Source organism: Cibotium barometz, chromosome 45 (genome assembly GCF_041138505.1).
Source record: "Cibotium barometz isolate CiBa-2024 chromosome 45, ASM4113850v1, whole genome shotgun sequence".
Classification (NCBI taxonomy): Eukaryota; Viridiplantae; Streptophyta; class Polypodiopsida; order Cyatheales; family Cibotiaceae; genus Cibotium; species Cibotium barometz.
The window spans coordinates 48,723,127-48,795,215 of NC_141090.1; the positions used below are offsets into that span (position 1 = coordinate 48,723,127).

Sequence of the window (72,089 nt, forward strand, 5' to 3'; positions counted from 1 at the left end):
TTCTTTTAAAAAAACTCTTAAAAAAGTCTCAATTTGGCTCCCACCAACTTTATATGTGTGTGGAATAAGAGAGATTAGGTACTAACGATTTTGTGTGTGTGTGGCATGAGAGAGAGAAATTCAGATCACAAGAGGATGCTCATGGAATGCTCCAATTATGGAGGGGGTGAGGGTAAAAAGGATACAGGTTTTCCCAACGCTATAAATGATGCACTCTTTCTACAGGTGTTGGATTGTTTTGGAAATGCTTTGGGGCATGCATTTATATGTTTTATAGCAAGGTCAATGCTATGTATTGTCTTATGTGAGGTGTTTTACTACCTTCATGGACTTAGACAATGGGATGATATGCATGTTGATGGTGATAAGTAGCATGCACACTCCTATGATGTTATATATGGTGATAAAGATGCCAGGGGTTTAAAGGACATTATGACTGATGATGTGGGTAAGATGAAAAATGCCTTTTTTGCATCTTTGAAAGGATGCAAAGATGCATTGTCAGGTTGCTATAATGGTTTGGGATCCAGGAGGTCCTAGACATGGAGATGACTTGCATTTTTTAAAATCACAGGAATGCCCAGATGAAGATTAACCTACATAGCAACTTGGTGGCACATACCGGAGGATGTGCAAGTTTAGAGGGGGTGGATGTCGTGTTGTGGCATGTCCATGCAGGGAAAATGTGCCTAGTTACCATCTTATGTGATTCTAGATACATGGACATGCTACCAGTGATATACATATTGTACATATGCTTTGCAATGTTAGCTTTTGTGGGTACTAAAGGGTAAGTGACAGGGTTTAGAGTAATCTCGTGTGAATAAATGCCTAGCAATGAGGTTTTTGTTGGGCATCTACAGCCTCATGAGGGACAGTTTTTAATGGAAAGCAAACATGACCATGTAACTAAATGTGGTGAACATGGTTTAATGTGGGCAGTTACCGAGGTCTAGTAGAAGAGGGATAAGCACTTCTTATAAATATGAGTACCTCAAATATAGTGTGAGTTCATGACAAGGGTGTTACAATTGCATGGTTAACCCTTTTTGGGCATGGCAGTGCACTTTAAACAAAAAAGGAAGAAAGAGGGATTCCAAATATTATGCCATCTTCTAATGTGCCTTCGAATGGGCAGTAGAGCTGGGCAAAAGCAATGGACCAGCTTATGTTTTCATGTAAATATTTATGCAGTAGTTGGCATGCCAGAAAAGGCCAGAGACATTGAAGTCAAGAGAATAAGGAACAAAGCATGGAAGCTTCGAGGGTGTAGTTCATGGACTGATCCAAATAATAAGGTGCATGAATTGTGTTGTTGGGAAAGGATGCTTCCATTTTGGCAGTAGCTGATTCCCTTCAGAGTACTAGGAGGCTTGACATTGAGACCAGATACTTCAACCTTATTACATACCATGATCTCAGCTGTGCCATGGCCCATCTCTGCCTGCATGAAAATATGGCCTTGATCTGTATGCAGATCATAGTAACTTCATCCAAAGGCATTGTACATTCATGCTACAGTTGCATGGAGAAACATACAATCAACAGATCGCATACACACCACGAACATGTCTCAAATCAACTATGAGCAGTGATGCAATACTTCATGATCTGAATGTGCAAGCCACACCAGCTTGTCTTGCTATGGCCATTCTATTTTGTACCTCTGGTCTGCCATGCCTGCTATTCTCCATGACTATCTTCATGGCTTGAGTGGAATAGCTTCTCAACATGATTCTTGGCAACTTGCTGGTGTTCTCTAAGCTCTGCCATTATGCACCACTGGTCTGCCTTCATTCACCAGCCCCACCTAGTCCTACCAACTGATGTGATATGCCAAATTCTCAGAGCCATGTGTATGTCAAGCTGCTACCACTAGGACATGGCTTTTGATGATGTCATAGAGCTAGCACCATCATGATATTGAACAATGTTCTGAAAATTTGCAGCATGCTCAACTTGCTTAGGTACATTAGCCATCTAAAATCTAGCATCTTCATCAAGTATTTGATTATCTGATATCTGGTCTTATTCTAGTCTACTGGCTTAAATCATGGCTTGCTAGTCATATTTTTCATATACCATCTGGCCATTGACCTCATATATCTACAGAGATAGCTTAATTGCACATATCCAATTGCTAATCCCTCTTGAAAAGAGGTTAATAATTCTCTATTTAATCATATCATCATGTTGTATTATTGAAAGAACCGCTGTGTTTTGATTAAATCTAGAGAGAAGGTCTAAATTCTGTATTTTTTAACTAATTCTAGAGAGATGGTGCATCTCTGCTCATTATTACACTTAACCATTTTGTACATATGTTATTTACACTAGGAATGATCATATTATCACTTTAGATTAAGTGATTTACCTCTGGGTTTTTATTAAATCTAGAGAGAAGGTCTGAATTCTGTATTTTTGAGTTAATTCTAAAGAGATGGTGCATCTCTGCTCATTATTAGACTTAACCCTTCTCTAAATATATTATATGCACTAGGAATGATCATATTATCACTTCAGATTAAGTGATTCATCTCTGAGATTTTATTAAATCTAGAGAGAAGGTCTAAATTCTATATTTTTGAGCTAATTCTAGAGAGATGATGTATCTCTGCACATTATTAGACTTAAACCTTTTAAAAATATGTTATATGCACTATGAATGATCATATTATAACTTTATATTAAGTGATTCATCTCTGGTTTTTTATTCAATCTAGAGAGAAGGTCTAAATTCTATATTTTGAGTTAATTCTAGAGAGATAATGTATCTCTGATCATTCTTTGAGTTAACCATTTTGTACATATGTTATATGCACTAGGAATGATCATATTATCTTTTTATACTAAGTGATATATCTCTCATTTTTTATTAAATATAGAGAGAAGGTCTAAATTCTATATTTTTGAGCTAATTCTAGAGAGATGGTATATCTGTGCTCAGTATTAGACTTAACCCTTTTGTACTTATGTTATATGCACTATAAATGATCATATTATTACCTTAGATTAAGTGATTCATATTTTCTTTACGCTTAAATCTAGAGAGAAGGTTTAAATTCTATATTTTTGAGCCAATTCTAGAGAGATGGTGCATCTTTGCTCATTATTATACTTAGCCCTTTTGTAAATATGTTATATGCACTAGAAATGATCATATTATCACTTTAGATTAAGTGATTCATCACTGGTTTTTTATTAAATCTAGAGAGAATGTCTAAATTTTATTTTTTTGAGTTATCTCTAGAGAGATGGTGAGAAAAAGTGTTACATTCCCGTAACGCCGCTACGGGCATTACCACAAGAGGGGACGGCCTCTGGCTCACCACCCAGCCATAGAGGAAGAATGAGGATTGCCCCTCATCCCCCAGGCTATATAGTGTGTGGCCTGCCGTCCACACTAGCCTGGCCGCCCATGACTCCGCATGGGCGTCCTCTCCCACTGAACCCCGGACATGGCCATCCGGTCTGCCGTCGGTCACAGGCATTACAGCCTACGTGACATTACCCCCCCCTTAAGAAGAGTTTTCGTCCTCGAAAACAAACTGGGGAAACCTTTTGGAAATTGCACTACGGCGTTCCCAGGTTGCTACTCCTCATCCCTATCTGTCCATTTAACCAGTACCTCCTGGTACACTTTATGTCGGGTTTGTCTGTCACGATACTATAGAATCTTTTCAGATTCATGTGGTATCTTTGGTGGCTCTATCACCCGGGGCCTCCACCTTCCAAAAAAGTTTGTATCACGTGCGTTCAAAGGCATATTTTAAAACCCCTCTGTAGCCTGATTTTTCCTATTTTATGCATACCTCCTATTACTTTTGCAATATATTATTATAACCCTCCTGTACTTTTAAAATTTCCAGCTCATAGAATTTTTTTCCCCCTCTAGTAAATTTAAATTTAAAGATATCACGTCCCTTACAATTATTGAAAAAGGTGATCATCACAAGAATAATCGATAAGCCTTTGTCAACTTGCATATACTACTACATCTAGAAGGATGCCGTCATGTTGTACACATTCTCACCTTGACCTTATCTTTGAATTTGTGCATTCCAAGAGAAAACAAGGGAGATCCTTAAGAACATGTCCTTTCTAAATGCCTTGAAAGAAGGCCAACATGCAGACTTAGTGAGATTATCAAGGTCTTCCTAGAAAGTAAGAATGCAAGTTTATTGAAACAAAGAATTGAATACTGATGTCGGGAGTGGAGAGTTGACGGGAGAGTAGGAGACGAGAGTCAACAATGTGTGGGTGTGAAGAATGGATAATGGGCACACCACAACCCATGAGTTTTATTCATGTGTTAGAGTTAGGGTGGAACCGGTTCAACGAACCGGTTTCACATTGTATACAAACTACAAATGTTACATAGGGCCTTTACACCCCAACAACCTCCCACTTAAAGGCAATATGCCCGTAGGAGAGTGAGAAAAAAAAAAGCAAGTATACAATGATATACAAGACCAACACAAATCTGTAAATGGCCTCATCCAACACCCATGAGTGATCTGCAGTGTGCAAACCGCTCGGCATGTAAACTCTTCGTCAGAAGATCTGCAGGATTATCATCCGTGTGAATCTGACTTTTTGTGATGACTATCTCTGTCTCTGGGTTCCCACATCCATAACACTGGACATATTTCTTAATGAAATTTTCCAAAAGCCCTGCAAGTTTTGCTGTATCATGTGCTCCATTCACAATAGCAGTGCCAGCTTTCTCATCAAATTTTGACTGTGCACCAAGTTCACATCCAAAGTACTTAGTAGTGTAGGCTGGAGCCCTAGCCAAGGCCTTTGCAACATCGATCATGTTCACAAGATTGGTCTTGATTCCATTTCCTCTGCCTTCAATCTTAGTGATCAGCTTAGGCATTTTATACCTGTAGAAGGCATCATCACGGTTGCTGGCCCCGATGTTCTGAAGAGCCATTTCAAAAGAAGCACTGGCACTTATACAAACTCAAAAAGGCCCTTCGTCTGGTAAGAAGAGATGAATTTCTTGCCGTCCAGACCGGATGTGGAGCAAAGATGAGCTCTCTCCTGATGAAGCCATATCAGCAAATAGAACCAAGAAATAAAGTGTATGACTCCCTGCAAGCACTTAGAAGTGCTCAGCAAAGTATCTCCAAAGCGCGGAGACACTCCCAGATAAATAACACTTGCCTGCTCAATGTCTGTCAAGCATCCAAAGATGCTCCCACTGGCACAAAAGCTGTATGTACGAGCTCAAAAGCTCAACCAATGAGTAAGAAGCAATGTCGAACTCTTTTCCAATCCCCGATGGTCAATACCTCAAAGCATGTACCCAAGACATAACCCGAATAGCATAGGCATAAGCATACATGAGTAAAATAGCTTCAGCCCACTGTATGTCAGCAGTGATTCACTGCTCAAAACTGAGTATTCTCAGTCCTAAATCAGGGCCAAAATGATGGCAAACCATTAACATAGCATCTCCATACATGTAGACATCATACGGGCATCAATATGCATCAAGTGATCAATCCCGGTTTAGTACAGGGTTTAGTCCTTTCATGCTTATGTATGGTTTTCAACCAAGATCACCTGTTACAATAGGATTCTCAAGACTTTAGCATGATGCAGCACGTAATTTTTTGCAAGATATGCAGGAAATGTTACAAGTTGCAAAGGAATCTACTAGAAGTGCTCAAGACCGAGACAAGTTTTATTCTAATAGACATCGTTCACCCAGAGAGTTCTCTGAAGGAACGATGGTATATTTGCGAGTTCCGAAAGATTCCGAGACTTTACGGACAGGTAGATCTCTGAAATTATCCCCTAGATACTGTGGACCATTTCGTGTTACACGACGGATTGGTTCAGTTGCATATGAATTGGATTTGCCTTCTCATGTGAAAGTTCATCCTGTATTTCATGTCAGTAGACTTAAGGAAGTACTGGGTGGAGCAGATCAGTTAGTTACTCCTCAAGAAATTATAGATGTCGAGGACATGACATTTGTTTCACACGAACCTGAAAAGATTCTTGGATTTCGTGAATGAAGATTGCGTAATACGCTTATCAAACGGAATACAAGATCAAGTGGAAGGATCGTGTTGAGGAGGACGCTACATGGGAGACATTGACTACTCTTCAGAGAGATTACCCTAGCTTTTTAGTGAGCTCAAGAGTGAGCTCTTAGAGGAAGGGGAGTAGCTCGTGCCACAAAGAAATCAATGATGGATCTCTTGGCAACATCTTATGTGGGCTGGCCTTACCTCTCAAGGCTTGTCCTCTCAATCCTCCATCCCTATGTCATCTGAGCTCTATCACGTACCTCCCGAGACATCTGGTTCATCATACATCGCCCATGGCAGTGGCCCAAACCCCTCGTAAGAGGCAGTGAAATCTCCCCTGTATCTCATAATACGCTAGGCATCTAGACATATAGTGGGCCTCGTCCTTTACCTCCCCATGGAGCATACTCTCCATATCCCCTCCACTCGTAAGATGCCTCAGCTCTCCCAATCTCTACTCGGAAGCGGTGGGAGGATACTATGAGCTGACCAATCGCGATACGCATAACATGTGACATGTGCATCTGCATGTACCTCGGGATATCAAAGAATCCATCCCCAATGAGTCTCAAAAAATGCTATATGAAAAACTCAATTTGCATCCCTATCTCTGATGAGATGACACCCAAATCTAGCATATGTGTCAGCAGAGTAGATCAATCGGATAATCCGGTTGATCTCCTGTCATGAGAGGTCGAGGTGTGGAGAGTATAGATTGTACTGAAATGGAGGGAGATGATCCATCTGCAATCCATGTGCATGAAACCATTCATGCCTCCGAGTACCATACCTGCGAAGACAAGCAGTTGGGGATAGGTGTAATGACGCAAACTCAACAATCAAGAACTCCCATGCAATCAAGAATCTCTTTCTGGTTGGCTTTCAGTAGACAATGATATAGTCCTTGGGGGAAATGCAAGTGATCAGGCACAACCCTACCGCCCCCATACCCTAGAGGCTAGAGTAGATTAGGGACATGGGACCCTACCCCTTTCAGGGAATGCACCTAAGGTAAGCCTCATAAAAGGCCTTGCTCGTTAAATTGAAGTTATCTTATAAGACAAAAGGAAAGATAGTGACTAGACTAGGGTAGGACAATCATCAATCATAACAAGATTGCAAGTTTCATTTCTCTAATGTGTTTTGCTACACAAACATGCTGCTTAAGCCTTCGTTTTGCAAAGGCAGACCAGAAAACATGAGGTGAACTACAAACCTTAATAGACTTGTCATCCCCACATGTGATGATGCAGAGCTGTTTATTGGGATGAGAGAAGGCCAGGTCATTCACGCCACCCACATGTGCATCGATCTGCAAGAACAGACAGGTTGAAGTATGTGATCTCAGTCAAATATGTATCAATGTTACTTCATTCAACTCCCAGAATAATAACTGTATATGCATTTAACCCCATATGCAAGCATGCCAAAGAAGGGTGCACGGTCTTTGAGAGGGAAACAGCTACTTGTTAGCCACATAACACCACTAACCCCATAGATTTTTCATTGCAAATACTAATCGCAAACCTCACCTTCCACTCAGTGAGCATGGTATGAACAAACATCACATCCTGTAATTATTGATGCGCCATGACCCTACTTATAAAAAACAATCAAGCTTCAAACACACCTCAAGATGTGGGCGAAGATCAGTACCCCCCGTATAGGAATAAACATGAACAACATGTTTTGAAAATGCAACACCTGCAAGATTGATTTAGATGAATAGGGCATCCTTTGGAACCTGTTTTTAGGACTGCTGTGGCACAAGGGCACATACTACCACCACCAGTAAAACAAACACGACTATACAATACTTGCTTCTTTGATGATAAAGGATTCCTTACCCAGCAAATTCCCATCTGGACTCCACATGCATCTGTTCACAGAAACTGCAGGGTCCTCGACCATTGTAGCCTGTCATACAACACATTATATTAGAACCTTCCCAGCATCTCATGCAACTAGTTGAATTCAAATCAATATTTGGGTTATGGCTTAGCAAGCATCCGGGCTGTGGCACAGCTATAAATGGCGAGAGTGACTCGTACCTGCATGGGCATTGAGCACACAGTGAGATCCCAGACTTTGAAGGTTCTATGAGCTAGCCGATCTCTTGTGCCAACATCCCAAACGGCAATGTCACCCACATTCGTACCGACTGTTGTGAGAATACATGAAAACGTTTAGTTGTAAACAATGGTCGGAATCACCTTTAAACCCCCTCACAAACGTGAGATGATGAAAACCATACCAAGCAGTACTGTCTGCTGCACTGGGTGAAAATCCATGCTCATCACACATGAGCCTTGATTCAAAGTTCTAACAGCTGTCTTTGGCAGATCTTCAGAAGAATACATGCTAGTAGACTGATGCATCAATACTGGTCCAACAGGATAGTTGACCTGTGACAGTTAGAAACTCACTGAGCCCGATTAGACTACAGGCTAAGCCTGAAACATTGTTTATATGATCCTCTCAAGAGACATTCTAGCCACACTTTTTTACGGCCTACTCAAGGTGCTATCATATATCCAGCACAAATAGAAAGCAGCAGTAAATCAGACCTCCTCCATTGCTTGACCAACAGGGCGTGATCTCTTCATAATGTGCTCAGAATCCCCAGATTGGTAATCAACAGCAGTCGATTTGTTTGGCGGGGTCCTGGGTCGTTTCAGAAGAGCAGCAGCTGCAGAGAGTAGGCAAAAACCACAAGTCAAGTATATCACAGTCCTATGTGATGAAAACAATTTCATTTACTATTACTAATGACTTCCTCCTATTACCTCCTAGGTTGGGAAGAGCTCCAAGGGCAGCAGGTCCCGCACCCACAGCAACATTAGGAGCTGGAGCGTTGCTGTTTGCCATCCAGCCAGTCAAGGCACTTGCAGCAGGAGATGCAGTTGGAGGGAATGGCTGCATATCAAAAAAGAACAAAATGCATCTGCTAAAAATGCAAGTTCTTGAACCCAAAGCAAGTGTGTGCATAAATGGACCTTCAAAACACTTACATTGTGCGTGAGGGGAGGAAAAGCTCCAGCTTTTGGTAGTGCTCCAACGAGCGGGTTATTTGCAGGAGGCGGTGCACGAGCCCCGTTTGGAGGCCCACAGCTATGGTCTACAAAAAGGGTCTTGATGTCTGGATTAGGCCGAGGATTCTTGCACAATTGATGTTGCCAGTTCAGGCTGCAAGTAACATACCGTGCAATCTGAAATAAGCAACAGGCATTCTAACAGGCTTTCCACAGTGCCTATATGAGGCGGTTGAATGATTACCTCTGGTTAATTAAGGTCCTCAGGTGCGAAGCCTTCAAGGCAGGAAATGCAAGTTTGTCGCGAAATAAGGGATTGGCCTCAATAAGCTTCTTAAGCTCTAGAAGCATGATGCCTCGTGCAGACTTGGTATCTCCGTATTTGGAGAGCTGCTCATTCTCCCTGTGAGCTATCGAAAAGTCAGAACTTGAGGACAAAGGCACAAATACCTGTGCAGACATTAAACTGAAACAGAGTCTTATCACCTGAAATTTTCCAAGGTCAGTAGAGTGATCTCCTTGTACAATTCCTCATTGAAGGATGCAAAAATCTTGAGGTCTTTCACAAGAATGTCAACAGCCTTTCCCCTATCTTGTCTGAGACGGAAAACAGGGGTATGTAAGTGCAGGCACGTAAGTCTTCATCTTTACTATGAAATCTTTAGTAAGAAAAAACCGACAAATTGTTGAATCTGAGCAAATTAAATCTACCAGGTTCTATGTTTGGTGCAACGGCGTATGCGCATGTCTCTACAGATCACAGACAATGCGCACCTTAGAAATCTTCCACTTAATCAACACCAATAACCACAGGCCCCGCTGCCATTATATTATTAACCTTGGCCAATAATGTAAAAACCTAAACTAAGGAGCTTTATTAAGCTTAGTTAGCCAGCTTTATTAAGCTGCACAAAGATAGAGAAAGGGGGAAGCGGCGTCCAAAAGGAAGGAGGGAGTAGTAAAGAGAGAGCATCATTAAGTGAGATGTTTCTTTATTGCTTCTCTCTTTTACAGCAACTAATTTAAAACACTTCACTTCAAATTTAAAAAACGTTAAATAGAGTGTGGAGCAAAAAAAGAACTTTAAAGTGTGGGGCCGAAAAACACTACTAGATTTGAACCCTCTACCTAGACCCCAACAAAATTATGTCATACCACTAGAATAGTACCCTACTTCTAAAGTTTTGTGAATAAAAACACTCCTTATTTTATTTTTCCCAGGCACAATTGTAATACCCCTCCTTTCTTTTTAAAACTGTAAGTGAGATTTATATTAAAACCCATCCTTTTGAACGCACGTGCTACACCTACACGTCTATAAGGTGGAGGCCCCAGGCTCTATCAAGTCCACCAAAATCTCTGGAGAAACTGCGTTCTCTAACCCGTGAACTGATTTCTTCAGTTTACTGACATGGAAGACAGGATGAACTTGAGAACTCTCCGGTAACTCAAGTTTGTAGGCTACGTCCCCAATCTTCTTAAGGACCTTGAAAGGACCGCAATATCTAGGAGAAAGTTTATCACACTTTCCCGTTTGCATGGTTGCTGACTGCGCAGGAACCTTTAAAAATACAAAGTCACCTTCTGCAAAGGTCACTTGTCTGCGTCCTTTATCGGCAAATGTATTAGCGTGATTCTGTGCGCTACGGATGCTCTCGCGTGCAGCTTTGAGCATATCATTTATATCTTCAAGGAAATCCTTGACAGATTGAATCTTCTCCTTTTCTAGGCCTACAGCCATCGGAGATCTCGGCTGGAATCCATACATTAACATGAATGGTGTAAATCCAGTCATCGCGGAATGCTTGGAGCTGTTATAAGCAAACTCCAATATGGGCAAGTACTTTTCCCAATTAGATTGCTTCTTACTAACATAAGAACGCAACATATCCTCTAGAATTTGGTTAATTCTTTCAGTTTGACCATCAGACTCCGGATGATCTGCTGTACTCATACTCAGAGTAGTATCCAACTTTTTGAAGACTTCCCTTCAAAAATGATTGTTGAACTTTCTTTCTCTATCCAACACTATATCTGCGTGCAGGCCATATAGCTTGTAGAGATGTTCAATAAAGAGTTTTGCCAACTCTGGCGTTTTAACAGTTTTCTTTGTGGCAATAAACTTTGCCATTTTAGTTAACCTGTCCACCACTACCACCCACACCGAGTCATTCCCTCGACTCGTCTTGGGTAAACCGGTAATGAAATCCATGGAAATGCTTCCCATTTCCCTTGAGGAATCTGCAGTGGTGGACGGAGAGTCCTCCAATCTTAAGACGTTCATGTTTATTGACCTGGTACTTACTGCATTTCAGCACATAAGTTTGGACGTTCTTAAACAAAGTAGGCCAATAAAAGTGTCTTTTTACTAGTGCATAGGTCTTCTGAATCCCAGGATGACCCGCACTTGGACTATCAAAACTATACCCCAAAGACTCGGCTAGCCTCTTCGGACTAACTCTCGCTTCGCTACCCGCTTCGCTACCCGCCGCACCTACGGCCAGTCTCTCCGGACTAGCATTACGTGCCGGCGAGGAAGGTGGGCGCGGCTATGACAAAGTGTGTACGCGTACAGCACGCCAGACCTCTGTAAAGACAGGATCATGCTCACACAAGCCATGATTTGGTATTTCAACCAAAACCTTAAGGCAAATTTCATGCCTTGATTTTGCATCATGTCATTAGCACAGAAGCTAATGTACTGGAGAGCACTCTAGTAGCGCAATTTCTCAGACCATGCTACTAGATATTTGTAGACTACGCTACCATGTTGCATCACCAACTTGTTAAAACTTCTCCTTGGAAAGCTCTGATACCAGTGTTACATTCCCGTAACGCCGCTAACGGGCATTACCACAAGAGGGGACGGCCTCTGGCTCACCACCCATTACCACAAGAGGGGACGGCCTCTGGCTCACCACCCAGCCATAGAGGAAGAATGAGGATTGCCCCTCATCCCCCAGGCTATATAGTGTGTGGCCTGCCGTCCACACTAGCCTGGCCGCCCATGACTCTGCATGGGCGTCCTCTCCCACTGAACCCCGGACATGGCCATCCGGTCTGCCGTCGGTCACACAGGCATTACAACCTACGTGACAAAAAGGGTGAAGAATCAGGGTATAATGTGAGCTGTGATAGTATTCCGACATCGATCCGAGCCAATTTAGAAGCGGTTGTCGATGCATGTCTTATGGAGGATAATCAATTGCTATTCAAGGCTGATACAGAGATTGTGGAGGCTGTTTATGCTAAATTGGGATTGCAAAAAGCCATTAGTGAGGATCCCTCTATCTCCTTCCCTATCTATATTTCTCTCTCCCTCCCCCCCCTCTCTCTCTCTCTCTCTCTCTCTCTCTCTCTCTCTCTCTCTCTCTCTCTCTGCATTCCCTATCTCTATCCCCCTCCCTCCCTCCCTCCCTCCCTCCCTCCCTCCATCTCCATATCTCTCACTCTCTCCCTCTCTATCATTCTCTCTCCCTCTCTTTCTATCACCCTCCCTATCTCTATCTCCCTCTCTTTCTATCACCCTCCCTATCTCTATCTCCCTCCCTTTCTCATTCATATTACAAGACACTTCAAAAACACTTGCACTTGCACCCTCTCTCTCTCTCTCACACACACACTTGCATACAAACACATTAATTCCATAAAAGATATTATAAAATCACTTATTATTTCCATTAATCCATTAACATTACAAAAAAATTAGAGAGAATATAGAGTTTTTTAACACACACATGAACTCATACATGTTAAGGAATTTATTTAAGAAAGGGTATATAAGAGAGCTCTCTTTGTCATACATCAAAATTATACAACATCACATATCCGCCATGTTATTGTTATTATTCTACATGTTTGAAGGAAGATGGTAAGGGTAAGGGTCTTAAGGGTGAACGAGACCTCGAGAGAGTGAGTGATAGAGAGTCCCCATCTTAATGCGATTGAGTGAAGAATGTTAAGGTAATTGGGTGACTCTCTCTCTCTCTCTCTCTCTCTCTCTCTCTCTCTCTCTCTCTTGCAATAGAAGAATTAAAGTTACCAAAATTCCAATTGACTAAGAAGGGCATATATATTTTGAGTTCATAATAAGAAAAAGAGGAGAGCAGTACAACTTAGCACATGTGGGAAAAAGATAAACAACTTCACACATATGTGAAAAAGATAAACAACTTAGTACAACTTGGCAAATGTGTTAATGGGAATAAAAAAGAGACGGGGATTACAACTTGGCTTTTTATAAAGAAGCCTAACTTATCAAGTTTACATATGAAAAAGGAACTTAGGCAAGGGTGCCACCTAGACCATGAAAACCACTCACAAATAAAACCTAAAAATTCATTATTCTATATTTGGGTAGGTTCTATTGTGAGACAAGGCATTATAGAGGTCTTTTTCAGAGAGGATTGGTTGCTCATGGTCTCGTCGTTGGGCATGACATAATACACAAAGTAATTGCATGTGCCCACACACAATGCAACCTTTGAGCAATTAATGACAAAGAAGCCTTCCATCTCTCTCTCTCTCTTTACTCTCTCTCTCTCTCTCTCTCTCTCACTCTCTCTCTCTATACCACTCTATCTCTCTCCTCTCGCGTGGCATAGACGTAGCATTGCCACGTGTATGCCATGTCACTGCACACACACACACATGGTAATGCCACACACGCGTGTGTGTCTGTGTACAGTGACATGGCATACACGTGGTAATGACACGTCTATGCCATGCAGGAGGAGAGAGAGAGTGGTGAGAGAGAGAGAGAGAGAAAGAGAGAGTGTCTATGTGCACACGTAGAGAGAGAGAGAGAGAGAGGGAGAGAGAGAGGGATAGAGAGTGTGTGTGTGTGCACGTATAGAGAGAGAGAGAGAGAGAGAGAGAGAGAGAGAGAGAGAGAGAGAGTGAGTGAGTGAGAGTGAGAGAGAGATTGCTCAAGAGATGGAAATTGTAGGAGGTAGGATGTTTATATATTTTTTTTATTAAGGATACCCAGCTTGTGAAGGGAGGTAGATCCATGATATATACATTGCAAGCATTATTTGAGTGAGTTTAAGGAAGGCTATGCTTATGACATCATGCACCGAATGTATTGCACTCACAATTATTCAAAGCCAAGAAATCAAGCAAATATTGACAAAAATAAACCCATGTAGTATGTTATGTAATACTATTCATGTTGTCCTCATAGCTTCTCTCTCCACTACTTAAAGATTAAGGTCTTCTTACCAACATTCTGAGTTAAGACAGCAAGGAAAGTGGGCTTGGATAACAAATAATTAGAACCCACTAAAGATTCCTTCAAAAGTTAAGGGATTTAACCCAATGGTCAAAAGAGAAAATATAGAATGACTTCCCATGTATACAATGTGGAATTTATGAATTTGGGCTATCTAACTGGAAGTTTAAGTGTGTTAAAATCAGTATATGCTATGGTTTAAAAGATTTAAGACCTTATTTCGATGAAATGTTGTCTGAGGACCTTTCCACACTTAGGATGCTAAGATTTACAAGCTTAAGAACTTATATAGATTAATAGTTGTTTGAGGCCCTTACCACACATCAGATCCCATAATATAGAATTATGTTTAAGCAACATAGAATATTTTCTTTGAAAGCACAAGGGATAATACATTACCATCAGTAGTGTATCTAATAAACCTAGCACTAATGAAATGCCTAAGTGTAGACATAGTTTTGCACTACAGGCGTGCAAATTTAAACTCCAAAATTAAAAACTTTAAGTGATAGGGAAGCTGAGAATCAGATTAATTCTAGCTTACCGTTACATGTTTGAGAACAAGAATGGTATAAGAGTTGTAGAACCAGTGTTGCTCATTTGGGGAAAGAATGTATTGTCTTCTTCAGTAAACCCCAAAACACACACACACACACACACACCATCTTAACTGTGTACATCAAAAGGCCCTCCCCCCCCCCCTCTCTCTCTCTCTCTCTCTCTCTCTCTCTCTCTCTCTCTTTCTCTCTCTCTCGACCTCTCTATGTATCCATCAGCCAACTGTAATTTCATGCATGTTTGCCTTAAGGCTAATCTTCCCCAAATTTCCCATACCGTTTTCGTGGCAATTGCGACACCTGCTCCACAATCTAGGATAGCTAAATTGTTACGCCCAGCATATTCCACTGGTAGGGTTGTGTTTCCATCATTTCCCTCGTAATATTCCCCTACTTTATTCAATGGTACTGACTCAATGGTTTGTTTTTTCTCTTCTTTTACTGACTGTTCCATTTCATTTTGTCTCTTTTTGCTTGCCGCTCTTCTCACCTTTCGTGCTTTCCAACTATTTCGGTGGCTCCTTGCTCCTACATGTGACTCACCTCTGCTCCATTGCATCCATGTTCCATACTTTTGCTTTCTTATGTTGCTCACCTGCATTAAAAACAAAAGATAATTAAACTCTATATTATACATATATTTAGTAACACATGTTTGGGATTCAAAGGTTAAGTCCTCTAGTAGACCCACTCCAAAAGTTCCCCTTTCTTAGAAAAATCTTGAGAATTGAGAAGCACCCTAACCCATGCCCAGAAATTGATTTTACCATAAGATGCAATAGAAAAGATCACCAGGGCTTTGTAGACTAATGTCTCCATGAAGAATGGCCATTATAAGTGTAGGGGAATTTATCGGGACATCTTTTGAAAAACCCACTACACTACCTCACTTGTCAAGCAACCTCAAAATCTATGTCTTTTACATTTATAGACTATAAAAGGGTAGCTCGGTGATTTTTTTGGGGTTTTTTGATGGAGTTCGTGGGAAAACAGCTAATGTAGCTAGAGCAAATGCATGGTTAGAGATAGTGGCAAGCAATGTACCTGCCCCTTGCTCTACTAGAGAAATCTCCTCCTCTTCGTGCTGATTCTGTTGCTAGAGAGTAGACTCCAGTTCCCTTGGTTTGTCCATAGCTTCAGCATGATACTTTGAGCAATCTTCTGGTGCCTTTTACAACTCCTAGAATAAGTTGTCCTTTTCTATCTTATGCTTGAGGTTGAGTCTGCCTTCTTCTTCATTCTATTTTTGAAGTTGTTGTACCAGGCTTTCCTTGGCTTCTTGTAGTCTATGCTCCAAGTCACTACATTATTCAGTTAGTTCTTTTACCTTAGCCATCTTACTTTGAGCCTGGTTCCAGTCTGTTGTGTGACCAAGGTAAATTCTTTGCTTGAAATTTTCAACTCTTTTAACAGATCATGCTTTTGTTTGTGTACCTTGTTATAATGTTCCCTTTGCTTACTAGCATTTGACAACAATTTTCCCTCTTTTAGATTGGCCACCAACTCACTGATTTTATCTGCGTGGTTGGATGATTCTTGGAGTTGGGCTTTGAGCTATGTGTTATTTGAGTATGCTATTGGTCAATAACTTGTTGCTTATTAAGTGCATGCTGTTTGTAAAATTCTGCAAAAGGTTAAGTACCCTTGTCAACTCTAAAAGATGTAGCTTGGATTCCTCCTCTACTTGTTCTATGTCCAGGCCAAATAGAGCGACTACCTGTTGTTGTACTTGTTACAGTTTAGGGTTTAGGACTTCCTTTGCAATTCTTTGCTCTTTATTTGAATGTTAGATTGTATGGACACTGCCTCAGGCATTTGAGTGGTCATTCAAGAATCCATTTTTCTCTTACCTTTAGGGCCAGCTATTAGTGCTGATGACTAACATAGACTGTGCTTGTGGAGATATTGCAATAGGGATTTTCGTGCACATGGATAACGATTCACCATGCACAATTCACCATGCACATGTAGGTTGGTTCTACCCTTAGAGCCTTGATCTCCCTGGTCTTGCCTTTGAGCCTCTTGTCTTATGAGAGTTGGAATGTTGACACCTGCTTCTTTAAGGACCTTTCTTGCCCCAAATTCCAAAACTTGATGTAGAAGATAAAGATTATCAAAATTGTACTTATGGTCTGCACAATAAGGGTTGTTAAAGATTATATGTGCCCAATCCTCCTCACAGCCTTCCGCCACCATAAAAATAGCCTGAGAGTTTAACCTATCATGTCTATCAATGTATTTCACCTGAGTGAGAAAACTGATTGCTCTCCATTCTATTTCTATTGTATTATCCCTGATTTGTGTAAAGAATTCTCCATGCGGTGACTTACTCCATTTTTTCATGTGTGTAGTGATATTTATGGTGCCTGGTTTGACTTTTGAATATGACACCCCTAAAGGTAGGCCGAATCTTTCAATGATTAACTTTCTGTGCAACTTAATGTCAGCCTCATAGTGTCCTGTGTTACTGCACCCATAGCTCTGTCTGTAACACAAGAGTTTAGGAATTCAGTTTATCATAGTAAGGATTGCAGGAAGCTGCCATCTTATCCAAGCTAGTTGCCTACAATTTCTTCATTACACCATTTTCCTTAAGAACTGAGTAGCATTCTGCTGCATGGTAGATAAACGACCAGGGATCTTTTTTTGTATTATTTTGGAACACTCGAATGCATATGTGTTCTCCATTTGTACCTGCATCACCCAACCAACTAGATTAATGACCATGCTTTGTTACCCAACCTTCAGAATCCTTTAATGACTTATCCAATACCTTTGGTATTCCTTTTAACCTCTTGTGTTGTCCCTACTATTTTGACTCCTTATTAGACACAACATGTTTCCTTGACATCTTTGCATTCAATTCAGTGCTTGATTGGGTGTTCTGGGACATTTTTGTTGCAAACAAAACCTCTTATTAGTAAGAAAATGTTGGGTTTCATTTTCTCTACTTGTTGGTCTTAATCAATATGTAATGTAGTAGCCAAGTTTCTCGGCGAATGACACTATACCCTTTCGGACAGGACTAGAACTTTTGATTGGAAAAATAATAATATCCCCATTTTGGGGCGAGTTCCAATGCCTCCCCTGCCTAGACCAAGTACACCCCTCTACGAGTGTGTATACCCAAATGAATGCAATCATTACAGCTATAGAGGGTGGGTGGACAAGAATAGTCAGAATTTTTTGAAGTGTTAAGAATTGTGAAATTAGGAGTGCAGGTAGTCCATGTATAGTGACTTCCATACCCATGCGGTCTCTAAGTCAGGAGTTTGTAACAAAATACAAGATTTTGCATATTGTGGAAAATTTTGGAAAAATCTCGATAGAGTCTCCTTTTTTATTTTGGATAAATTTTCAATTTTGACTTGTCAAACAAGCATAAATATGTAATAGATGACAGATAGGGAAGGAAAAACTTACCCATGTGAAAAATAAAAAGATCACATACATACCAGAGGAGGGTGAAGTTATATGAGTGGAAGCTCAGAATTTACTGATTGCTCACTCTAATTTGGTGCAGTTTTACCTGATTTAAAACTAGAAAGTTTTATTAGTCTGAAGCTTCATGGACAGAGGTAGACTATCAACAATTGAAACAAAGTTGATGAGTGTGAAGTCATAGTTATCTACTAATACGCCCTTGTCTTGGCCAAATTGTAACTATTGACTATTGAGCCTTGTTGATCTGTCTGACCAAGAACGCTTTGGTATGCATTGGTTTTCCACCAAACTTTGAAAATAAGTTAGTAGGAGGCTAAGTGCTATTGTCTATACCCAAAAGAGGCATGGAGCTGGAGGGTAGGTTGCGGATAAGATCATCAATTATCTTTAGGTCATTAGCTGATAACCCTTGATCCACTACTAGTTTACCCTTGTCTTTCTGATTTTGTGGGCACAGATATCCCTCTTTATTCCATGTATTTGCATAGAGCTTAACTGTTGGCTCGCATCATTGAATAGCGGTTTTAGTATTGATGGCTCTAGAACTTGCTTTCGTAGACCTATCCTTGACCTTGTGTGCTTCCACTATCTGCAAATCCATAGCCGATGCTTTCCAAGTAATAGGGCACACGTTCCCTGTTTGGATCCACTTTGCATACTTAGGGCCGTAGATCAGCCAATAAAGTCTTTTTCAGCTGGACACAGGGGTGGATTTTCTCTTCCTTCCAGATGAAGTTGGTTTGACAGCATGTGGACTCAACTCATCATTTGTAGAGAGCTTATCGATTTTAGACTTGGGTACCCAAAAGAAGTTCTTGGTGTGTGCCAAGGCTGGACATTTCAAGTCTTTTTTGGCAACCCATTTGTATTTTTGAACAGTAGGTGAGGACACCAAGGTTGGAACTGAGGAATATTTGCTATGGGTAGGCCATTCATTGTTGCTTAAAATTTTCCTTTCCTTGGGCAATAAGACTTCCCAGTCCGGTTCAAAAGTTGCTTCCTCATCTGAAGAGTAGTTGTCTGAAAACCTTGCCCATTCAATGGGTGCACACATATGGTACATTTTGGCATCTGACACCTAATTCGACAAATAGACAGTTTGATTGCCTAAGGGTAGGCAAGCCACAAATGTATGAGCTTTCCATTGAATTTCCAAGACATATCTAGTCATCCAATTGCTACATATTATGACTTCCTCCTTCATTTCCCCTGCATTCATGACACGAAAAATACCTTCCCACAAGATCATTGTTAATACAATAAGACACATTTAACAAGCCAAGGCACTTGGAGACACAAACATTGAACAAAATCAATGCTCAGCTTGAGTCTTGAGGTGTTTGTTTACCCATTATAGCCCAAGTTTCATAAGATATAAGGCTTAAATCAGCTCTCGTGTGTTTCAAGTAAACATAATGAAGGATACAATGTGTTCATGGCACGAAATCCTAGGTACACCTGTCTTGGTGGGATATATTCATGATTTTATCAGTTGTGGCTAGCCACATTGCAGTTTTAAATAGATAGCCTATTATATTGTTGTTTTCTTTTCTCAGCAGCATGAGCCCTAGCTTCCAGCCGAGTGAGCTTCTTTTTCTCTTTCTCCTCATGTTTCCTTAGTTTAGATTCATGGATGGCTATAAGAATGGTTTCCGTAAATGGTCCATAAAACGTATGCAACTTGCTCTTATGTCAAAAGAGGTACGCCATGTAAGGTTTCTAATCTGCCGAGGCACAATTAGTGAGTTCAGAAATTCTAGCCATGTCCAACATCTTGAGTTTTCATTTGTTTTTTTTGACCGCATACATTAGTACTAAGTCACCTTACTTGAAGACTTTTTTACTCAAGTGGTTGTCAAACCATTTCTTTCTTCAAAGCTTTTTAACATATAATCCATAGGCTGCACGAAGTCTAGTCTCTCAAGGCATTCTAATTGGAATAACCTCTCGGATATCTCATTTCCCTCAAGTTTTTTTGAAATTGCCACTCTTAAAGAGGGCACAATATATTCCATAGGCATAACTGCCTCCAACCCATACACCATATGAAAGGGAGTCATTCAAGTAGCACTCTTACAGGATGTTCTATAGGCGCAAAGAGCATCATGAAGCTTTTGTTCCCAATCATTTCTTTGTTCATTTAGTATTTTGGTCAATATGGTGCATAAAGTCTTGTTAGTACTTTCTACTTGCCCATTGGCTTGAGGATAGTATGGTGAAGATTTTCTATTAACTACCATGAGCTCAGCCAGGAGAAAAGTAATCACCTCATTGATGAAATGAGTTCCTCTATCACTTACAAGTTCCAGTGGACAACCATATCGAGTTATGATATTTTTGTACAAGAATTTGGCAGTATTTCAAGCGTCAGCTTTCACAGTGGCACGGGCCTTTAGCCATTTTGAAAAATAACATGTTGCCACTATAATGTACCTTGCCTGAGATGCTTTTGCACATCACGACTGATAGGTCCAACAAAATCCACCCCCCACTTCTGGAAGACTTGTAGAGAGTAGACTACAATTAAGGGCATACGATCCTTGTTATGAGTCACGAATCTTTGGCACTCTTCACACCTCTTGACAAATTTTGAGGCATCACCAAAGAGTGTTGGCCACCATAGGCCTGATTGAAGCACTTTTTGTGCAGTGGTTTCTATGGCAAAATGCCCACCGCCTAGTTTGTTATATGAGATTCTTCAAGGACAGCTACATAGTTCGACTCAAGCACACATCTCCAAAGAACTCCATCCTTGCTAACTGATATAATTACCCCACAATTAGCTAATATGGTGCCACCAACTTAATTAATCACCGTGCCTATTCTTTAGACAATTCATGATTCATAGGTAGCCCATTCATTAAAAAGTGCACAATGTCAAAGCTCCATTCTAGAACTATGTCTATTTGAAATAAACAAGCATCGGGCAAGTCATTGTCAATGCCTACCAAAGGTTCACCATTGGTTACTTTGGATAGATGATCTAGAAGCACATGTGATGATCCGTTCCTCACAGTGATAGAGAAGTCAAACTCCATGAGGATTAATAGCCACCTAGTGATCCTTCCTGTGGTACAAGGTTTGTTAAACCCAGTAGAGGGGGTTTGATGGTCTACAAAAAACACAAATTTATTTGCCAACAAATAGTGCCTAAGCGTTCCATTTATGTGGTCATATAGTTCTGTTCAGCCTCATTTAATTTTCTACTTGTAAATCCTATAGGGAAATCCATTTTGAGTTCACCTAGTTGGGAAGTATACATCCTATTGCATAGGCGAAGGCATCAATGTGGACATGAAAAATCACATCCCAAAAGGAGTGTAAAGAATTGGGGCTGAAGCTAGTGCCTTTTGAAATTTCTCATAATTCTTGGCATTCATTCGTCTAGACAAAAAATATCAATAGTTTGTACAATGCCACAGGCTATATCAGCATACATGTATATAACTCGTGAAGTAATAGCCAACATGACCCATAAACCTTTGTACTCCCTTGGCATTTGTAGGACGAGGTAATTCTAGAATTCTACTAGACCTTGGTGACTGCAGACATTAAACACAGAGGCACATGTCATTGCATCTAGAAGGATGCCCTCATGTTGCATCTCTTCAAAGCTTGCTCGGCGTGACCTTCTTGTGCATATCCTGCAATCAGTGCACTCCAAGAGACACATTTCGAGAAGGCAGCCCATTGAGCACTTGTCGCGCCTTTCAGAGAGCACCACACTTTGCATACATGCCCACTAGAGCACCACCCAGCGAACTGTTGTTGTGCAACAACCCCTGCCTTGCAATCTTGTCATGGATTTGTTTACCCTTGTCAGCTGCTCCAATCGTGGCACATGCTTTCAAGATGCACACGTAGGTCACTGCATTTGAAAGAATGCCGTCATGTTGCATCTCTTCAAAGAAGTCCAGCGTGACCTTCTGGTGCATATCCTGCAATCAATGCAGTCCAAGAGACAACAGTCTGAGAAGGCAGCCCATCAAGCACTTGTCGCGTCTCTACGAGACAGCACCGCACTTGGCACACATGTCCACTAGAGCACTGCCCAGCGCAATGTAACCCTTGGCTTACAATCTCATCATGGATTTGTTTCCCTAGCTGCTCCAATAGTGGCACATACTTTCAAGATGCACGCATAGGTCACTGCATCTGGAAGAATGCCCTCACGGTTAAGTCCTTGCTGGGAGTGATCTTGTGCATGTCCTGCAATCAGTGCATTCCAAGAGACAATATTCCACGAAGGTGGCCCATCGAGCACTTTGAGACAGTACCGCACTTGGTATACATGTCCACTAGAGCATTGCCCAGCACAATGTCATTCTGCAACCACCTCTGCCTCACAATCTCGTCATGGATTTGTTTCCCCTTGTCAGCTGCTCCGATTGTGGCACAAGCTTTCAAGATGAATGTGTAGGTCACTACATCTGGAAGGATGCCCTCATGCTGCATTTGTTCAAAACAATCTAAAGCATTTTGGATGTGCCCCTCTTGGGCATAGCCAGCTATTAATGCAGTCCATGTCGCGCCTTTGAAACAGCACCGCACTTGGCATACATATCCACTAGAGCATTGCGCAGCACAATGTTGTTCTTCAGCAATCCCTGCCTTACAATCTTGTCATGGATTTGTTTCCCCTTGTCAGCAGCTCCAATCGTGACACATGCTTTCAAGATGCACACATAGGTCACTGCATACACACACACACACACACTTTTGTCACCTTGAACCTCTTAGAACAGCACAAAAATTGGCACTTTGAGGCAATATCTAGGAAGATCCATTGGAGATGAGAATTGGTGGGCATATAAAACCCATAGTGAGGATCCCAATTATAAAAGATGATCACAAAACAAGGTCAGTTACTCTAAATTCAGGTGGAAGGATATATCGCAGGTATTAGATGTCCCATATTTTTTAGCATGATAATTTAAAAAAAAAAATCCTTATAACTTTCACCTCATAGATCTAATGACCAAGCCATTTTGCAGGCCAAATATATAGTATGTGTACAACTTAATTTGATTTATTGGGATTTTTTAATGTATTTCGCTAATTTTTATTCTTTTAAAAAAACTCTTAAAAAAGTCTCAATTTGGCTCCCACCAACTTTATGTGTGTGTGGAATAAGAGAGAGTAGGTACTAACGATTTTGTGTGTGTGTGGCATGAGAGAGAGAAATTCAGATCACAAGAGGATGCTCATGGAATTCTCCAATTATGGAGGGGGTGAGGGTAAAAAGGATACAGGTTTTCCCAACGCTATAAATGATGCACTCTTTCTACAGGTGTTGGATTGTTTTGGAAATGCTTTGGGGCATGCATTTATATGTTTTATAGCAAGGTCAATGCTATGTATTGTCTTATGTGAGGTGTTTTACTACCTTCATGGACTTAGACAATGGGATGATATGCATGTTGATGGTGATAAGTAGCATGCACACTCCTATGATGTTATATATGGTGATAAAGATGCCAGGGGTTTAAAGGACATTATGACTGATGATGTGGGTAAGATGAAAAATGCCTTTTTTGCATCTTTGAAAGGATGCAAAGATGCATTGTCAGGTTGCTATAATGGTTTGGGATCCAGGAGGTCCTAGACATGGAGATGACTTGCATTTTTTAAAATCACAGGAATGCCCAGATGAAGATTAACCTACATAGCAACTTGGTGGCACATACCGGAGGATGTGCAAGTTTAGAGGGGGTGGATGTCGTGTTGTGGCATGTCCATGCAGGGAAAATGTGCCTAGTTACCATCTTATGTGATTCTAGATACATGGACATGCTACCAGTGATATACATATTGTACATATGCTTTGCAATGTTAGCTTTTGTGGGTACTAAAGGGTAAGTGACAGGGTTTAGAGTAATCTCGTGTGAATAAATGCCTAGCAATGAGGTTTTTGTTGGGCATCTACAGCCTCATGAGGGACAGTTTTTAATGGAAAGCAAACATGACCATGTAACTAAATGTGGTGAACATGGTTTAATGTGGGCAGTTACCGAGGTCTAGTAGAAGAGGGATAAGCACTTCTTATAAATATGAGTACCTCAAATATAGTGTGAGTTCATGACAAGGGTGTTACAATTGCATGGTTAACCCTTTTTGGGCATGGCAGTGCACTTTAAACAAAAAAGGAAGAAAGAGGGATTCCAAATATTATGCCATCTTCTAATGTGCCTTCGAATGGGCAGTAGAGCTAGGCAAAAGCAATGGACCAGCTTATGTTTTCATGTAAATATTTATGCAGTAGTTGGCATGCCAGAAAAGGCCAGAGACATTGAAGTCAAGAGAATAAGGAACAAAGCATGGAAGCTTCGAGGGTGTAGTTCATGGACTGATCCAAATAATAAGGTGCATGAATTGTGTTGTTGGGAAAGGATGCTTCCATTTTGGCAGTAGCTGATTCCCTTCAGAGTACTAGGAGGCTTGACATTGAGACCAGATACTTCAACCTTATTACATACCATGATCTCAGCTGTGCCATGGCCCATCTCTGCCTGCATGAAAATATGGCCTTGATCTGTATGCAGATCATAGTAACTTCATCCAAAGGCATTGTACATTCATGCTACAGTTGCATGGAGAAACATACAATCAACAGATCGCATACACACCACGAACATGTCTCAAATCAACTATGAGCAGTGATGCAATACTTCATGATCTGAATGTGCAAGCCACACCAGCTTGTCTTGCTATGGCCATTCTATTTTGTACCTCTGGTCTGCCATGCCTGCTATTCTCCATGACTATCTTCATGGCTTGAGTGGAATAGCTTCTCAACATGATTCTTGGCAACTTGCTGGTGTTCTCTAAGCTCTGCCATTATGCACCACTGGTCTGCCTTCATTCACCAGCCCCACCTAGTCCTACCAACTGATGTGATATGCCAAATTCTCAGAGCCATGTGTATGTCAAGCTGCTACCACTAGGACATGGCTTTTGATGATGTCATAGAGCTAGCACCATCATGATATTGAACAATGTTCTGAAAATTTGCAGCATGCTCAACTTGCTTAGGTACATTAGCCATCTAAAATCTAGCATCTTCATCAAGTATTTGATTATCTGATATCTGGTCTTATTCTAGTCTACTGGCTTAAATCATGGCTTGCTAGTCATATTTTTCATATACCATCTGGCATTGACCTCATATATCTACAGAGATAGCTTAATTGCACATATCCAATTGCTAATCCCTCTTGAAAAGAGGTTAATAATTCTCTATTTAATCATATTATCATGTTGTATTATTGAAAGAACCGCTGTGTTTTGATTAAATCTAGAGAGAAGGTCTAAATTCTGTATTTTTTAACTAATTCTAGAGAGATGGTGCATCTCTGCTCATTATTACACTTAACCATTTTGTACATATTTTATTTACACTAGGAATGATCATATTATCACTTTAGATTAAGTGATTTACCTCTGGGTTTTTATTAAATCTAGAGAGAAGGTCTGAATTCTGTATTTTTGAGTTAATTCTAAAGAGATGGTGCATCTCTGCTCATTATTAGACTTAACCCTTCTCTAAATATATTATATGCACTAGGAATGATCATATTATCACTTCAGATTAAGTGATTCATCTCTGAGATTTTATTAAATCTAGAGAGAAGGTATAAATTCTATATTTTTGAGCTAATTCTAGAGAGATGATGTATCTCTGCACATTATTAGACTTAAACCTTTTAAAAATATGTTATATGCACTACGAATGATCATATTATAACTTTATATTAAGTGATTCATCTCTGGTTTTTTATTCAATCTAGAGAGAAGGTCTAAATTCTATATTTTGAGTTAATTCTAGAGAGATAATGTATCTCTGATCATTCTTTGAGTTAACCATTTTGTACATATGTTATATGCACTAGGAATGATCATATTATCTTTTTATACTAAGTGATATATCTCTCATTTTTTATTAAATATAGAGAGAAGGTCTAAATTCTATATTTTTGAGCTAATTCTAGAGAGATGGTATATCTGTGCTCAGTATTAGACTTAACCCTTTTGTACTTATGTTATATGCACTATAAATGATCATATTATTACCTTAGATTAAGTGATTCATATTTTCTTTACGCTTAAATCTAGAGAGAAGGTTTAAATTCTATATTTTTGAGCCAATTCTAGAGAGATGGTGCATCTTTGCTCATTATTATACTTAGCCCTTTTGTAAATATGTTATATGCACTAGAAATGATCATATTATCACTTTAGATTAAGTGATTCATCACTGGTTTTTTATTAAATCTAGAGAGAAGGTCTAAATTTTATTTTTTTTGAGTTATCTCTAGAGAGATGGTGAGAAAAAGTGTTACATTCCCGTAACGCCGCTACGGGCATTACCACAAGAGGGGACGGCCTCTGGCTCACCACCCAGCCATAGAGGAAGAATGAGGATTGCCCCTCATCCCCCAGGCTATATAGTGTGTGGCCTGCCGTCCACACTAGCCTGGCCGCCCATGACTCCGCATGGGCGTCCTCTCCCACTGAACCCCGGATATGGCCATCCGGTCTGCCGTCAGTCACAGGCATTACAGCCTACGTGACATTACCCCCCCCTTAAGAAGAGTTTTCGTCCTCGAAAACAAACTGGGGAAACCTTTTGGAAATTGCACTACGGCATTCGCAGGTTGCTACTCCTCATCCCTATCTGTCCAGTTAACCAGTACCTCCTGGTACACTTTATGTCGGGTTTGTCTGTCACGATACTATAGAATCTTTTCAGATTCATGTGGTATCTTTGGTGGCTCTATCAAGTCCACCAAAATCTCTGGACCCGTGAACTGATTTCTTCAGTTTACTGACATGGAAGACAGGATGAACTTGAGAACTCTCCGGTAACTCAAGTTTGTAGGCTACGTCCCCAATCTTCTTAAGGACCTTGAAAGGACCGCAATATCTAGGAGAAAGCTTATCACACTTTCCCGTTTGCATGGTTGCTGACTGCGCAGGAACCTTTAAAAATACAAAGTCACCTTCTGCAAAGGTCACTTGTCTGCGTCCTTTATCGGCAAATGTATTAGCGTGATTCTGTGCGCTACGGATGCTCTCGCGTGCAGCTTTGAGCATATCATTTATATCTTCAAGGAAATCCTTGACAGATTGAATCTTCTCCTTTTCTAGGCCTACAGCCATCGGAGATCTCGGCTGGAATCCATACATTAACATGAATGGTGTAAATCCAGTCATCGCGGAATGCTTGGAGCTGTTATAAGCAAACTCCAATATGGGCAAGTACTTTTCCCAATTAGATTGCTTCTTACTAACATAAGAACGCAACATATCCTCTAGAATTTGGTTAATTCTTTCAGTTTGACCATCAGACTCCGGATGATCTGCCGTACTCATACTCAGAGTAGTATCCAACTTTTTGAAGACTTCCCTTCAAAAATGATTGTTGAACTTTCTTTCTCTATCCAACACTATATCTGCGTGCAGGCCATATAGCTTGTAGAGATGTTCAATAAAGAGTTTTGCCAACTTTGGCGTTTTAACAGTTTTCTTTGTGGCAATAAACTTTGCCATTTTAGTTAACCTGTCCACCACTACCACCCACACCGAGTCATTCCCTCGACTCGTCTTGGGTAAACCGGTAATGAAATCCATGGAAATGCTTCCCATTTCCCTTGAGGAATCTCCAGTGGACGGAGAGTCCTCCAATCTTAAGGCGTTCATGTTTATTGACCTGGTACTTACTGCATTTCAGCACATAAGTTTGGACGTTCTTAAACAAAGTAGGCCAATAAAAGTGTCTTTTTACTAGTGCATAGGTCTTCTGAATCCCAGGATGACCCGCACTTGGACTATCAAAACTATACCCCGAAGACTCGGCTAGCCTCTTCGGACTAACTCTCGCTTCGCTACCCGCTTCGCTACCCGCCGCACCTACGGCCAGTCTCTCCGGACTAGCATTACGTGCCGGCGAGGAAGGTGGGCGCGGCTATGACAAAGTGCGTACGCGTACAGCACGCCAGACCTCTGTAAAGACAGGATCATGCTCACACAAGCCATGATTTGGTATTTCAACCAAAACCTTAAGGCAAATTTCATGCCTTGATTTTGCATCATGTCATTAGCACAGAAGCTAATGTACTGGAGAGCACTCTAGTAGCGCAATTTCTCAGACCATGCTACTAGATATTTGTAGAGTACGCTACCATGTTGCATCACCAACTTGTTAAAACTTCTCCTTGGAAAGCTCTGATACCAGTGTTACATTCCCGTAACGCCGCTACGGGCATTACCACAAGAGGGGACGGCCTCTGGCTCACCACCCATTACCACAAGAGGGGACGGCCTCTGGCTCACCACCCAGCCATAGAGGAAGAATGAGGATTGCCCCTCATCCCCCAGGCTATATAGTGTGTGGCCTGCCGTCCACACTAGCCTGGCCGCCCATGACTCCGCATGGGCGTCCTCTCCCACTGAACCCCGGACATGGCCATCCGGTCTGCCGCCGTCGGTCACAGGCATTACAACCTACGTGACAAAAAGGGTGAAGAATCAGGGTATAATGTGAGCTGTGATAGTATTCCGACATCGATCCGAGCCAATTTAGAAGCGGTTGTCGATGCATGTCTTATGGAGGATAATCAATTGCTATTCAAGGCTGATACAGAGATTGTGGAGGCTGTTTATGCTAAATTGGGATTGCAAAAAGCCATTAGTGAGCAACAAGGCCTTCACAGTGCCAAAAGCGATGCTTTGCTACAGCCTCATAAAGATGCAAGTGTGGTTGTTGCTCACAAGTTTATGACGATGATTATTTTAAGCCCATCTGCACATAGGTATCAAGAAATACTGGGAGATAACATGCAGGGTATGCAAAGTGTGGCCATAGAGCCTCATGAGGCTGAATATGAGCAGCCAAACAGATATAGCTATGGGGGTATGAGTGTTCATGATAATCAGCATGTGGGATTACAAGATGACAATGGTTTTGATGAGATTGATCCAGAATTGGATGCTATCCTAGATGATGCATTAGGTGATTTCATGATATATAATAGATCCCCATCAGCTTTGGGCTCTTCTATGGTTGATGCTAGTCAACTGCCAGTTGCAAGTGAGGATGTGCAGATGTTATGTAAGCCAAATGATTGTAATGTTATTGACCCAAAGTTGGAAGCCATCCTCGATAATGCCTTAATGGATTTTGCATGTGTGAATACTAAAGGGTTGAGCAGGTCTCATGGGAATAACAAGGATGTGGATGTGATTACGCATGAAAATGCAAGTACATGTGTGCAGCCATGTGATCAAAAAAATGACGAGGACCAAAGCATTGAAGTATGCTTGTTTCCTGGGAAAGATAGCTGGCCTAAAGAAGAGGGGTATGAGAGCTCCGAAGAAGCAAATGAAGGAGATGTTTTCCTCCCTTTGGACCTGAAGAATGAGTGTTTGTCCGTAGGTGAGCCATGCCAAGGCAAAGTTGATTTGGATGCGATGATACTAGGGGACCTATATGAGAACTGGGCTACATATGAGCAAGGGATATGGCACATATGCCTTTTTTTGCAGTAATTCGGTTGATAATAAACATTTTCCATGTGAAAAGGACACTGTGAAAAGAGGGCCTCCAACTTTGTGTAGGAAAATCTCAGCAAACAACTGACTGAGAATCCCTACATTTCAGAAGAAAGTCTAATAAGAAATGTCTCTAATAAAAAAGGGCCACATTCAAATCTCTAAAAAAAGGCCAAGTCCAATAAGGAAAGGCCCACATTCAAATCACTAATAAAAAAGCGCCACCTTTAAAACCTTTCAAAAGAATGAATAATGAGGGGCTACATTCAAAACCTTTCAAAAGAAAGTGTAATTGATATAAAGTAATACCATAACTTTCACAGAAGCACTAGTCTAAAAAACTGACTTGGTGGAAAAAAGGCCTTCTTTGGAATGAAAGTCTAATGAAAGGACCTTGTCAGGTATTTCTTAGAATGTTTACTCATAACTTTGGAAGGCTACTAACTTACTAAGTCTAATGAAAGGACCTTGTCAGCTATTTCTTAGAATGTTTACTCATAACTTTGGAAGGCTACTAACTTACTAAGTCTAATGAAAGGAACTTCTAAGTTATTTTATAGTATTTTTACTCATTACTTTGAAAGACTACTCAATAGAGTATTTCTAGACTATCAACCTTGCACTAAACCGATCACTTCACAAATAAACACAAGAAAACCAATCAATCAAATCGTTGCAAAGTTATCTTCTTCTCTAATGCTTAAACTCTCTTTATAAGAATACCTTACAAGCTTACAATTAGTTTACTCTCAAGATTTCAACTATTTACTCTCAATTGAGCCTTAATTACCTCTTTGAAGTGTCCAACTGTTTACTCTCAAGCTCTAGTTACATTCTCTTAACCTATAATGGAGTTTGTATTCCTTGCAATTTATGTATTAGTAGTTCTAGTAAGCAATCCATTCCTGTCATCTTCAGAGGATGATACCTCTGAAGAAAATAACTATGACAGTGAAATGGCTCCAGAGAGCCCACTTGCAGAATGGTATGAAAGCTGCCATGATGGAATCGCAGATAGCGATTCCACCACTGGCTATTCGGACATTATTATGATGAGGATGATGAGAAAGCGGAAGATGAAGATGAAGATGAAGAGGAAGAGGAAGATGAAGATGAAGAGGCTGCTAACCCTGGCTATGAGTACACAATGCCAATACCAGAGGCTGACCCGGGCTATGATGCAGATGCAGATAATATCCCCGACACCAACAGCCATGCAATTGATGGCAAACCCAATCATTTTGGGGACTACGGTGATGATGACAAGGAGAATGGCAAGGGGGGTGATGACAATGGGGATGGGGGTGAGGATGAGGATGAGGCTGGGGATAGGGATGGAGATGAAAAGTAGTGTAATTTTGGCTTTACATTTCTCCTTGGTTTAGTTTAGATTGCAATGTAGAATTTTGGTTTTGTAAAATTTTACAAGTTTAATTTTGATCTAAACATACTTTTGCAAGTTTAATTACAGTTCCCTTTATGTGAATTTAACCAGTTTAACTTCTATACATTGTAAATTGTTATATGTGGAGCCTGTTCCTACACTACTCTCTTCTGATTACTGCCGCCGGGGGCAGGGATTTCATTAACTTCTTCACAATTTCGTGATCACGTTAACAAAACCTATTGTTGACATAAAAATTCTTGTGATCACAATGTATATTCACGGGCATTTTTTATGACCTGCAAAAACCTTCTCTGCCAGTAATCCCGCCGGGAAAATGTGAATTCCCCGGCGGGCCCGCCGGGAAAACCCATTTTCCCGGCGGGAAAATAAAAAAAATAAAAAAAATAAAAAAAATAAAAAAAATAAAAAAAATAAAAAAATCATGTTCACAGTCATTCTTACCATTTTTGGGCCTTCTGGACTCATTTATGATGTCAAAAGTTTAAAATTATTGGCACAAAAAACGTTTTGTATAATTTGCTGGCCTTAAGTTCAATTGACACACCAATTAAATCTAACTATACTTACATCAATTGACTCAATTGTCCATGACATCATTGCACTCAATTGAGTCCAATTGGACTCAATTACACTTGATTTACACTCAATTAATATTAATTGGGTGTCAATTGATGTCAATTGTGCCTAATTCGACGCAATTGAGCCCAATTTACACCAAATTTGTAAAAATTGGGTGTAAACTAAGTATCAATTGAGTCGAATTGGACTCAATTGATAATAATTGGATGTTCATTGATATTAATTAAGCCCAATTGACTTCAATTGGGTGTTAATTTATTACAATTAATGTCAATTAAGCTCAATTGAGCTCAGTTGACATCAATTGGGTGTCAATTGAGCTCAGTTGACATCAATTGGGTGTCAATTGATATCAATTAAGCTCAATTGAGCTCAGTTGACATCAATTGGGTGTCAATTGATATCAATTGAGCTTAATTGGGCTCAATTGCACTCAATTGACACTCAATTGGGTGTTAATTGCATCCTATTGTGCTCAATTGAGCCCAATAGGATGCAATTAACATCAATCGGGTGTCAATTGATCACAATTGATATCAATTGGGCTCAATTGCACTCAATTGTGTGATCGATTGTGTGTCAATTAATGTCAATTGAGCCTAATATGATACAATTGAGCTCAATTCACGTCCAATTGGATGTAAATTGTGGATGTAAATTGAGTGTCAATTGAGCCGAATTAGACTCAATTGATAGCAATTGGGTGTTAATTAATATCAATTAATATCCAATTAACACAATTGAAGTCAATTAAGTCTAATTGACTTCAATTGGATAATTTGGGTGTCAATTGAGCTCAATTGGACGTAAATGACATCAATTGGGGGTCAATTAACATCAATTGAACCTTATTGACATCAATTGGGTGCCAATTAACATCAATTGGACTCAATTGACATCAGTTAGGTTTCAATTGAGCCAAATTAGATGCAACTGACATCAATTGGGTGTCAATTGATTACAACTGAGCTGAATTGGGCTCAATTGCACTCAATTGATATTAATTGGGTGTCAGTTAAACCTAATTCCATGCAATTGAGCTCAATTGACATCAATTCACATCAATTGCTCTCAATTGATATTAATTGGGTATCAATCGATGTCAATTGAGCCTAATTCGATGCAATTGAGCTCAATTCACATCAGTTTATATCAATTGGGTGTCAATTGATGTCAATTGAGTAAAATTGAGTCTAATTGGGTGTCAATTGAGTCAAATTGAGTATAATTGGGTGTCAATTGATATCAATTGAGCCAAATTGAGTCTAATTGAGTCCAATTAGACTTAATTAAGCCAAATTGAGTCTAATTGGGTGTCAATTGATGTCAATTGAGCCACATTGAGTCTAATTGGGTGTCAATGGAGCCTAATTGACATCAATTGGGTGTCAATTTGAGCCCAATTGAAGCTAATTGTGTATCAATTGACACACAATTGATGTCAATTGGGCTCAATTGACATCAATTGGATTCAATTGACACACAATTGATGTCACATGGGCTCAATTGACATCAATTAACACCTAATTGATGTCAATTAATATCAATTGGGTGTCAATTGATTATAATTGATGCTAAATTGAATGAATTGAGTCCAATTGACATCAATTAAGTCTAATTGGATATTAATTGATCAATTGGACTCAATTGATATCAATTGACACCTAATTGGACTCAATTGACATAAATTGGACTCAAAAGGGTGTTAATTGATGTTAATTGAGCCCAATTGACATCAATTGGGTGTTAATTGAGCTCAATTGGACACAATTAATAATAATTGGGTATGAATTGAACTCAATTGACATCAATTAGGTGTCAATTGAGCCTAATTGCATCCAATTGAACTCAATTGACATCAATTGGACAAATTGCATCCAATTTAATTCAATTGACATCAATTAAGCCTAATTGCATCCAATTTAATCCAATTAGACTCAATTGAATCCAATTGGACTCAATTGACATCAGTTAGGTGTCAATTAAGCCTAATTGTATTTATTTGGACTTAATTGACATCAATTGGGTGTCAATTAAACCCAATTGGAGTCAATTGATATCAATTGGGTGTTTATTGATATTAATTGAGTTTAATTGACATCAATTGGGTGTTTATTGATGTCAATCGAGTCCAATTAGATGCAATTGGACTCAATTGGGTGTGAATTAGACTCAATTAATATCAATTGGGCTCAATTGATATCAATTAGGTGTGAATTGATGTCAATTGAGCCCAATTCGATGCAATTGATATCACTTGGGTGTCAATTAGACTCAATTGGCACCCAATTGATGTCAATTGAGTCCAAGTGGATGTCAATTGATATCAATTGAGCCCAATTGATCAATTGATACCCAATTAGACTTAATTGATATCAATTTGACTCAATTAGGTGTTAATTGATATCAATTAGACTCAATTGGATACTAATTGATGTTAATTGAGCTCAATTAGACTCAATTGACATCAATTAGGTACTAATTGAGTGTAATTGATGTCCATTAAGCTCAATTTGGCTTAATTGACATCAATTGGGTATCAATTGACTACAATTGATGTCAATTGAGCTCAATTGACATCAATTGGGTGTTAATTAATGTCAATCGAGTCTAATTAATATCAATTAGGTATCAATTAAGCCAAATTGATATCAATTGGGTGTCAATTGAGCCCAATTGGGTGTAAATTGAACCTAATTAGACTCAATTAACATCAATTAGGTGTGAATTGATGTCAATTGACCCCACTTGGATGCAATTGATATCAATTTGGTGTCAATTGGACTCAATTGGCACCCAATTGATGTCAATTGAGTCCACTTGGATGTCAATTGATATCAATTGAGCCTAATTGATCAATTGACACCCAATTAGACTTAATTGATATCAATTTGACTCAATTGGGTATTAATTGATATCAATTGAACTCAATTGGATGTTAATTGATGTTAATTGAGTCTCAATTGACATCAATTGGGTGCCAATTGGGTGTAATTGATGTCAATTAAGCCCAATTTGGCTCAATTGGGTATTAATTGATGTCAATTGAACTCAATTGGATGTTAATTGATGTTAATTGAGTCTCAATTGACATCAATTGGGTGCCAATTGAGTGCAATTGATGTCAATTAAGTCCAATTTGGCTCAATTAACATCAATTGGGTGTCAATTAACTACGATTGATGTCAATTGAGCTGAATTGATATCAATTGGGTGTTAATTGATGTTAATTGAGTTTAATTGACATCAATTGGGTATTAATTGATGTCACTTGAGTCCAATTAGATGTAATTAGACTCAATTGGGTTTGAATTAGGCTCAATTGATATCAATTGGGCTGAGTTAATTGGGTGTCAATTGAGCCCAATTGACATCAATTGGGTGTGAATTGAACGTGATTGGACTCAATTGACATTAATTAGGTGTGAATTGATGTCAATTGAGCCCAATTGGATGCAATGGATATCAATTGGGTGTCACTTGGACTCAATTGGCACCCAATTGATGTCAATTGAGTCCAATTGGATGTCAATTGGTACCAATTGAGCCCAATTGATCAATTGACATCCAATTAGACTTAATTGATATCAATTTGACTCAATTAGGTATTAATTGATATCAATTAGACTTAATTGGGTATTAATTGATGTTAAATGAGTCTAATCGGACTCAATTGATATCAATTGGGTGCCAATTGAGTGTAATTAATATCAATTAAGCTCAATTCGACTCAATTGGCATCAATTGGGTGTCAATTGACTACGATTGATGTCAATTGAGCTCAATTGACATCAATTGGGTGTTAATTGATGTCAATTGAGTCCAATTAACATCAATTGGATGTCAATTGAGCCCAATTGACATCAATTGGGTGTGAATTGAACTGGATTAGACTCAATTGACATCAATTAGGTGTAAAATGATGTCAATTAAGCCCAATTGGATGCAATTGATATCAATTGGGTGTCACTTGGACTCAATTGGCACCCAATTGATGTCAATTAAGTCCAATTGGATGCAATTGATATCAATTAGGTGTCACTTGGACTCAATTGGCACCCAATTGATGTCAATTGAGTCCAATTGGATATCAATTGATATTAGTTGAGTCGAATTGATTAATTGACACCCAATTATACTTAATTGATATCAATTTGACTCAATTGGGTATTAGTTGATGTCAATTGGACTCAATTGGGTGTTAATTGATGTTAATTGAGGACTCAATTGACATCAATTGGGTACCAATTGAGTGCAATTGGTGTCAATTCGGCTCAATTGGCATCGATTGGATATCAATTGACTAGGATTGATGTCAATTGAGCTCAATTGACATCAATTGGGTGTTAATCGATGTCAATTGAGTCCAATTAAGCCCAGTTGTGTCCAATTGGGTGTCAATTGATTGAATCCAATTAAGTTCAATTAAGCCCAATTGAGTCCAATGGGGTGTCAATTGATGTCAATTGAGCCCAATCGATCAATTGACACCCAATTAGACTTAATTGATACCAATTGGACTCAATTGGATATTAATTGATGTCAATTAGACTCAATTGGAAGTATAATAAGATCTAATTGATGGTAATCGAGCTTAAGGTGATAAATTTAGAGATAACTTTTTTTGTACAAAGAATTTTGAACTTTTGACATCATAAATGAGTCCAGAAGGCCCAAAAATGGTAGGAATGACTGTGAACATGAATATATTTTGACCATTTTTTTAAACTTTTTTTCCCGCCGGGAAAATGGATTTTCCCGACGGGCCCGCCGGGAAAACAAAAAGCCCGGCGGGCTTCGGCAGGTTACCAGGTCACTGGTAACCTGCTATTTTGAGAACATGAAAACATGTGAACATGTTAATAACATGTTCACAAGTGTTATTAACAAAAAAAATCTTGTGATCACGTGAATATAAAATCCCTGGCCGGGGGGATCCAAGGGGGGTCGGCGGCAGCCACATAGGCCCCCCTTGGCGGGGCAGTCAAAATCATGATGATTTTTCAATGGTAATTTTTCAATCTATGATAAATTTTTCACACATTTCTATTCTCCTTGTGGAATTTTTTCATAAAGTTAATTTTAGTCAATTGGTCGACCTTCTATACACGCAACGACATATAAATAGAAAAAATTCTTGAGAAAAAATCTTTAAAAGCAGTATCACAACACAATAGTACAAACACAGGAAAGATGAAGATATTAGCGTACCTTATGTTCCAAGCCTCACCACGCAAAAGAGGATCCCCTTCCACATCCCCCTCACATAAAAGAGTAAGAGTATTCTCTGTGCGTTTGTTGTTGCATTGTCGTGACATATGCGGTCAAGCTGGGAACACGCTGGGTGTCTGGCTGTGAGAGTGGATGTATTGGAACTAGTGCATACTTCTTGGTAAAGCTCTTACACATGGTTAATATGATGATTTCATAGCGAACTTAGGCGGCAATTTCCGCTCTATTCCCTTTACTTCATTGTACTTTACACACACATTAGCTTAATTCCAATTCACACACAAGTAAGCTACTTCAAGTGTTCCTTACAATTCACTGAGCCTCTAGAAGTGGACTTGTGAAAGATATAAAGTCACTTAACTTTGATATGAAATGCCATGACAAGAACACTACCCATTTTAAAGCGAAGACGGAAGTTGGCATCTATGATAACAATTGTCCGCATCTTTATGCAATTTAACATTGGCAATCACAACACATCCACGCCCTCTTTGTATTAATCACAATTTTGTCCCAAAGTTGTATTGAAGAAGGCACACATAAGGGCTAGCTTCTTAGCATGTTGACAGAGTAAATGAGCATTTGCAACATTGTTGCGCCTTTGGGACAGCACCGCACTAGGCATACTTATTCACTAAAACATTGTCCAGCCCAGTGATGGACGGCACAAGCCTTTAATTTTCAAAATCGTCAAGGATTTGTTCTCCTTTTATGTGCTTGTACACGTCAGCAACCCTGCTTACAATCACGTAACGGATTTGTTGCCCCTTGTCAGCTGTCCTCTTCCCAAACACAAGCGCAAGTTTAAGGTTTGCATGTTCTGGGGCGATCAACTCCCTCAATGTAAAGCTTGGCAGCCTGATTTTCCCTGTCCGCCTTGTGAAAGCAACTGCCATAGAGCAATTTCCTATAGCCTACGATAGCGACTCTTTAACATAAATTTGTTGCATAAGATCCCTAGATACAGTATTGGCAGCCGCATTGAAGCCCTCTTGAGAGCGGTAATCACAAGCTGGGTCCACCTGGCAATGTCTTGTGAGCCACTGAATCCAAGCATACTGTCTCATACAAATCCAATTGTGTAGGAGCCCATGATTCATAGAATCTCGAAAGGACCACTGCAACTGCATGGCTTAAATTGAGAGATCCGTGCCATGAACCAGAACATATTGTACAAACATGGGTGCACTGTAACCGTTCTTCAGTATGGAGCCCACAGTCCTCTCTCCCAAAGCACACAGCTTTCCCTTCCTTGCTTGTCAGACACGCGCCACATCTTCCCCCCCCTCCCCATCGTCTGCAGCGGCTACCCTCCTTTTTTCCCCTTTGCTGCGGTTGTCCCAGCCCTACCCTGCACTCCCCTCCTTTCTTACAGTACCGCCCTCCTTATATCCTTGAAAACCGCCAGCACTTGGCATGCTTCTCCCCCCTTCCTGGAATCGTTTTTGTATGGCGGTTATCCCCCCTGACGATTCTCCCTCCCCCGGCGATTCTACCCCCACCTCTCATTCAGCACGTGAATTTCTTTTCATGTTATTTTTCTTCTCTAAATATATTAAGGCTCATGCATGGGGTGGTTCCCACATTGCTTGTGTCCGGCACACCAAGTTTGAGCATAGGTATTATCCTGCGAGACCCAATGCAAATCCGAAGAGTACCCTTTTCTGAGACATTTTCAGGGCAATATCTTCTAGCTTTGCATATATACATTTGCTTTGTGCATGTTTTGGATCACCTCCAACGCAAAACTCGTCCACCTTATTATTTGGATCAATCCATGAGCTACACCCTGGAAGCTTCCATACTTTGTTCCATATTCTCCTGGGTTCAATGTCTTTGGCCTTATCTCCCATGCCTGCTGTTGCTTAAATATTTGCCATGAAAACAAAAGCTGGTCCATTACTTTTATCCAGCTTGCTTGCCCGTTCAAAGGCTCATCTCCACACATTTTCAACTGCCCATTTCCTATGACCTAAGAGGAGTATACCAATTTTTGGAACAATTTGATGATAGCATATCCGATCGAGTCTCACTGCCTTCTCTATATGCTCTGTATACCCCAAAACAAGTCAACCATGCTAGTGAGGTACAAAGCATGAAATTTTCATTAAAGGTTAAGTGCGGACTAATGATGGCTTTGAGAGCATAGGAACAAATCCCTTGTACCACGGGATTAGTGAACATGGATATTATATCTTATACCCTATCATCATTTTATGTTGCAAAAGTAGCCATTTTTTCAACACCAATAGCCACCCCAGGAGATATTCCATCTGGCTCTGGCAGCAAGACCTCACCTATGTGTGTCACATTTTTATCTTTTTAATCATAATAAAATATAGTGAGGTCGGTCGATTTTTAGATTTCAATTGTTGACTTTCAATCGGTGAATTTTTTTCTAGTGACTTGGACGAAGACACAAATTTAGAGGACATGGAAAAGGTGGTGCATGCAGATAAAATAATTAAAATTGAGGAATGTGATCCTGCATTTGATAATGCAGTGTCTGCCTTCCAAATTGTTCGTTCATTGCCGCCCAATGATATCTTCCATAGTATTTTAAATGATTTCACATTCAAAGGAAAAGTCAAGGAGCTCCCAAAGAAGTACGAGGAAAATTGCATTTATGAGCTTTTAGATGGGAAGGGCATGGAAGGTATGGAGCACAAGTATGAAGGAAATACATGGATAAAACCCCAGACACAAACAAGAACTATTAAATCATTTGTTTTCAGAAAGAGTTTTTGTGGGGGTACCTTCCAATGTATGAATGAGAGATGCACTTATCGATTTTGACACAAATCACCAAATAAGCTCCATTGGAATGGCCAATTATTGAAAGTCCCAAAAGAAGGGTGTTTGGAATTGGGAAGCTATGGGAACTTAGAGTGTTTCTTTTGTAAGCATGTTCCAATGTGCCTACAAATATGTCCAATGTCTGCATACTATTTTATGCCTAGAGATCCCTCCCATAGTAGATTGTTCCTTCACCATGGGAAACATACACACACAATTGCTAGAGGCATGTGTCGAGCATCAATGCGAAACATTCAAGCCTTGGTGGCTCGTGTAGTTCACATGGACCATAATGCAGGTCCACGAAAGGTGCAGATGATTGTTGCCAAGGAGCTTGTTTTGAAGGCTTTCACCGATGATGATAAAGGTGTTGGAGAGTTTATGTCTGAGATGAAACTGCAAGAGATGTCTCAAGAACTAATATCTTTAATAAATCTCAGAAAGTAAGCTCTTTTCTATTGAACATTTAGATGGTGAGTGATATATATATATATATATATATGTAATTTCCTAACCAAATTGGTAATGTAGGGTGAAGCAGATGGTAATGCAAAGTCGGAAGACAAGTCGAGCACTAGGTGATGGATTTGAGGCTATCCTGGAGCTGAAGAGAAAATGTCACTTTCAGTTCTTCCATGGATTAAGGTTTCCCTTACAAGCAACCACAAGTGATGAGAGGTGCTATCTTTTTAAGATGTCAATAACTGGCCCTGGCTCTGGGGTTGATATTGTCACCAGAATGGATGCTGCAGGTGATGGAGACCTTAGACATTCATGGGTTTGTTTTGATCATGTCCATCGAGTGGAACGAATGGCACACAATGGGTGCACATGTGTATGATCACATGTATGTTTTAATTTTTATGCTCTTTTCTAAATGAAGACTGATTTGTTACAATAGTATTAATAATCTTCCAAATACTTCTTGCAAGATTAGAGACCTATTGACATTTGCAACTTGTGAGTTTAGAGAGGAGGATGAGAAAGCACACATCATGTTTTGGAAAAATTTAAATGAGGTTATGATCGAGCATACAGGGAAACCAGCAAACTTTTTTGGCTTCATGGCCGACGAAGCTGGTGCAAATTGGAATGTGTGAGGTCAATATATAACAATGGAGATGAGATGGTAGGAAAGGAGAGATCCTGTCTTTTTCATTGGAAGGATAATCTTCGAGTCCATACACAAAAGTATATATATGCTCAACATATGGAAAAACACAATGAAATGTGTGAGAGGTTGAGGACTGCACTAACCAAAGAGGATGCTATAGTGCAATTCTACAAGAGACGTGCATGGTGGGCAACAGGAAAGGCAGCGGACAGAAACATTCCCAAGCTAGATGGTTGGCTAAGTTGGTGGCACTGTTGGTGGCACTATCGAGCAAGTCGTTGGGGACATTTTATTATCAAGGTATGTTATGGTCATTGTATTATTACTTAGTACTTAATTGAATAGCAGCAGCTGAAATCCGACTATGAACAGGATGGTGAGCCTATTGTGAATGCTTCGGTACCATGAACAAACCTCTTTGAAGCCAAGCATGCTAGTTGGCTAGCAGGAGAAGGATACAAAAGTAAAATTAGTTTGTACGATGCATGTGTTTCAGATCTCATCAATGCTTACTTTCAGTGTGCTCATCAAATGGCCTTTATGGAATTAAAATATATAAGTGGAGGGCTTGACCTAGAGATTTTGATTGAGAGAGCTTTTCCAGACAAACTTCAAGCCCTTCTCTAGCTGCTACTTCAAGGGAAATCGATGATGCAGTGATGGGCACCCATGTTTGCAAACATGATAAATTTCAAGGGTGAGAAAAAGACTATTCGAGCTAAACGTCCACTTCATGAGGCCCATGAGGGGAATGTAGGGAGCTCTAGCCACCGCCCAGAGTTTGTCTATGTGAGAGTGGACAAGCATGAAAAAGATCAAGCATCAATAGAACCACAAGAAGGTGAAGTAGCACTTCAATTATTAGAGCAAGATATTCATGAGACAAAGTGGGCATTACGCAGGATTCCTATTATCAACATGGTAGAATGTAACCATTGGGCAGGAGGAAAAAAATGTAGCAGAAAGCTGCGAGGGGGAGAAGTGGCACCATGTTTTTAGAGTGATTGTGAGTTATCTTCTCGGAGGAAGGAAAAGTATTGCTATTTCTATAATACTGATGTTCGACACACTTGGAAGCCTACAAAGACGATCCTACATCCAGCAAATTTCGTATAAAAAAAAACAGTTTGTATATTTAACACTTTTTTACACGTCTTCATTTCCAAGTCTTTGCATGTTTGTTTAAGGGTAGTTTTTCTCATACAGTTTTCTCTTACAATTTTTATTATGTGTAGTCATTTTAACTTATTTACGTTCAATGTGTAGCCTTTTTAGTTGTCTTATTTCTACTATTTTCAAACATTTCATGTGGGTTCTTCACATCGCTCGCCCATATAGACATTCCACACAAATCTGCTTGCTTGAAGGGGGTGTGTTAATCTATTTTTGCATTCTTTGTGATTTCTGTTCTCGGCTCACTACTCTCGGCTCGCTTTATGGACACACTCCTAGCACCTAGCTATCCGCCGGCATCGAGCTAATCGCCCGGCATTGGGCTACCCGCCCAGCATCGGCTAACCGATGGAATCACGGCTACTGCTGTCAATGATGTTCTTCTGGATGAAAAGAATTTTATAAGCAACATTTCCAGAGTAAATCAACTTTTTCTAAACAAACTTAATTGGCTGCCAGATCCAGAAACAATCTTTTTAACTTAAATATGAAAACACATGCCGAGTTTCCTCGACTAAGTCAAGATTTTTTCGTCAATTTCTCCTTAATGGATTCCTAAGTTTAACTTCTAGGTCTTGCGAGATGCAATGTTAGACTTAAAAAAACTTAAGATGTTGATAAATAACAACCTCGGGTACAGTCTCCGTCGCTACCCGCTCCATTTCCATTTCTTTATGTGGCTCCTCGACCATTGCTTTTCCTTTTTCTTCTGCCGCCATCCGCTCATGTTCCCAACTCGTTCCGCTTCGTCGGAGTTGCGATTCACTCGAGCTCTTTTCGGAGCCATTTCTTGGAGCTAAAAAAAAATCTTCTTGTAAGGTTCAGGTCTTAATTTATTTGCTTAACCCATTGTGGATTAAAGATACACCTTGAGTGTATCAATTCCCGAAATACTTTTTTATGGTGCTTGAAAATTATTTAATGAATTTCCCTTGATTTACCATATTTTCTAGAGTGAAAATTGAATTTTTCTAGCTAATTTAGCTAAACATCTGCATTTAATATTAATTTCCTGCATTTATTAAAATTGTTTTTAATTAAATAAATGATAGTTTCATCGTTTTAATCCTAGAAATTTCATTTTTTGCCCGAAAATTTATGGGAAAATTCTCATAAATCAAATTCAGCCTATAAAATCAGAGAAAAATACAGATTTGAATTATCTCATAAATTTGCTAATTATAAAAATTGAAATATGCCCAAATTTGGCTTAGAAAATAAATTTCTCATAATCTAAAGATTCAAAATGGGCCCTTGCATTTTTTCCTAGCTAAATACAAGTGTAGTTTATTGATTTCCAAGAGCTCATAATTATTAGTTGCAATTTACCCTTTCAAAATTAGGGTCAAATTTGCACTAGTGATTAGGGTTTCTATATGAGATGAAGTCTAATCATCTAGCCCTATTTTTCTAAGGTTACACCAACCATAAGGAACCTTTGGTAATTTTCTAAACCCTAGGAAAAATCATTTGCTTTTTTTCCTAGTGAATTTAGGTTAAAATTGGCACTAAATAAATCATAGTAATTACCAAGATAATTATCTTAAGTCTTAATCAGGTTCATAATCATGAGATAAATAGGGAAAATCCTAATTAGTTGACTTACTAATTATCCCCCTTGATTTAGAGATAAAAAGTGACTATTTTGGAATAGATAATTATCAAATGATCTCTAGTCACTAAACTCTATTTATTGCAGGTTTAAATGATCATAAAGTACCTTTTGTAATTTTCTCAAGTCAAGGAAAAATCATTTACTAATTATCTCATCAGAATTACACTTTAAAATGGCTACAGAAAATAATCCAAGATTCAATAATTAACAAGATAATTATCCTATACTCCTTTTAGGTTCAAAAACATAAAAAAAAATAGGAGGGTCCCTAATTCAAAGATTAACTAATTTTCCTCCTCAAAATAGAGGTGAAAAGTTACTATTTTGGCTTGGATAAATATCAATTGAATTCCATTGCTGTATCGTCATCTGGATCATTTGGATCATGATCAGCGACAGCTAATGGAGTCAAAGCAATGTCTCCAAATCATCCTAGATGGCGGTCAAAAGCAGGCCTATCAAAGTCAACACACAAACAGTGTCGATGGCGCTCTGCACACACGACTCCCAAACCCCCACATCCTGTAAATATATCTATCACAGAGGTATGCTCCACTGTGAATGTCAACACCAACCACCTAAACAAGTACAAAGCTTAAAAATACACCAAAGAGTAGTACATTTTATAAAAATAGAGGATTACGTTGCATAAAAATAGAGTCACCATGTCTCTTAACACACCTGTAAAAGTCTAGGCTCCTCTCTGTAGGACCCCGCAACTCACCATGACCGAGAAGATCTCCATAATCACGCTCCACTAGAATCCCTGACTGTGCATCAAAAGCTTTCTTGTCTACACTCTCCCCATCCTGCTTATCATACACAGGCCGATTCCCTTTGCGATAAAACATGCCCAAGAGAAGAACCTCGACCTACATATATGTGCAACCATATTTTAATATGTACTAACCTATTTTTAGATTAACTAGAATACTTAGTTTGAAAACATACCCGCTGATGTGTGCTTTTCCACATATACCCTTGCGGAATCAAAAGGAGTATGGTTTGCTTGAGCTTGAACCCAGCCAAGGTGGCATGACCACAAATAATACCAAAATGATCTGTAGAGCATAAGGTAATGTACCAACCATCGTCTGCTACAAAAAGAGACGCCAAAGTAGTCATACAAGTCTTATATTGTTATCATAAAGCAAGTATGCACCACATCCATAGAAATCTTCTCTACCAAACATCCCATAGGAAAGTCTGCAAAGAAAAGAGATGCGATGGTATTGCTCTCATCACCATTTAAGAATAATCATGGCACATCCGCCTTACGCAAGAAACTAACAAACCTATTTTTGATGATATAAGTGTAAGTATTCGATACCAATATTAGTCAAGTATCTTAATAGAGACATGACCATACTTACCGTGCCTTATCATGAGGAGTGACCTCCAAGACACTAACCAAAGTGGCCGCAATCAATGTATCATGTTTTTTGAGTATATCATCTGTTCATAAGATGATACTATCAAAATGAGTTAGTTTAAAAAGAGTTGTACACCGCAATGGTTATGGATGGGCATACCTAAAGGCTCTTCTAATCCCTTGTCTTCAGCCATAAGCAATTCAGATCCTGGCACAGGATTGGTGTACAATGACATCATTGGTAGCTTGCTCACAGAAGAGATTCAGCAGAAATCTATGGAGACTACCAAACAGGGTGATGCATACGTGGCTAGTGGTAGCAAGAAAAGAGGTCGCACTCATAATCGTGCAAAAAGCAAAGAACGCGGAAGATCTCGTAGTAAATCTAAAGGTTCCACACGCGATATAGAGTGCTATCATTGTGGCAAGAAAGGTCACATGAAGAAAGATTGCCATGCATGACAACGTGACAAGAAGAAGAATAATGCGAAGAAGTAGTGTGACAGGGGCAGTATGCCAAAGGACAAAGAAAAGGCAGAGGAGCTCAATGTCGTTGAATCTCCCAACACACTTACTTTTTTAGAGGATATGCCTGCTATGGATATTCTTGTGTTTACAATAGATATTGAACTTGAAGCTCTAGTTGCACAAGAGGTGAGTGCGGATCAGAATTGGGTCATAGATTCTGGTGCCAGTTTCCATGTTACGCCACATAGAGAATGGTTCTTTACTTATACGTCTATGCATGGTACATTAAAGCTCGGAGATTCCTATGAGCTTGAAATATGTGGTATGAGAGACATAAAGCTAGTGCTTCGCAATGGAACAGAGTTCATGCTATGCAATGTCAGTAGGACAGCTTGACGACATGGGATACACAACAGTCTTTGGGAATGGTTCTTGGGTCATCAAGAAGGAAAATCTTATCATTCTCAGAGGGCAGAAATTTGGAACCTTGTATTCAATGCATGTATCTCATATTCAAGATGATTACATCTCTATAGTTGAGCTGCCAATCTCTCTCTCTCTCTCTCTCTCTTTATTGAAAACTTCTCTCCATCTCCTCTCTGCTACCCCCATCGCCATAGCTCGAGCTAGCTCTCTCTCTCTCTCTCTCTCTCTCTCTCTCTCATCTTTGTTCCTTCTCTCAAGGGATCAATCAATGGCCCAATAGGAGAAAATATTTATGTGGGATCATTGAAAGAAGTACTCTGTGCCCCTCTCTTACTCACCGACAAAATTCCCATATTTCTCAACTTTGATAAAAAAATTGGCTACTTGGCATCCACTCCACTGCCACTGTCTCTACTACTAATCCTAAATGTAATTCCGGCTTTTTGTGTACTTTGAATGCAATGCCTCTTTCAAGGTTTTCAAGCTTTTTGGGACTCTTGACCGCCTTGGAGAGAGGAGGTAATCAAGAGCCAAGTCCCTTGACTGCCTAAGAGAGAGAGGTCGATAGGGTGCACACACACACATACACACACAGAGGATATCTCGAGTAGGAGACACATGAGAGAGGAAGAGAGATATAATCAAGAGCCAGACCCCTTGATTGCCTAAGAGAGAGAGGTAATCAAGAGCCAGGCCCCTTGATCACCTAAGAGAGAGGTCGATAGGGTGCACACACACACACACAGAGGATATCTCGAGGAGGAAACAGATGAGAGAGGAAGAGAGATGTATTAATGTTCCCCTCAGAGAGATTGAGGCACTTAAGAGAGCCAAGTGACAAGAGAGAGAGAGAGGTCAAAAGAGATCAGAGACGAAGAGAGATGTATGTTAGTTGCAGCCTATCTTCTGAGATCATATGGGGACAGATAATGTCATTTGTTGATTTGACTAGGGCCCACCAAATAGTACCTTAAACCTTTAGGCTTTTTAATCCAAAAACATATCAATTGAAAAAACACATTTCCATGGTTTAGTACCCTCCTTAACAAAGGAGAGTATGGTTGCGTTGGTTTTAGTTTTTCCTTACACTAGCAATTAACTAAAAGACTCTTAGTTAAGTAACAGAGATTACCCACGGGTCTCTTTTCTCACACAGAGACAATTGCATCCCTCTCTCTCTCTCTCTCTCTCTCTCTCTCTCGATTGGGGAGAGTATTACTGCGCTTACCACAACTTGTTTGTGTCTTACCTAATTCTCTCTTACTTAATTACCGATGTATGTATATTTTCATGATGGTGCAGCATTAACACTCGTGGAATGACCTAGGCATGTGCAGATAAAAGCTCAAAACAATTAGCAATGGCATGACGTTTGTTTTTAAGACTGACAAAAGAGAGTAAGCAAAATGTTGAAAACCTTGAAACATTCAAATTACACAAAAAGCCGGAATTACATTGAGGATTAGTAGTAGAGACAGTGGCAGTGGAGTGGATGCCAAGTAGCTGATTTTTTTATCAAAGTCGAGAAATATGGGAATTATTTGTCGGTGAGTAAGAGAGGGGCACGGGCTACTTCGACAGGGACGGTGAACTGTGTAGCGGTGACCCCGTCGTAGGATGCAACACCTAGTATGTCGAATGCATTAACACCTTCATAGATACCGTCGATGCGATCCTCAGGGGGGAAATCTACACCATCGATGCGAGTGTCCCTCATCGTGTATGTGAAGGGGACGCGGCATGTTGCTTGTTGACATTGGACGGTGACTCGTGCCTGAAAGAGAAATATGGTTAACTCGGCTATTATAATAAATACGGAAATTGAAGAAAGAGAGAGAGAGAGACCGTGATGCCAGGTGGAACGTTTTCGAGAGTAAACGCAGTTTGGAACTCCACGGTGTTCTCAACTGACTTGCCCAGCTCAGTGGTGGTAGTGGAAGACGAGCTTACTGAGATACTGCCTTCCACGGAGGCCACCCCGGGCACCCCCGCTGTGACGGTGGTGGTGACACCCAGCGAGAATGTCGAAGCGTTGGACCAGCTCTTAGACTCCGTCACCGTCTGCGTGAGCGTGACAATCACCTGAAGATTTGCAGGCGCAGGAGTGTCGTTGCGCAAGCCGCCCGTTCCCACCACTACGAGCTCCGAGTCGAGTACCTCCGCTAGGTCCAGCAGGTAGCGCACGTTGGACAGAGAGCGCGCCCTGACCGGCTCACTGATGATGAGGTGAGTGGTAGGATCGTTCAGGCTGGTTCCCACCGCACACAGACAATTCACCCAGAACTCCGTGTAACGCTTGAGGTAGCGATCGTTGGCCATGGATTTGAGTGCCAGCATCGTGCTACTCAGCCTCAATGGCTCGAAATGGCAGTCCACATTGGAGGCTGGGGAGGTGGAGTCAGCCCAAATCCAGTTTGGGCTTCGCCTGCAGAATCGGTCCACCTCAATGCTTCGCAAGCTGATGGAGCCGTTCAGCATGGGAACGACCTCGTACATACACGACAGGTCTGCGCTGCTCTTGTGGAATTTCTGCCAATGGTAGTTCCGCTCCCAATGAACGGCCATGAATTGGGCGTTATCGCTCTTGAAGAGTAGGTGGCGTGGAAGAATAAGCGCAGTATCATCCGCTGTGCTCACTACCACTTCACAGTGCACATCCAAGGTGCTTGTAACAGCGTTGTAGCCACTCACCACAAGATTGGTGTATCGTTTCGCATATCGGCCATTGCCCACAGCTTGAAACGCAATCACTCCTTCTCGAACCACCTCAGTCCTGAAATGGCATGCAGTGTCAGATGCGCCCGGGACACTCTCCTGGTCTGCCCTGATCGCTGAATCGCTCGCGGTTGCAAGCCGCCAGAACCTTCCGTTTGCGCTACGAATGAGCACAACGTCACTGGGCAGGCTGGCGCTGTGCACAACCTCGAACGTTGCCATGCGCGTTTTTGCACTGGCAGTGAAAGCAAGCAGCCCCTGAGTTGGGAGGAGCGTCAAGTAGGCTCCGTTGTCCAACGAACGGATGGCGATGTAGCGGGAAGCCGGAAGGCTCGTCGAAGAGGCCGCCATTGCAGAATGCACCGAGCTTCAACATTTGGACTGCAGCTGCCTGCAGCATTACAATTTACACGATACACACAGATCATTACAGTGCCTTAATTCATCCAAAATACTGAAAGCGATTTATAACCGATGCATGGAGGCTTGCATATGACCAGCAAATTTACACTGGGGCGAAGAGGGTACTTACACTGGCTTCAGCAAATTTCAAGCTCGCCACTGAATTCACAACTGCCGAGTGCCGCTCTTATATAGCCCAATTCACCATGAACCTCTGGGGTGACGGGTCACATGCGGGATTGACACATGGGCTTTTTGTACAAAAGGAGGACCCCTCCTGTCTAACAATTATATAGCCCAATTCACCATAAACATCCCTCTGGAGTCACATGGGCTTTTTGTACACTAGCGATTGACACATGGACTTTTTGTTCAGGAGGAGGACCACACATGTACGATTTGTCACATGGACTTTTTGTATAGGGAGAACTTAGAAGGAGTCAGGACCAGTCACCGCTGTACAATTTTTTGTATAGAGAGGGCCACTCTTTTGTGACATGGGCCGGCTCTTGTCACATGGGCTGGCCTAGACCACTCTTTTTGGTGGCCACTTCGTGGCCATAGCATGTAGTGTAGGGTCACCCCCTCTCACTTCCTACATCACATCGTAGTAGTAAATATAGTGTCTTTCTCTCTCACATTGCATTACGTTTAAGAATTAAACATACTCTCTTTCTATAATTTAGTTACTATACATTAGTATATGATATAACAAAGATTTTGTGACCAATGTATTGACTAATGTAATGATACATATCAGGTGCCATGATACATGGCACCCATGTACTTTCTTTTGGGTCCCAAATTGTGTAAACAATTTAATAGTGTTTGAATGAATTGGAATTACATCAAGGTGTGCTCTAGCAGGTGGTTATATTGTGAGCTTCCCATCATATGGGTCTCAGATGAGTCAATACAGTTATTTTCCTCGAATTGCCCACTCCACTATGCGGCTAATAACAACCCCTTCATGGCCCATATTAGTCAATTTGCAACAACTGCCATTACCTTCGACCACTACGATGAATTGGACATACCTCCCATGGGCCATTTCATTGGGTCATATAGGTCATATATATGAGAGAGAGAGAGAGAGAGAGAGAGAGAGAGAGAGAGAGAGAGGGTTCTTGACCTTTTATTGTGTCCCTCTCTCCCTCCCTTTGATGCTTGTTAAATGACCATGCAAGATGAGTATTCTAATTTAATGGGAGAGATCTTGTTCATCCCTCAATACGCTCTTGGGGCCCCACCCTTTTTTTAGTCTCTCTCTCCCTCCTCCCTCTTGCACGCCCACACTCTCTCTCTCTCTCTCTCTCTCTCTCTGCCCCACCCCAAGGCTCATTGAATGCAAGATGCCCAATACTTCATATATAGAGAGAGAGAGCAAGAGAGAGAGAGGAGTCTTGACCTTTTATTGTGTCGCTCTCTACTCGTTTTATCTATATAAGACCACCCACATGCACACACACATGAGTATAGACACAAACACGCACTTTCTCTATATTATAACTATATGTGCATGAGTATGGGCCCAAATTCCGTCCAGGAAATTCAGAATGATGTTGAATATAAGTCATGGCTTGCCAAATGAGTTTGCAAGAAGCACGTCCCCTTGTAAGACAATAAAGCAATTTTTCCTTCGCTTTGTCTACATGGATGGAAAGGTCATCATAAACATTGTAAAATTGCCACAAAATCACCACAGCACAGAATCGCCATTTAAAAGAGCAGCCAAGCAATGCCATAATCATCAAAATTGCCAAGCAAAGCAGCGCGCAAAGGCTCAAGGTTGTAGAATCGCCAGGCAGCAGCAATACATAATTGCCAACAAGCCCCAGAATCGCCATGGCAAGAGTAAGCAGCTTGTATAATCGCCAAGGGCAGCCATGCATGCAAAATCAGCAGCAGTAGAGGGCTTAAAATCGCAAAAGCAAGAGCGCAAGTGCAGAATCGCCATGCCAAGAGTCAGTAGCTTGTAAAATCGCCAAACGGCAGCCAGTTGGCACAAAATCGGGTAGATGTTTAAAATCGTTTTTTTAAAGAAAAATGATGTCGTCTCTGGCAGCCATATTCATGAGTTTTCTGCGGGGGGATACAAGCCATGCACAAAGCAATTGTATCAATGCAAAGCTAGAAGATGTTGCACATAAAATGTCATAGCAAGGATACTCTCGAGGTTAGCATTGGGGTTTCATGGGATATTTCCTATGTTGCAAAGGCGCATTTGCGTTGTCATCATTTTAAGCAACTAGCCCTTGCAAGTGCCTCCGAAGTGCCCAACCAATGCAAAAAAATCTATGCAAACACTACTACATGTTAGCCTAATACCGGGGCTTGTACCGGCGCTATTTAACGGGGTCTAAAAAACCTTCGTCATCGGTATAAGCGTCGGTATAAGCGCCGGAACCACAGCGTCGGTATAAGTGTCGGGTAACAATACCGGCACTCATACCGGTGCATATACCGACGTTCACCGGGGGTAATACCGACGCATAAACCGGCGTCTATACCGGTGCAGATACCGTGTTATATACCGGGGTGTATACCGACTTTAATACAGACAGAGATACCGGGGTGTATACCGACTTTAATACCGACGTCAATACCAGGGAATATACCGACGCTGTAGCAGAATTTTTTTTTTTGGGCAGAATAGTGCTGCCTGGCTGTTGCCTAGCTGCCTGCAATGAGCAGGATCAACAACAGCAAACAGACAGCACCATTCTGTCTACAATAGAGCACAAAAACGACCGTGCTCGTTTGCATATTTGCCTGATCGACAAACAAGAAATTAAATTAAACATTAATACTCAAGAATGTTTTGATCATATTTCATTAGTTTGAAGGTCATCTTACATCATGGTAATGCCTCCCAATTGACGGTCTCTCCTTCTTCTTCAAGCATCTCAAACAAGGCCACAAGGCCATGTTTGTGAGCGTACTTCTCCTCTCGCCTACTTGGTGGGCGATTCATGGCCAACTCCTGCACACACGATTAACAATTATAACTTTTAGAAATCAACATTTAGCCCACATACATACATTTAAATAAATAAAATTGCTACAAACACTTACGAATTCATGGCGCATGGTTTCGTAACCACCACTCCCGAGATGAGAAGCCCCTACTGTTTGGAGTCTTGCCCTTGCCGCTTCTCTTTGTTGTTGAAACCTGTCTGGTGTCTCGGTGAGCTCCTGAGCAATGGCTGCCCACTCCCTGTCATCTAGCCAAACAGGTTTCTCCTTCCCCTCTCTAAATGCGTCCCTCGCCTCTGACCTACGATGCCCCATCAAAATGCGAGCTATATACTGTATCCACTCATTAGAGACGACATTCATAGGGTCAGATGGCTGGAACTCTTGCTTTATCTTTGTGTTTATATAATTTTTCTTCCCCTTGTCTTGCTGATCCCATTTAGTCATGACAGAGTCATGAAACTGTATAGTGCACAATTGTCGAATGCATGTCTTCATTGCCTTCCTTGCACTATCCATTATTGGTGCCCCATCCCTAATTGTGTAAATCTTGCTGTTGTCATGGTCATGTGCACCCCAGGGAGTGGAAGGTGACCCTATGGGTGTGCTATCAACAGATGAGAGCGAAGGACGACGCTCACGTGGTGGTGGTGTCACAGCATCTGTGGCACTACCACCACAACAACCTCCCCCTGAAGACCTACTACGTGAGTGCCGTCTATGTGAAGAGGTGGTAGATCGAGCTGTAAGAGGAGTGGAAGGCTGTGTGGTATGAGGTGTGGGAGCTGCTGTCGTACCCACGGGTGTGGGAACTGGCGTCGGGAAGCCAGATGGTGAGGCAGATGTCCCTGCTCCAGAACCCCAATAACTCTGAGCCATGGCTCTCTGCTCTGGAGTCATGGATGAAAGAAAACCATATAACTGCTGGGGACTCATGCCCTGCGGTGTAGGATTAAATGAGAAATGTGGACTGTAGTCGTAGGGCGGTGAGTCACCCATGGCCTGTTGGACAAAAAACCATATGACAAACTTGTACGAAATGAAAATTACACGGTAAACAATGAATGAAAGAACCATAAGATAAACATTAACAATGATAAACAACATTGGTAAAACTATATCAACTTGCTCCTACAGTAGTGATAATTTCTCAAATACAAGTTGATAATTTATCATTTCAACAGTAGGTGTAATCTCCAAAAAAAGACCTTACTTGAATAGTTCAGTGACACTTGTATTAGACCATCCAAAAATTGACTGCAAATTTAGCATCGTAAGAGATGCACGCAATACAGATATGTTGGCACCATTGTATAATGGAAGGCGTGCAAGTTTACGCATGGCCTCTTCCTCTGGTTCATAATTTGACCGTTGAGAATGTCGTGGTTGATGATCTTCATGTTCATGCTCCTCGAAGAGAGCTTCTTGTTGCTCGATGAAGGCATCCAACATTTCTTCCATTGGACCTTCTTCCATTTCCTGACCTTCTTCGATTCCCTCGGGTGCTGTTAATTGAGCTCCATCTGTCACTCCCTCCTGCGATATCCTCATCTTTTGTTGGGGACGAGAATTCACAGGCGCAATGTTATCAAGATGCGGCTGCACACTTGCTTGGTTGTACGATTGAAACCGTAAATTTTGCAAGCGCTCCATTGGAAATATGCCAGCGTCATGAACATGCTCGTTGCAAATCCTTCGTTTTCGAAAGATTTGGTACTTACATCGCATGCATGGACACGCTATTCTCTCTTCAAGATTGAGAGGCTCCATCTAGCAGGATAACATGTATATGCAGCTCATTAAACACAAATCATCTTATCTCTTCTCCATACAAAATTAAATAGAATTTGAACAAGGATGGAGAGAGAAGCTATCTCTATTCATAAATAGCTGTTTATAAAGGCCTTATGCAATAATCTAAATGCATAGTATAAGTATAAGCTTGCATAATAAGGCTGCAAGACTTATGCATAAGCTCTATGCATAAGCCTTATGCATAAGTCTTATGCATAAGCCATATGCATAAGCTCTATGCATAAGCCATATGCATAAGTCTTATGCACACGCTCTATGCATAAGTCTTATGCATAAGCCATATGCACACGCTCTATGCACAAGTCTTATGCATAAGCCATAAGCCAAAGTGGAAGTATATTCTGTTTGACTTTGACTAGAAAGTCAACATGACTACTTTGACCGAGATTGTGATATCCGATTAAGGGGTTCTATGGCTCATTTGAAAACTCTCAAGGAGTAGAATAGAGTCGTGTAATCACTCGGACCTAATCCCAAAAACCCTAGGACTGAATTAGGGTTTTATAAAATCCCAGAAATTCTCAAAATTCGGTCCCAAAGCTCAATCCGGCTACAAATGATTGGTGTTTCTCCCCTTGGTAGTTGTGAATAACTCTTCGAGTGTAACAAAGGGGTAAATCTCCAATCAATAAGCTTGTTTGGCTCCCTTGTTGGAAAAATTCCGCCAGAGTCACCTTTGCAATTGGAACCAAATCTCAAATAAAAATGCAACTTCTCAAATCACAATGCAATACTCTTTGTATCCCACAATGTCATGAAAGATTATATGCACTCTTTGTCCATCAAAGCATTTGCAATATCCACACAATATGACGGAAAAGGGGCCCCATTGCCCAAATGCATCCACAAAGTCGATGGTGAGGATTGTTGAGGACGCGCGTTGAAGCTTGCCGATCTCCCGGCCAAGCTCTTCTCACCCCTTCACCGAGTTTTCCTCCAAGGTGAAGGTTGAGGCCATTTCTTCACACCGGTGTACCTAATCCCCCTTTGTACCGCTTTACCAAGCAATCACGGCACAAAGAGTTCAAGCCATTCTCCCCTTGGCCTCTCCAACCAATGCCAAGGTACCCTCACACATTGCTAGATTCTATAGAAACTTGAAGTGGTAGCAATGGTGAGTGTAGGTACAAAATGACGTGGATAATATCAAATGATAGAACAAGTTTGTTGGCTTACAAGTATTGAGCATGACTCATGCCCTTTTACAATTTAGAACTCATCAATAAAGCATGGACTCATGCCTCAATCCATCATCCAAAAGCTCCAACACAAACCAACAATTCACAATGCCCTCACCATGGCATTTGCATAAGCATTTGTTAACCACAATCAAGGCATTTGCAATTGCATTCCAACAATCCCTTTCACATAAGCCTTATGCACACGCTCTATGCAATTACGCTCTATGCATAAGCCTTATGCACACGCTCTATGCATAAGCCATATGCACACGCTCTATGCATAAGCCTTATGCATAAGCCATATGCATAAGCCATATGCATAAGTCTTATGCGTACGCTCTATGCATAAGCCTTATGCATAAGCCATAAGCATAAGTCTTATGCATAAGCCATATGCATAAGTCTTATGCGTACGCTCTATGCATAAGCCATATGCATAAGCTCTATGCATAAGCCATATGCATAAGTCTTATGCATACGCTCTATGCATAAGTCTTATGCATAGAGCGTATGCAAGACTTATGCATAAGCTCTATGCTATATGCCTTATGCACTATGCTAACCCTTAATCCCATCACCCAATGGTGTAATAAACATGATCTTGTTTTACATGGATAATAGATCTTATCTTGATAACATATATAAACTCTATGAATAAAGAGAATACCTTATGCATAGAAAAATAGAGCATAAGACTTATATGTTATATGTATAAGAGAGTAAAAACATTCAAAAAGCTTTCAACAAGAAGGCTACGCAAGCTCTATGTACAATGTCCATGCAAGCTTTCAAGAAACCTATGCATAGAGATTTTATAAGCTTGTAAGAAACCTATGCATATAGATTTTATAAGCTTGCAAACTCTATGCATAAAGCCTATGCATAGAGCTTATGCATAGAGATTTCACAAGCTCACAAGCTCTATGAATAGAGCTTATGCATAACGCTTGCAAGAAGGCTATGCATAGAGATTGCAAGCTTATTATAGGTTTTATGCATAGATATTAAATTAATCCTATGTGTAAGCTTACAAGAACCCAAAACTAACCCTAAACCATAAAACAGGGATGCAATAATTCATAGAAAATAGCATAAACAAGAAAAATCGAAAGGGGATCTACCTCTTTTTTGCAAAGCTGAAGGAGAGGATTGGTGAAAGATTGGTGAGGTGAAAGAGCTGCAAAACAAAATATTAAACAAACTAATTAGTAAATTAAACACAAGAAAAAGAACTAATACAAAACCCTAAAATTTCTATGCATGCATTAGGAGATCTATGCATACATAGAGAGCTCCCAACATGCTTAGAGAGCCAAAAAAACACAAAACCCTAAACGTCCTAATTCTTAAATTAAAAAGTAAAAGCAATTGCAAGAACATATTAGGAGAAGGAGAAGAGGAGAAAAGAAGAAAGAAGGAGAAAAGAGGAGAGAGGAAAAAAGAGGAGAGAGAGAGAAAGAGAAGAGGGAGAGAGAGACCTTCTTGGCTTCTTCTTCCGCCTCCTCTGCGAAAAAACCAGAAAATAGGCTCTCGGCTGTGAAAAACTTACGAGCGCCGGTATATGCGTCGGTATATGCGTCGGTATGTGCGTCGGAATGTGCGTCGGTATAGGTGTCGGTATATACGTCGGAATATGAAAATTTTAAAAAAACCCCGCCATGCTTGTCTCCTCCAACATTGCGACAGACATACCGACGTTCGATATTTGCGTCGGTATTTTAGCGTCGGTATGCCCTCAAGCTCTTGTAGTGAAATGCTAGAATTGCCAAGGATACAAAATCACCCCTGCTGCTGCTGACCGCCAAAGGCTAGAAGATATCGAGCACTTTCTCAGAATGGCGACTTTCGTCTCACAGCTCAATTAGTTCTGGTAGCAGGAGATGCGTATTAGAAGAACATAACAATATGCAGATTGTACCAACAACAGCAATGCCATCAGTTGAGTCTTCTGAAGCCGGCTCTACATTAATGAACAATAACAGTGGATCCTCAATGTTATCTTCATCATGTGGATCGAATGGAGATCATAGCCTGGCCATAGTGCTAGCATCTTATGATCCAACAAGCATGACTGCATTTGCTCCTCGTGAATCTATGGTGAGCTCCTCAAGCAGCAGTTCCACCTGTAAGGACAACCCCATCATGACTATTCCATCAAGATAGGTACTTGAGAAAGTGGGAAGAGACAAATTCCTTGCCCAAGCTCTGGTTTTCAAAAGACCAAGAGTTCAAAATTATTGCATGATAGAATCAACAGGCAAGAACAGGTTTTGAACAAGAGTTAAAGATTTGCAAAAAAAAGGCCCAGCAAAGCTTAAAATCATTGTAAACGGTTTGCATAGCAGAAGAAAAGGCATGTGTGTAAGTGCAAGAAAAGCAAGAAAAAGCTTGAAATCTTTCTTAAATGAGGAAAAGATCGCCACAAGAGCACGGAATCACTTGCAGCAATTTGGCAGAGCAAAAGCGTGGCACAAAATCGCTTAAAGCGGTTTGAAGATGTAGATACTCTTTCTTGGCCTACTTGTGAAGTATGCATGGAGAGCAATCAAACCAGCTACGAGGCAGCTTCTCCAGGAGGAGGCAAAAGCTCTTTGCTTCCCGTGTCTTTACTGAAGGGGGTGGAGTATGATTCTATCGACGAGGATGCGGTAGGTCTCACTATTCAACATGCACATACTAATCAGGTTTTTCAATAGACATTAAGGGAGACATCTCTATGCAGTAGAAGGACACACCATGGCTGTATTCTGACTCAGTCAATCCCCATCAGTGTTATCATGGACTTGATAAACCTGAATTGTCAAACTATGATGCACACCCCAACTCCCAGGAGCCATTCAAGCCAAAACAAGAAAGATTTCATGAAGCAACTTATGAAGCCAGGAAGGAGTCAAATGTCAGGTCTCCGTAAAGAAATATCAGCACCTAAGTCTACCTCAGTACTAAGAGTGTGTGTGTGCACGTATAGAGAGAGAGAGAGAGAGAGAGAGAGAGAGAGAGGGGGGGGGAGGGCCTTTTGATGTACACAGTTAAGATGGTGTGTGTGTGTGTGTGTGTGTGTGTGTGTTTTGGGGTTTACTGAAGAAGACGATACATTCTTTCCCCAAATGAGCAACACTGGTTCTACAACTCTTATACCATTCTTGTTCTCAAACATGTAACGGTAAGCTAGAATTAATCTGATTCTCAGCTTCCCTATCACTTAAAGTTTTTAATTTTGGAGTTTAAATTTGCACGCCTGTAGTGCAAAACTGTGTCTAGACTTAGGCATTTCATTAGTGCTAGGTTTATTAGATACACTACTGATGGTAATGTATTATAAGGTCTTAAATCTTTTAAACCATAGCATATACTGATTTTAATACACTTAAACTTCCAGTTAGATAGCCCAAATTCATAAATTCCACACTGTATACATGGGAAGTCATTCTATATTTATTCTTTTGACCATTCGGTTAAATCCCTTGACAACTTTTGAAGGAATCTTTAGTGGGTTCTAATTATTTGTTATCGAAGCCCACTTTCCTTGCTGTCTTAATTCAGAATGTTGGTAAGAAGACCTTAATCTTTAAGTAGTGGAGAGAGAAGCTATGAGGACAACATGAATAGTATTACATAACATACTACATGGGTTTATTTTTGTCAATATTTGCTTGATTTCTTGGCTTTGAATAATTGTGAGTGCAATACATTCGGTGCATGATGTCATAAGCATAGCCTTCCTTAAACTCACTCAAATAATGCTTGCAACGTATATATCATGGATCTACCTCCCTTCACAAGCTGGGTATCCTTAATAAAAAAAATATATAAACATCCTACCTCCTACAATTTCCATCTCTTGAGCAATCTCTCTCTCACTCTCACTCACTCACTCACTTTCTCTCTCTCTCTCTCTCTATACGTGCACACACACACTCTCTATCCCCCCCCCTCTCTCTCTCTCTCTCTCTCTGTCTCTCTACATGTGCACATAGACATTCTCTCTTTTTCTCTCTCTCTCTCTCTCTCTCACCACTCTCTCTCTCCTCCTGCATGGCATAGACGTGTCATTACCACGTGTATGCCATGTCACTGTACACAGACACACACGCGTCTGTGGCATTACCATGTGTGTGTGTGTGCAGTGACATGGCATACACGTGGCAATGCTACGTCTATGCCACGCGAGAGGAGAGAGATAGAGTGGTATAGAGAGAGAGAGAGAGAGAGAATGTGTGTGTGTGTAGAGAGAGAGAGAGAGAGAGAGAGAGAGAGAGTAAAGAGAGAGAGAGAGATGGAGTTCAGCTCATGAAGAAGTTATTTGATCTTCGCATGAAAGAAGGTACCAATATATCTGGCCATCTCAATGAGTTTAACATCATCTTTTCGTAGCTCATGATGGTACAAGGTTTAAACTTTGGTGAAGAGGTCAGATGCATTTTTCTGCCCTCATCTTGGGACACATTTTGTACAGCCATAAGCAATTCAAATCCTGGCACAGGATTGGTGTACAATGACATCATTGGTAGCTTGCTCACAGAAGAGATTCAGCAGAAATCTATGGAGACTACCAAACAGGGTGATGCATACGTGGCTAGTGGTAGCAAGCAAAGAGGTCGCACTCATAATCGTGCAAAAAGCAAGGAACACGGAAGATCTCGTAGTAAATCTAAAGGTTCCACACGTGATATAGAGTGCTATCATTGTGGCAAGAAAGGTCACATGAAGAAAGATTGCCATGCACGTGACAAGAAGAAGAATAATGCGAAGAAGTAGTGTGACAGGGGCAGTATGCCAAAGGACAAAGAAAAGGCAGAGGAGCTCAATGTCGTTGAATCTCCCAACACGCTTACTTTTTTAGAGGATATGCCTGCTATGGATATTCTTGTGTTTACAATAGATATTGAACTTGAAGCTCTAGTTGCACAAGAGGTGAGTGCGGATCAGAATTGGGTCATAGATTCTGGTGCCAGTTTCCATGTTACGCCACATAGAGAATGGTTCTTTACTTATACGTCTATGCATGGTACATTAAAGCTCGGAGATTCCTATGAGCTTGAAATATGTGGTATGAGAGACATAAAGCTAGTGCTTCGCAATGGAACAGAGTTCATGCTATGCAATGTCAGACATGTGCCAAAGCTTGCAAAGAGTCTACAGTCAGTAGGACAGCTTGAGGACATGGGATACACAACAGTCTTTGGGAATGGTTCTTGGGTCATCAAGAAGGAAAATCTTATCATTCTCAGAGGGCAGAAATTTGGAACCTTGTATTCAATGCATGTATCTCATATTCAAGATGATTACATCTCTATAGTTGAGTTGCCAATCTCTCTCTCTCTCTCTCTCTCTCTCTCTCTCTCTCTCTCTCTCTTTATTGAAAACTTCTCTCGATCTCCTCTCTGCTACCCCCATCGCCATAGCTCGAGCTAGCTCTCTCTCTCTCTCTCTCTCTCTCTCTCTCTCTCATCTTTGTTCCTTCTCTCAAGGGATCAATCAATGGCCCAATAGGAGAAAATATTTATGTGGGATCATTGAAAGAAGTACTCTGTGCCCCTCTCTTACTCACCGACAAAATTCCCATATTTCTCAACTTTGATAAAAAAATTGGCTACTTGGCATCCACTCATCAACTGCCACTGTCTCTACTACTAATCCTAAATGTAATTCCGGCTTTTTGTGTACTTTGAATGCAATGCCTCTTTCAAGGTTTTCAAGCTTTTTGGGACTCTTGACCGCCTTGAAGAGAGGAGGTAATCAAGAGCCAAGTCCCTTGACTGCCTAAGAGAGAGAGGTCGATAGGGTGCACACACACACATACACACACAGAGGATATCTCGAGTAGGAGACACATGAGAGAGGAAGGGAGATGTAATCAAGAGCTAGACCCCTTGATTGCCTAAGGGAGAGAGGTAATCAAGAGCCAGGCCCCTTGATCATCTAAGAGAGAGGTTGATAGGGTGCACACACACACAGAGAGGATATCTCGAGGAGGAAACAGATGAGAGAGGAAGAGAGATGTATTAATGTTCCCCTCAGAGAGATTGAGGCACTTAAGAGAGCCAAGTGACAAGAGAGAGAGAGAGGTCAAAAGAGATCAAAGACGAAGAGAGATGTATGTTAGTTGCGGCCTATCTTCTGAGATCATATGGGGACAGATAATGTCATTTGTTGATTTGACTAGGGCCCACCAAATAGTACCTTAAACCTTTAGGCTTTTTAATCCAAAAACATATCAATTGAAAAAACACATTTCCATGGTTTAGTACCCTCCTTAACAAAGGAGAGTATGGTTGCGTTGGTTTTAGTTTTTCCTTACACTAGCAATTAACTAAAAGACTCTTAGTTAAGTAACAGAGATTACCCACGGGTCTCTTTTCTCACACAGAGACAATTGCATCCCTCTCTCTCTCTCTCTCTCTCTCTCTCTCTCGATTGGGGAGAGTATTACTGCGCTTACCACAACTTGTTTGTGTCTTACCTAATTCTCTCTTACTTAATTACCGATTTATGTATATTTTCATGATGGTGCAACATTAACACTCGTGGAATGACCTAGCCATGTGCAGATAAAAGCTCAAAACAATTAGCAATGGCATGACGTTTTTTTTAAGACTGACAAAAGAGAGTAAGCAAAATGTTGAAAACCTTGAAACATTCAAATTACACAAAAAGCCGGAATTACATTGAGGATTAGTAGTAGAGACAGTGGCAGTGGAGTGGATGCCAAGTAGCTGATTTTTTTATCAAAGTCGAGAAATATGGGAATTATTTGTCGGTGAGTAAGAGAGGGGCACGGGCTACTTCGACAGGGACGGTGAACTGTGTAGCGGTGACCCCGTCGTAGGATGCAACACCTAGTATGTCGAATGCATTAACACCTTCATAGATACCGTCGATGCGATCCTCAGGGGGGAAATCTACACCATCGATGCGAGTGTCCCTCATCGTGTATGTGAAGGGGACGCGGCATGTTGCTTGTTGACATTGGACGGTGACTCGTGCCTGAAAGAGAAATATGGTTAACTCGGCTATTATAATAAATACCGAAATTGAAGAGAGAGAGAGAGAGAGAGAGAGAGAGAGAGACCGTGATGCCAGGTGGAACGTTTTCGAGAGTAAACGCAGTTTGGAACTCCACGGTGTTCTCAACTGACTTGCCCAGCTCAGTGGTGGTAGTGGAAGACGAGCTTACTGAGATACTGCCTTCCACGGAGGCCACCCCGGGCACCCCCGCTGTGACGGTGGTGGTGACACCCAGCGAGAATGTCGAAGCGTTGGACCAGCTCTTAGACTCCGTCACCGTCTGCGTGAGCGTGACAATCACCTGAAGATTTGCAGGCGCAGGAGTGTCGTTGCGCAAGCCGCCCGTTCCCACCACTACGAGCTCCGAGTCGAGTACCTCCGCTAGGTCCAGCAGGTAGCGCACGTTGGACAGAGAGCGCGCCCTGACCGGCTCACTGATGATGAGGTGAGTGGTAGGATCGTTCAGGCTGGTTCCCACCGCACACAGACAATTCACCCAGAACTCCGTGTAACGCTTGAGGTAGCGATCGTTGGCCATGGATTTGAGTGCCAGCATCGTGCTACTCAGCCTCAATGGCTCGAAATGGCAGTCCACATTGGAGGCTGGGGAGGTGGAGTCAGCCCAAATCCAGTTTGGGCTTCGCCTGCAGAATCGGTCCACCTCAATGCTTCGCAAGCTGATGGAGCCGTTCAGCATGGGAACGACCTCGTACATACACGACAGGTCTGCGCTGCTCTTGTGGAATTTCTGCCAATGGTAGTTCCGCTCCCAATGAACGGCCATGAATTGGGCGTTATCGCTCTTGAAGAGTAGGTGGCGTGGAAGAATAAGCGCAGTATTATCCGCTGTGCTCACTACCACTTCACAGTGCACATCCAAGGTGCTTGTAACAGCGTTGTAGCCACTCACCACAAGATTGGTGTATCGTTTCGCATATCGGCCATTGCCCACAGCTTGAAACGCAATCACTCCTTCTCGAACCACCTCAGTCCTGAAATGGCATGCAGTGTCAGATGCGCCCGGGACACTCTCCTGGTCTGCCCTGATCGCTGAATCGCTCGCGGTTGCAAGCCGCCAGAACCTTCCGTTTGCGCTACGAATGAGCACAACGTCACTGGGCAGGCTGGCGCTGTGCACAACCTCGAACGTTGCCATGCGCGTTTTTGCACTGGCAGTGAAAGCAAGCAGCCCCTGAGTTGGGAGGAGCGTCAAGTAGGCTCCGTTGTCCAACGAACGGATGGCGATGTAGCGGGAAGCCGGAAGGCTCGTCGAAGAGGCCGCCATTGCAGAATGCACCGAGCTTCAATATTTGGACTGCAGCTGCCTGCAGCATTACAATTTACACGATACACACAGATCATTACAGTGCCTTAATTCATACAAAATACTGAAAGCGATTTATAACCGATGCATGGAGGCTTGCATATGACCAGCAAATTTACACTGGGGCGAAGTGGGTACTTACACTGGCTTCAGCAAATTTCAAGCTCGCCACTGAATTCACAACTGCCGAGTGCCGCTCTTATATAGCCCAATTCACCCCATGAACCTCTGGGGTCACATGCGGGATTGACAGATGGGCTTTTTGTACAGGAGGAGGACCCCTCCTGTCTAACAATTATATAGCCCAATTCAGCATAAACACCCCTCTGGAGTCACATGGGCTTTTTGTACACTAGCGATTGACACATGGACTTTTTGTTCAGGAGGAGGACCACACATGTACGATTTGTCACATGGACTTTTTGTTCAGGAGGAGGACCACACATGTACGATTTGTCACATGGACTTTTTGTATAGGGAGAACTTAGAAGGAGTCAGGACCAGTCACCGCTGTACAATTTTTTGTATAGAGAGGGCACTCTTTTGTCACATGGGCCGGCTCTTGTCACATGGGCCGACCTAGACCACTCTTTTTAGTGGGCACTTCGTGGCCATAGCATGTAGTGTAGGGTCACCCCCTCTCACTTCCTACATCACATCGTAGTAGTAAATATAGTGTCTTTCTCTCTCACATTGCATTACGTTTAAGAATTAAACATACTCTCTTTCTATAATTTAGTTACGATACATTAGTATATGATATAACAAAGATTTTGTGACCAATGTATTGACTAATGTAATGATACATATCAGATACATGGCACCCATGTACTTTCTTTTGGGTCCCAAATTGTGTAAACAATTTAATAGTGTTTGAATGAATTGGAATTACATCAAGGTGTGCTCTAGCAGGTGGTTATATTGTGAGCTTCCCATCATATGGGTCTCAGATGAGTCAATACAGTTATTTTCCTCGAATTGCCCACTCCACTATGCGGCTAATAACAACCCCTTCATGGCCCATATTAGTCAATTTGCAACAACTGCCATTACCTTCGACCACTACGATGAATTGGACATACCTTCCATGGGCCATTTCATTGGGTCATATAGGTCATATATATGAGAGAGAGAGAGAGAGAGAGAGAGAGAGAGAGGGTTCTTGACCTTTTATTGTGTCCCTCTCTCCCTCCCTTTGATGCTTGTTAAATGACCATGCAAGATGAGTATTCTAATTTAATGGGAGAGATCTTGTTCATCCCTCAATACGCTCTTGGGGCCCCACCCTTTTTTTAGTCTCTCTCTCCCTCCCTCCCTCTTGCACGCCCACACACACTCTCTCTCTCTCTCTCTCCGCCCCCCCCCAAGGCTCATTGAATGCAAGATGCCCAATACTTCATATATAGAGAGAGAGAGCGAGAGAGAGAGAGGAGTCTTGACCTTTTATTGTGTCGCTCTCTACTCGTTTTATCTATATAAGACCACCCACATGCACACACACATGAGTATAGACACAAACACACACTTTCTCTATATTATAACTATATGTGCATGAGTATGGGCCCAAATTCCGTCCAGGAAATTCAGAATGATGTTGAATATAAGTCATGGCTTGCCAAGAGAGTTTGCAAGAAGCACGTCCCCTTGTAAGACAATAAAGCAATTTTTCCTTCGCTTTGTCTACATGGATGGAAAGGTCATCATAAACATTGTAAAATTGCCACAAAATCACCACAGCACAGAATCACCATTTAAAAGAGCAGCCAAGCAATGCCATAATCATCAAAATTGCCAAGCAAAGCAGCGCGCAAAGGCTCAAGGTTGTAGAATCGCCAGGCAGCAGCAATACATAATTGCCAACAAGCCCCACAATCGCCATGGCAAGAGTAAGCAGCTTGTATAATCGCCAAGGGCAGCCATGCATGCAAAATCAGCAGCAGAAGCAGAGGGCTTAAAATCGCAAAAGCAAGAGCGCAAGTGCAGAATCGCCATGCCAAGAGTCAGTAGCTTGTAAAATCGCCAAACGGCAGCCAGCTGGCACAGAATCGGGTAGATGTTTAAAATCGTCTTTTTAAAGAAAAATGATGTCGTCTCTGCTGGCAGCCATATTCATGAGTTTTCTGCGGGGGGATACAAGCCATGCACAAAGGAATTGTATCAATGCAAAGCTAGAAGATGTTGCACATAAAATGTCATAGCAAGGATACTCTCAAGGTTAGCATTGGGGTTTCATGGGATATTTCCTATGTTGCAAAGGCACATTTGCGTTGTCATCATTTTAAGCAACTAGCCCTTGCAAGTGCCTCCGAAGTGCCCAACCAATGCAAAAAAATCTATGCAAATGCTAGAATCGCCAAGGATACAAAATCCCCCCTGCTGCCTGCTGACCGCCAAAGGCTAGAAGATATCGAGCACTTTCTCAGAATGGCGACTTTCGTCTAGTTCTGGTAGCAGGAGATGCGTATTAGAAGAACACAACAATATGCAGATTGTACCAACAACAGCAATGCCATCAGTTGAGTCTTCTGAAGCCGCGGCTCTACATTAATGAACAATAACAGTGGATCCTCAATGTTATCTTCATCATGTGGATCGAATGGAGATCATAGCCTGGCCATAGTGCTAGCATCTTATGATCCAACAAGCATGACTGCATTTGCTCCTCGTGAATCTATGGTGAGCTCCTCAAGCAGCAGTTCAACCTGTAAGGACAACCCCATCATGACTATTCCATCAAGATAGGTACTTGAGAAAGTGGGAAGAGACAAATTCCTTGCCCAAGCTCTGGTTTTCAAAAGACCAAGAGTTCAAAATTATTGCATGATAGAATCAACAGGCAAGAACAGGTTTTGAACAAGGGTTAAAGATTTGCAAAAAAAAAGGCCCAGCAAAGCTTAAAATCATTGTAAACGGTTTGCATAGCAGAAGAAAAGGCATGTGTGTAAGTGCAAGAAAAAGCTCAAATCTTTCTTAAATGAGGAAAAGATCGGCACAAGAGCACGGAATCACTTGCAGCAATTTGGCAGAGCAAAAGCGTGGCACAAAATCGCTTAAAGTGATTTGAAGATATAGATACTCTTTCTTGGCCTACTTGTGAAGTATGCATGGAGAGCAATCAAACCAGCTACGAGGCAGCTTCTCCAGGAGGAGGCAAAAGCTCTTTGCTTCCCATGTCTTTACTGAAGGGGGTGGAGTATGATTCTATCGACGAGGATGCGGTAGGTCTCACTATTCAACATGCACATACTAATCAGGTTTTTGTAGACATTAAGGGAGACATCTCTATGCAGTAGAAGGACACACCAGGGCTGTATTCTGACTCAGTCAATCCCCATCAGTGTTATCATGGACTTGATAAACCTGAATTGTCAAACTATGATGCACACCCCAACTCCCAGGAGCCATTCAAGCCAAAACAAGAAAGATTTCATGAAGCAACTTATGAAGCCAGGAAGGAGTCAAATGTCAGGTCTCCGTAAAGAAATATCAGCACCTAAGTCTACCTCAGTACTAAGCAAAGCCCACATGGTCGAAACCTTGGCATGGATCAACCTGTCATCGAGACTAGTATCACAAACGCTTGTATGAGTGTAACAATGTCTTGCCATGAAGAAGCTAATTTGCATCCTCAAAAAATGGTAGATTTACCATTGTCAAATAAACATGCTTCTCTAATGAAAGATGAATATTTTCTAGATGGAAGACGGTTGTATGTTGCTGATCTACCAAATGGTCATATGCAAGAAGATCAAAGCAGTTCGCCGTCCACCTCATCATCTCAAGAGCTGGTAACCTGAACTTTCTTCACAAGACAATTGCTATGAATACTACATTGATATGCCAGAAATTCAAGAGAATGTAAACAGCATAGAACTCTGTGATAGCCCTTCCATAACATCCACAAAGCTATCATATGTTGAGAATGAAAGTAGTTTTGATTCAGAGAAATGCTTAGCTATAAATGAAGAAGATTACCCTCAAGTTCACAGGAAAAGTCATGCAGTCAATTTGAATGAACTTGGTGAGAAACTCAAGCAAGTGCTCTCACAACGGGATGATACTCAAGCTTCATTTCCAAAGGAAGAGCACACTAGTTCTCATGGCAATGCGCTTAACAAGTAATCTTCTCTCAAGACCATCACAGGAGAAAAGTGAAGACTTCACTGCAACATCCAAAAAAAAAACAACAACAACAACAATAACAAGACCATAAGCGGTTGAACCCACTTGTCTTCAAATAAACGCGCCCAAGGACGTGCGCAATTTAGGAAGGGGGGAATGTTCCAGGAATGCTGGAATAGGAGCATGAAACATCATGAAAGAGAAGGAAAAGGAGTCGAGAAGCATGACAAGTGCAGCATATGATTTTTTCAGAGCTGCTGACTATTTTTAGTAATTTACCATTTTTAGTCAGTATGGAAGGCCGATGAAATGTGGAGTGGGCCCATGGTAAAGTGTGATTCAACCTGGTCATCTTGAGCACAAGAGCACTGCAGTTAGAGAGTGGAGCGCCAGTATAAGAGAATTAGTAAGAAATTAGCTATTTTTAGCTAAAAGTGGAGCATATGGATTCGGATGGACATGTGGGTTCATTCATTGCGAAGCCTATGTCAACCTCTTCAATTCAAGTACTCCAATGAATTTTACCCGTCCTGTGGGTACAGACAGAAAATGTATAAGATGTAAGTATTCATGGGATTCCCGTCACTCAATTGAAAGCCAACTATATTGTAATATCATTGTGGGATTTTCTCCTATTTTTAGTGGGCTCATTGGAGTTCCAATTTGTAGCTAGTGCAAGCCCGCGAGTTAGTGGCTTGGCCGGTCAAGTGATTAAGTGAGTGTGAAACCAGGAGTTCTAAAGTGAACAAGGATAAAGCTCAAAGAATGTCATTTTGCAGGAGAGCTTGTGTGAGCATTCTATGGAGAGCTTTACAAAGAGTACTCTAGAGCTCCAAGCCTATCTCCACTCCCTTCTCCATCATTGTAATGTATTGATTGATTGTTCAAGCTACTCGAAGCTTGAAGCCTAATGCAATGAAGTGGATTTTTCCTCTCTTATTTTTCTGAAATCTCTTGATTAATTAATGTGTGCGCTGATTTAGCTTAAGCTTCTCTCTTTATGTGTGTGTATGTAGCTACTATGCATGTATAGAGTGATGAAAACCGCATTCCTTTCTCCGTTGTGCATGATTTATGCTTTGAATCACTTGTGGGTTTGAGCGATTAGCATTTATTAGATTCAATTTGGATTAGTAATTTGCTGATTTGCTTGCTCATTTGATGTGATTTGGTGTGCATGCTTAATGTTGACTATGTGTGTAGATTCCTTGCTTGTTGCTAGTGAGGAGTGTAATGTAGTGAATGCATTCTTGCTTGCTTGTAAAGTTTGAGTGGATCTTTCATGTTTAAGAAGGTTGAGTACAGTTGCAAATTCCACCATTAATTAGTTTTAAGGTTGATTAATTAGCCCTAAGATTGAGAGGAATTCTTGCTTGCATATGTATGCTTCGTATGTAGAGATGCTTGTCTAGATTTGAGTGTATGTGTACATAGAGTGTGTGAGTTGAGGATTGGTAAGTGTATGTGCTAGCGCATTCATCTCCTTGTGAGATTGCCTCCGTGCACTAATCTGGGTTAGAGTCCTCGGGATGATATAGTTGCAAAACTCATTGGTCGAGAGCTCTTGCTTTCCCGTTGACTATAACGCAAGGGACTTGAGGGTCTTCCACCAATCCAAAGCCAAGGAGCATGAAATGGGAAAACAAGTAAAGATCCCTAGTAAAAGCAATAAGAGCCACCGAAATAGTTGGAAAGCACGAAAGGTGAGAAGAGCGGCAAGCAAAAAGAGACAAAATGAAAAGGAACAGTCAGTAAAAGAAGAGAAAAAACAAACCATTGAGTCAGTACCATTGAATAAAGTAGGGGAATATTACGAGGGAAATGATGGAAACACAACCCTACCAGTGGAATACGCTGGGCATAACAATTTAGCTATCCTAGATTGTGGAGCAAGTGTCGCAATTGCCACGAAAACGGTATGGGAAATTTGGGGAAGATTAGCCTTAAGGCAAACATGCATGAAATTACAGTTGGCTGATGGATACATAGAGACGTCGAGAGAGAGAGAGAGAGAGAGAGAGAGAGAGAGAGAGAGAGAGAGAGAGAGGGGGGGGGAGGGCCTTTTGATGTACACAGTTAAGATGGTGTGTGTGTGTGTGTGTGTGTTTTGGGGTTTACTGAAGAAGACGATACATTCTTTCCCCAAACGAGCAACACTGGTTCTACAACTCTTATACCATTCTTGTTCTCAAACATGTAACGTTAAGCTAGAATTAATCTGATTCTCAGCTTCCCTATCACTTAAAGTTTTTAATTTTGGAGTTTAAATTTGCACGCCTGTAGTGCAAAACTGTGTCTACACTTAGGCATTTCATTAGTGCTAGGTTTATTAGATACACTACTGATGGTAATGTATTATAAGGTCTTAAATCTTTTAAACCATAGCATATACTGATTTTAACACACTTAAACTTCCAGTCAGATAGCCCAAATTCATAAATTCCACACTGTATACATGGGAAGTCATTCTATATTTACTCTTTTGACCATTGGGTTAAATCCCTTGACAACTTTTGAAGGAATCTTTAGTGGGTTCTAATTATTTGTTATCCAAGCCCACTTTCCTTGCTGTCTTAACTCAGAATGTTGGTAAGAAGACCTTAATCTTTAAGTAGTGGAGAGAGAAGCTATGAGGACAACATGAATAGTATTACATAACATACTACATGGGTTTATTTTTGTCAATATTTGCTTGATTTCTTGGCTTTGAATAATTGTGAGTGCAATACATTCGGTGCATGATGTCATAAGCATAGCCTTCCTTAAACTCACTCAAATAATGCTTGCAATGTATATATCATGGATCTACCTCCCTTCACAAGCTGGGTATCCTTAATAAAAAAAATATATAAACATCCTACCTCCTACAATTTCCATCTCTTGAGCAATCTCTCTCTCACTCTCACTCACTCACTCACTCACTCTCTCTCTCTCTCTATATATACGTGCACACACACACTCTCTATCCCTCTCTCTCTCTCTCTCTCTCTCTCTCTCTCTCTCTCTACGTGTGCACATAGACATTCTCTCTTTTTCTCTCTCTCTCTCTCTCTCTCACCACTCTCTCTCTCCTCCTGCATGGCATAGACGTGTCATTACCACGTGTATGCCATGTCACTGTACACAGACACACATGCGTGTGTGGCATTACCATGTGTGTGTGTGTGCAGTGACATGGCATACACGTGGCAATGCTGCGTCTATGCCACACGAGAGGAGAGAGATAGAGTGGTATAGAGAGAGAGAGAGAGAGAGAGAGAGAGAGAGAGAGAATGTGTGTGTGTGTGCGTAGAGAGAGAGAGAGAGAGAGAGAGAGTAAAGAGAGAGAGAGAGATGGAGTTCAGCTCATGAAGAAGTTATTTGATCTTCGCATGAAAGAAGGTACCAATATATCTGGCCATCTCAATGAGTTTAACATCATCTTTTCGTAGCTTATGATGGTACAAGGTTTAAACTTTGGTGAAGAGGTCAGATGCATTTTCTGCTATGTAGTTTACCTCTATCTTGGGACACATTTTGTACAGCCATAAGCAATTCAGATCCTGGCATAGGATTGGTGTACAATGACATCATTGGTAGCTTGCTCACAGAAGAGATTCAGCAGAAATCTATGGAGACTACCAAACAGGGTGATGCATATGTGGCTAGTGGTAGCAAGCAAAGAGGTCGCACTCATAATCGTGCAGAAAGCAAAGAACGGGGAAGATCTCGTAGTAAATCTAAAGGTTCCACACGTGATATAGAGTGCTATCATTGTGGCAAGAAAGGTCACATGAAGAAAGATTTCCATGCATGACAACGTGACAAGAAGAAGAATAATGCGAAGAAGTAGTGTGACAGGGGCAGTATGCCAAAGGACAAAGAAAAGGCAGAGGAGCTCAATGTCGTTGAATCTCCCAACACGCTTACTTTTTTAGAGGATATGCCTGCTATGGATATTCTTGTGTTTACAATAGATATTGAACTTGAAGCTCTAGTTGCACAAGAGGTGAGTGCGGATCAAAATTGGGTCATAGATTCTGGTGCCAGTTTCCATGTTACGCCACATAGAGAATGGTTCTTTTCTTATACGTCTATGCATGGTACATTAAAGCTCGGAGATTCCTATGAGCTTGAAATATGTGGTATGAGAGACATAAAGCTAGTGCTTCGCAATGGAACAGAGTTCATGCTATGCAATGTCAGACATGTGCCAAAGCTTGCAAAGAGTCTACTGTCAGCACGACAGCTTGACGACATGGGATACACAACAGTCTTTGGGAATGGTTCTTGGGTCATCAAGAAGGAAAATCTTATCATTCTCAGAGGGCAGAAATTTGGAACCTTGTATTCAATGCATGTATCTCATATTCAAGATGATTACATCTCTATAGTTGAGCTGCCAATCTCTCTCTCTCTCTCTCTCTCTCTCTCTCTTTATTGAAAACTTCTCTCGATCTCCTCTCTGCTACCCCCATCGCCATAGCTCGAGCTAGCTCTCTCTCTCTCTCTCTCTCTCTC

At 41.0% G+C, this 72,089-nt stretch overlaps 4 protein-coding genes across 4 annotated transcripts; all 4 read right to left on the bottom strand.

Moving 5' to 3' along the window:
• Positions 1-7,137: 7,137 nt before the first annotated feature.
• Positions 7,138-25,056, bottom strand: LOC147612843 (protein TPR3-like). Its single transcript, XM_086783574.1, has 17 exons — positions 25,043-25,056; positions 24,790-24,865; positions 22,591-22,762; positions 22,440-22,522; positions 22,049-22,251; positions 21,848-21,957; positions 15,413-15,464; positions 9,566-9,676; positions 9,324-9,482; positions 9,059-9,233; positions 8,834-8,963; positions 8,615-8,736; positions 8,302-8,452; positions 8,099-8,208; positions 7,895-7,964; positions 7,678-7,751; positions 7,138-7,359 (listed from the first exon to the last, which is right to left on the bottom strand). Exons 1-17 carry the CDS (start codon positions 25,054-25,056, stop codon positions 7,153-7,155), a joined length of 2,019 nt encoding a protein of 672 aa, XP_086639700.1. The 3' UTR covers positions 7,138-7,152.
• Positions 25,057-44,207: 19,151 nt separating this feature from the next.
• LOC147612844 (uncharacterized) lies at positions 44,208-44,905 on the bottom strand. Its single transcript, XM_086783576.1, has 3 exons — positions 44,732-44,905; positions 44,462-44,652; positions 44,208-44,358 (listed from the first exon to the last, which is right to left on the bottom strand). The coding sequence occupies exons 1-3, from the start codon at positions 44,903-44,905 to the stop codon at positions 44,208-44,210; spliced, it is 516 nt and encodes a 171-aa protein (XP_086639702.1).
• Positions 44,906-47,444: 2,539 nt separating this feature from the next.
• Positions 47,445-49,152, bottom strand: LOC147612845 (uncharacterized). The gene is made up of 2 exons (XM_086782861.1): positions 47,892-49,152; positions 47,445-47,820 (listed from the first exon to the last, which is right to left on the bottom strand). The coding sequence occupies exons 1-2, from the start codon at positions 49,110-49,112 to the stop codon at positions 47,584-47,586; spliced, it is 1,458 nt and encodes a 485-aa protein (XP_086638987.1). The 5' UTR covers positions 49,113-49,152; the 3' UTR covers positions 47,445-47,583.
• A 12,594-nt stretch (positions 49,153-61,746) lies between these two features.
• On the bottom strand, positions 61,747-63,719 carry LOC147612846 (uncharacterized). Its single transcript, XM_086782862.1, has 3 exons — positions 63,610-63,719; positions 62,208-63,468; positions 61,747-62,122 (listed from the first exon to the last, which is right to left on the bottom strand). The coding sequence occupies exons 2-3, from the start codon at positions 63,426-63,428 to the stop codon at positions 61,886-61,888; spliced, it is 1,458 nt and encodes a 485-aa protein (XP_086638988.1). The 5' UTR covers positions 63,429-63,468; positions 63,610-63,719; the 3' UTR covers positions 61,747-61,885.
• Between the last annotated feature and the right edge of the window lie 8,370 nt (positions 63,720-72,089).

Excerpts from the sequence above, each read along its gene's own strand:
- LOC147612843 (XM_086783574.1), bottom strand. Across the intron at positions 22,252-22,439 it reads CCTATGCGTGCATCTTGAAA|GATATGCACCAGAAGGTCAC; the intron begins GTATGTGCCACT and ends CATTGATTGCAG. Across the intron at positions 7,752-7,894 it reads TCCAGATGGGAATTTGCTGG|GTGTTGCATTTTCAAAACAT; the intron begins GTAAGGAATCCT and ends TCAATCTTGCAG.
- LOC147612845 (XM_086782861.1), bottom strand. The coding sequence starts at position 49,112 with ATGGCGGCCTCTTCGACGAGCCTTCCGGCTTCCCGCTACATCGCCATC. Across the intron at positions 47,821-47,891 it reads ACGTTCCACCTGGCATCACG|GCACGAGTCACCGTCCAATG; the intron begins GTCTCTCTCTCT and ends TTTCTCTTTCAG.
- LOC147612844 (XM_086783576.1), bottom strand. The coding sequence starts at position 44,905 with ATGACTACTTTGGCGTCTCTTTTTGTAGCAGACGATGGTTGGTACATT. Across the intron at positions 44,653-44,731 it reads GGAAAAGCACACATCAGCGG|GTCGAGGTTCTTCTCTTGGG; the intron begins GTATGTTTTCAA and ends ACATATATGTAG. Across the intron at positions 44,359-44,461 it reads AGGAGCCTAGACTTTTACAG|GTGGTTGGTGTTGACATTCA; the intron begins GTGTGTTAAGAG and ends GTACTTGTTTAG.
- LOC147612846 (XM_086782862.1), bottom strand. The coding sequence starts at position 63,428 with ATGGCGGCCTCTTCGACGAGCCTTCCGGCTTCCCGCTACATCGCCATC. Across the intron at positions 62,123-62,207 it reads ACGTTCCACCTGGCATCACG|GCACGAGTCACCGTCCAATG; the intron begins GTCTCTCTCTCT and ends TTTCTCTTTCAG.